This window comes from Microtus oregoni, unplaced genomic scaffold, assembly GCF_018167655.1.
Source record: "Microtus oregoni isolate MIOR12 unplaced genomic scaffold, Mior012 000109F_ref0000275, whole genome shotgun sequence".
Lineage (NCBI taxonomy): Eukaryota > Metazoa > Chordata > Mammalia > Rodentia > Cricetidae > Microtus > Microtus oregoni.
Window position 1 is genome coordinate 1666377 of NW_024544727.1, and position 68843 is coordinate 1735219.

Genomic DNA, 68843 nt, shown 5'->3' on the forward strand with positions numbered 1-68843 from the left:
TAGGCAGATGTACAGGAGTGTGATGGAGGCAGTCTGTCTGGGGAAAGGCTCCACCTCCCAGAGTTCACTGGGAATAGCTGCCCACTCTGAGCCTCAGTCTACCTACCACATCTTTCCTTTCTCTACCCTGGCCTAAGGAACTTGTCTTACCCCCCTTCCACCAAAACAGTGGCATAGACCTTCCAAGAACACCCCAATCATCCACTAGTTCTCCCAGGCACCACCCACCCTGGTTGGGTTTCTGCCCTGTGGCCAGTAACCCTGGTGGCCTGACAGAGTCTTAATACCCAATGGAGTTTTAGCACCCCAGGGTGGACCTTGTATCCCTTTGCCCACCCAGATTGGACACTGTATGGGACCCTGTACAAGAGCCCTAGCCAAAGCCCTGTCCTGACCACATGTACTTCCTTCAGGGAGTCGGGCCAATGAGTCCCTCCTCACCCGAGCCCGCTGTTATGGGATCCTGGGTCAGAAGAAGACCGCCATGTTTGACTTCAACTCCATGCTTCGGGAGGAGCCAAGGAACGTGCAAGCTTTGTGTGGCCGAGCACTCGTGCACCTGGCCCTGGACCAGCTTCAGGTGCCAGCCCATCCTCCCCACCTGGGCCTAGGCAAGCAGACGTGAGGGAGACCGGGGTGCTACCTTCCTCCTCTGCTGAAGGAAGGTGAGCAAGGTCAGGCTTCCAGTGACGGGGCCCATATGAGCCCGCTGCAGCTAGGAGCCTGGCAGAAGTCACCCCCAAAAAGGTGGCCTATGACATTCCATCCATCAGGGTGCACGTCAGAACTCTTCTGCCCACAAGCACTTACAGAGAACGAGAGTCACATTCCCACAGCTTCACCTTTCACGTTTTCCTGCCTCAGTCTGCAGGGATAGATCTGCAAGGCTTTGGAGCATCTAGTGGATCTTAGTAAACCTGTGCAGGTGGTAGTGTTGTAATGTATTTTAAAACTCCATGAAGAGAAATCACACCATGCAACAAGGCTCACATAGGAGGTTTATTTGGAGAGGAGAGAGAAGAGGCAGAAAGGGCTGGGGGTAAGAAACCAGTCTCTGGGGACAAAAGTGGCAGGAGAGGGGGGGGGGGGGAGGGCAGGCCAGCCAGTACAGATGCCTGAACGCTAACAGGTAGGTAGGCCGGGATAGTCAGGATAGGGAAGGTGAGAAGCTGGGTGGAATGGACCCCCTGAGACTCCATGGACAGAATTTGAGAAGAGAATTGAAAAATGGGAGTAAAGCCCTCCCACCCCCACACTCACAGGCCTCCCTCCCTTTGTAGGAAGCTGTGGAGGACATGCTCTCTGCCCTGAAGCTTGATCCAGGCACTGTGATCTCTGAAATCCACTCCCTGAAGCCAGAAGTTCAGTTGCCCCTCACCCAGGGCCTCCATAGCCGCTTTCAGGTCCTCCTGAACCAGTGGCTGGACACTGGAGGCCTCCTTGCGGAGGGGGACACCCAAAGCCTCCTTGCCATGGGGGAGGCGTTGATTAGAATCGACCCTGCACAGCCCAGTTGGCACCTGCTTCTCACAGACATCTTCACAGGGCTGGGTATGTGTGTAAGAGCGGGGGACATGGGCCTCTGACCCACACTCCTGATCCTCTGTTGATTCTCTGTGAAGTGGAGAAAGAATCCCTGGACTATGGTGTCTATGTTTCCAAATCCCGTGACCTCCAACTCCTGCAGGGCCTGTGGAATGGCAACTCTCTGGCTTTTTTGTTTGTTTGTTTGTTTTGTTTTCCAAGACGGGGTTTCTCTATGTAGCCCTGACTGTCCCGGAACTCGCTCCTTAGACCAAGCTGGCCTCAAACGTAGAAATCCACTTTCCTCTGCCTGCCTAGTGCTGGGGTTAAAGACGTGTCACCACTGCCAAGTCAGATCCCTCTGCTGGCACAGGGAACACCCAGAGGACCTGTGCGTCCACATGCGCCATGCATGTTTCCCTGTCACCCCTTGTTTGAAAGGAAGCTCTCTCTCATCTGCGTTTGTCCTCCAGAGCCTACAGGGGGCTGCCCCACAGCTCTGCTCCTACTGGGGCTGAGTCTGCTCCCATCAATGGACCCCAACCGAGACAGAGTAGGGGGCACCAAAGTAGCTCCCTGGGGCTAGATGTCCCCCTTCCTGGGCATACCTCTTCCCCAGACACACACACACACACACACACACACACACACACACACACACACTGACTGTCTTCCCCTGATCCCCACAGGCAAGTATCAAGAGGCTGGCACCCACTTGCAAGAAGCTCTACAACTCAGCCCTTCATCAGAGGCTGCCCAGGCCCGGCGAGGCCTGCTCCAGCTTAAAAGGGGAGCTGTGTCAGCTGCTGCCCATGACTTGCAGTGCCTGGCAGAGACAGATACTCAGGACCTCAGCTTCCTGCTGCGTCTCCTTGAATCCCCAGAGCGGCGGAGTCTCACCCAGGTGAGAAGGTGGGAGGCCGGGTGGGACAGACCCCCTGAGCCCCATGCTGACCTTGACCCAGCACCACAAGCTTCAGAAGTCCATGCCTAGCCCAGATAGCTCTTCTCTCCTTGCTGTTGGCTGGTTTCCTTGGGTTTGGGGTGGGGTGGAATAAGAAACCCCAGATCTGGTCATGGAAGATTTCTGGAAACACTTACCCTGTTTCTTTGCTTGTGCATGCAAGCCATAGATGACTTGGGCACCTTACCCCGGTTCAAGGCCCACCCCAGGACCCAGCTCAGGCTGGAAAGAGCAAGGCAGGGGGGGGGGGGGTGTAATACAAGTCCAGGCCTTGGAGTCTGAGAGACATTGCGTCAAGAGTTGACATGAGGCAAAACAAGCATCTCTCCAAATGCCTCTGTCTCTCCATTGCTCTGAATTCTGCCAGCAGAGTGACGTGGAACAGGGCATATCTGTAGAACAGTATTCTATAGTATAGATTCTAAGGGACTAAAAGCCTCGGGACAGGGGGTCTGGGATCTGGACTGTGAGCTAAGAGAAAGGGAAGAAGGTGGAGTGTCAGGGAACCCAGAGAAGCTTACACAGGGTCGGGATCAGAGATGTCTCTGGGGTCCTGGGTGCCAGATAGGAGTCCCAGAACTGGAGGGGGCTGGGGAGTGGGATCCTGAAGCTCTAAAAAGGTCAGAAGGGGAATCGCGATCCCAAAGCTATGGGAGGAGTGGCGAATTCTGAGTTGGGGGGGGGGGGGGCGCTGAGGGCGCTGCTACGGGGTTCCTGGAGCTCAAGCAGGGACTGGGGACTTGAGATGGAGGCCTGGGGAGGTCCCGAAGCTTGAAGGGGAGAATCGAGAAAACACTAGGGAGACCCCAAGACCTACGGGAGTTGGATCCCAAGGGCTGGGTTTAGCAAGGCAGCGTTCGGTTGCCCAGCAACAGGGACCAACCCGGAAGTGGCCTTTCTTAGCTTCCTGCCTCGCTCTGGTCCTGCCCACCAAGAGCAGTCCTGCTGTATATACTGCGCCAGTGACTAAACAGTCAGTACCGGTTCTTGAGCTGGGCGGAGCGGAGCTCCTGCAGAGCCGGGGTGCTCCTTTGCACCGGTGGTTTCTGAGTCCCTTCTAGCTGCACCCGGCAGTCACGAGGAGCAAGCAGCTCGGCAGGGAGGGCAGGAGGCTCTTGCAGGTCACACAGCAGGGAATAAGAAGAGCAGATGCCCTTGTCCTAACCTCAAAGCCTAGAGCCCTGCCTGGGAGCCTTCAATCTAGTACAGAGAGAAGGCACTGTACCCCATGAGGGAAAGCCGGTTCCTGTTCCTATGGACCCCGGGACCCATCAGCCCTCCTAGCAGTAACTCTGCAGAGCCCTGGGACCAAGGGGAGGCACACATACTAGGCCAGCCCTCAGTCACATGGAGTTGACTACCTAGGGACCTCTAGGCATCTCTACCCACGTCCAGGCCCCCAGAAGCGGGTGGGTCTTCTGCACAGGGAAGGGACCGCACTCCAGCAGAGGCTAACTCTGCTTTTTCTCTGTGTCCCCGGCGCAGGCCGCTGCCAAGGAAGCAAGCAACCTCTTGGATTTAGGACAGCCTAGGCGGGCACTGGGATACTGTTCTTTGGCTGTCCTGGCTGGTGGTGGCAGGCCTTATTACTTGCGTCTCCGAATGGCCTGCTTGACCCAGCTGCAGGAGTATGACCGAGCACTCAGGGACCTGGATCGTGTGCTGCAGGACGGTGCAGGGGACAGTGACCCAACAAGGCAGACAGAAGATTTCTGCACCCGGGGTCGCCTGCTGCTGAGTCTGGGGGATACGCATGGAGCTGCAGGGGCTTTCACCCAGGCCCTGGCCCTGTCTCCAGCCCAAGCTCAAAGCAGCCTGGCAGAACAACCTGGTCGGGGCCCTACAGCCAGTGTGTTCCTGACCCATGGGCAGCACTGTCTAGAGGAGCAGCACTATGAGGAGGCCTGGACAGCAGCCCAGAATGGCCTCCTGGTGGACCCCAGCCACCGTGGGCTGAAGAGGCTGAAGGTGAGGACCCGCAAGGAGGTATCCTCTGGCTGCAGACTGCACTGACCAGTAGATCCAAGAGCAGCTCTCTCCACTGGCCACTCGTCCCTGTCTGGACTGGAGGAGACAGTTCCTGCTTATGTAGAACAGCTGTCCTGGGTGACTCACGGCCCCACTGAAGTGGGCAGCCTCAGTCCTCTGCTCACACCTGGCCTTGGAGCAGCCACAAGGAAGATCAGGGCTGTCACCTCAGGGTCCTGGGGGAGATGGGCTGTCCCGGGGAGCCCTCCTTGGAAAGGAAGCTGCTTAGACTGGTCTGGACTGACTCCTGCCTCAACCTTTCCCAATGTCCAGATTCCTGGATGCATAGGTGGAACTGGCTTTGCAAGGCCATTCATCGGGGAACTCCGTGCCCACGCCAGCAAGCCCAGCCCACGCAGTCCCTTCCCTCCACAGGTCCCTGAATCCTTGTGATGTTGAGAGACCCTGGCTTCCACTTGGCCTGGGCCTGTCCAAGTTGTCAGCATGCGACTTGATCCTTCTGAGCTGGGACAGCAATTTCCAGACCTAGGCAGACTTCCCCTCCTGTCTTGCTCCCTGTCATGGGGCTCCAGCCGGTCACCATCACCACCACCATCACCAAAGCTGTCACAGAGATCAGGCTGGGGTGGCTCATTCATTCGTGACAATGGGCAGGGCTGCTTGGCATGAAGTGGCACAAGCCCCTTCCTAGGTTTCTGAGAGGGTGAGGGCAGTGTGTCTGAATTCTGAACACATCCCTTTGCCCTGGGCTGCCCTCTCTGCCCCTTCCTTCTGCAGTCCTTAGTCCCATAGACTAGCCAAACCAACCCCCAGGCTCAGATACACAAGATCCCTAATCCTGCCCATCCCCAGGCAGCAATGAAGTGACTGGATGGGGTTAGCAGCCTCCTTCCTTGCCATCCCTCCGTGGAGTGAGAGCCAGACCTGCCAAACTCTGTCTCCATGGGTCAGTGCATTCCACGGAGGACCAGGAAGAGCAGGGAGCCTAGAAAGGCTTCATGAGCCACAGTCTGGTTCCTGCCTGCCTTCCGCACTGCAGTCTCCAGGACAGCCTGGTGCGCCTATACCCAGGTTCCACCTTCACCTACCACACGTCTGTCCGTCTGTCCATCTCTCCGCCTGTGCATTCCTTGGCACTACAGACACTTGCCAATACCCAGCAAGACCAAGGTCAAGGCCACAGAATCCTGGTGACTAAAGACGGGTCAGCAGGAAAGAGGAGGTGGCAGGCAGTTGTCACCTGGGCGTGCCTTCCCCACCCTGTGCCTTTTGTTCCTTCCATCCCTCAACCTGAGGTATCTGTCACATTCATCCACTCAAGGACATCTCAGCATGAAGGTACTGAAATCTGGCAAAGCTCCTCCCCACCCTCTCCTTCTCCAGCCACAAGGGGGCATCGCCCAGCACCTCATGGTTCAACTCACAGGGTCTTGGCATATGTTCACGCGTGTGCGTGTGCATGCGCACACACACACACACACACACACACACACACACACACACTGCTTATCTGGCACCTTGCTGTGGTCTGACTGTGTTCCCAGAATTCATGTGTTCAGACCCTACTACCAAGGGGATGGTGCCGTCGTGTAGGGTCTTGCAGATGGGAAGTAGGTTGTGATGATGGAGCCTTAAGAACTGGGTGAATGGCTTTGTAAGACACTTCAGCCCACCCATGTGTGAGGACAGAGTGGGAAGGTGTCAACTACAAGCCAGTGCCCAGCTTGGACTCAGCCATGATAAATAAACCTCACTCGACAAGGTTCCCAGCCAGTAATATTTTTGTCATAGCAGTTGAGTGAACTGAGATACAGTGTCTCCTCCTCACCACCACCTCTGCCCTGACCAAACACCTCTAGTCCCTGAAGATGGAGGTGAGCCCTAGCTGGCCAAGCCCCTCAGCCCACACCTTGTCTCATGAAACGGTCCCAGGCTAGATCACCGCTACAGTCTGCAGATCTTGTCGGAAGTTTATGGCAGCTGTGCGTGCACCCTACCTGGGGTTTATGCCAACAGGCCATCTCCAGGGCTACTGGCCCCCACCGTTCTGGAACTTATACTCCGCAGACCCATCTACCTCCTTACAGCCCCCAAACTCCTAGCCACAATCTCCCAGCTCCTTCTTCCATGCGTGGCTGGAATGGAAAGAACCCAAGCCATGCGCCCAGGGCAGGTGTCCAGCTCTTGTGTGGTTCCAGTGTCTCTGGACCATGGAGTCCAGCTTGCACTGAACCAGGCAAACCATGAGTCACTTCCAGCCGAGTAGTTCTGATCAGGATCAGTGTGCACACAGCCACCCCATCCAGTTGGCTGTCACCATCGATTCTGCCCCCGTCTACTTTCCCAGGACTCCTGAAGGTGTCACAGCGTGTGAGCCACAGCCTCAAGGACTCCTGGAGGTGCCACGGCGTGTGAGCCACAGCATCAGGACTCCTGGAGGTGCCACGGCGTGTGAGCCACAGCCTCAGGACTCCTGGAAGTGCCATGGAGAGTGAGCCACAGCCTCAGGACTCCTGAAGGTGTCACAGTGTGTGAGCCACAGCCTCAGGACTCCTGGAGGTGCCACGGCGTGTGAGCCACAGCATCAGGACTCCTGGAGGTGCCACGGCGTGTGAGCCACAGCCTCAGGACTCCTGGAAGTGCCACGGCGTGTGAGCCACAGCATCAGGACTCCTGGAAGTGCCATGGAGAGTGAGCCACAGCCTCAGGACTCCTGAAGGTGTCACAGTGTGTGAGCCACAGCCTCAGGACTCCTGGAGGTGCCACGGCGTGTGAGCCACAGCATCAGGACTCCTGGAGGTGCCACGGCGTGTGAGCCACAGCCTCAGGACTCCTGGAAGTGCCACGGCGTGTGAGCCACAGCATCAGGACTCCTGGAAGTGCCATGGAGAGTGAGCCACAGCCTCAGGACTCCTGAAGGTGTCACAGTGTGTGAGCCACAGCCTCAAGGGCCTAACTTAGTCTTCATTCACTCAGGGGTTCCTAAAATCTGGCCTGCCAAGGGTCTAAAGCCAGGTCTTTTAGCACTGACTGACCATGGGGTTTCCAGACAAGAAAGGCTAGTGCCCCCATATGCCCCTGGTGGAGGGTCACTTGAAAGTCTGGGGCTCCTGAGTTCACACCTCAGCCCATCCAGACGTTCCCATTCCAAGTTTCAGAGTCCAGCTCTTGTCCAATGACCTAATTTTCTCATAAGAATTCGGTAAGGTGCTGAGGAGACAACTCAGTCAAATGCTTATTTTACTTGAGCTCAATCCCCAGAACTGGGGTGATAAACACCAGGCCAGAGTGTCACACACCTGTAACCTCCATTTCGGGGAAGTCAGAGACAAGAGGATCCCTGAGGCTAACGGAACAGCCAGACTTCCTACTTGTGTAGGCAGTGGGAAACATCCATGGCGGATGGGAAGCCACTCCAGAGATCGCCATAACACTGGTTTACATGGAGAGCTACTTACTGGTGGTTAGGTTAGGAAGTTTGAGTGTCACTGGGATAAAGATAACTCGTGAATCACATACTGTAATGTTCTGAGGCGTCCATCAGACCAGCCAGCTGCCCCTCTCTGCTCAGGAGGCTGGTTCCCTATTCACCCTCCCCAGCCCCTTGCAGGTGAAGCTTGACCACACCTGCCTGGCATTGGGCATACATTTGTTTTCATGACAGGATCCATCTATGTTAATCAGGATCAACTTGCCTGGATTTGGAATCCTTCAGGAGATAATACCTCTTGAGTGTATTTCCAACACTATGTCCAAAAAGTTCAACTAAAGAGGGAAGAACCACCCTGGATGGGGGTGGTACCCATAGGCTGGGGTCCTGGACTAAATAAAAAGGAATAAGTGGCCTGAGCCTCAGCATCCACCACTGTGGCCCGAGCACCAGCGTCCACCACTTCAGCGTCCACCACTGTGGCCCGAGCACCAGCGTCCACCACTGTGGCCCGAGCACCAGCGTCCACCACTGTGGCCCGAGCACCAGCGTCCACCACTGTGGCCCGAGCCTCAGCGTCCACCACTGTGGCCCGAGCACCAGCGTCCACCACTGTGGCCCGAGCACCAGCGTCCACCACTGCGGCCTGAGCACCAGTGTCCACCATTGTTCTTGACCGCAGATCCACTGAGGTCCACTGCCTCACGCTCCTGCCACCTCACCTCCCCGACACCACACTAGACCTTCAAATGCTCTAAACTAAATCCTTCCTTAAATTGTTCTCATCAGGCACTTGTCCCTATAACTACAATTTCACCCAGAATTCCAGATGAGGCATCTAAACACTGAACCCAGCTCTGTGCTGCAGGCAAGACTGCCCTCCCCACAGGTCATGAGTCACCCTCAGAAGCCATTGAGAACAAACCCAGTGTCTCCAGCAGTTCTGTTAGGAGATTGTTCTCATGGCTCTGGGTTTGGTGTGTAAACTTCACAGACGACAATCCCTGGGAAAGAGTCCAGCCTCTCACTATCATCTGGAGTGAGGATCCTTTCTACTGCCATGCCTGTTCATCACGATGGGCAGGGCGTTCCTTACGCTGACAGGTCCTCCAGAACCACCCCTCACCCCACCCAGAGACTACAGGGAAGAAGCCCAGAGGAGGGGCCACATATATCAGCCTGCATCAGAAACCCAACCAACACCTCAGTTCAAAGGAGCAACGTGTTTCCTACCCAGAAGTCCCTAGGTCCCTTTGGACTAGAGTCAAGAGACAGAAATGAGAGGTAAATAAGGCTTGGGGGATCAGAACACCCACTTATGCTAGAAAACATGTCTGCCCCTCCCCCACACCCAAGCTCATGGAACGCCTGAGGATGTCACATCTCCAGGGAGCTCACGCCATCACAAAGGAGCCAGAAGCCAGCTCCGTGTGACCTCACAGCCAGATCGGCCTGACCGCTGCTCTACTCCACCGAGAGCCCACCTTGGCCAGCTCACCCCAGCTCTGAGACACCCTAACACAGCCCTTAAGGACCTGCCCAGTGGTGGCTGTAGCTCCTGAGATCACTCGGTAAGGTCCGTGGAGAGGACCCTAAGGTCCGTGGAGAGGACCCTGCCCTGCTGCCTCACTGGATGGTATCTTGTTTTGTTTTGTTGTTTTGGTTTGGGGGGATTTTTAAATTTTTGTTTTGTTTGAAACAGTTTCACTCTGTAACCCAGGCTGCCCTTGAGTTCACAGCAACCCTCCTGTCTCAGCCTCCCAAATGCACCATCACGCTAGACATGTAAGCCTTGTCATGGGACCCTCTGATAACCCAGGCATTTCATTCGACAGCACCGAGCATTTCAGTATTTCATCACCTACACCTAGTTGGGTAGCCCCTGTGATCCCCTTCCTACCTGAAAAGCCCCTGTCCCTTTATCGTGACAACCCAGAGCGTCTCCTAGAAGATCTCCAGGGAGATAAAAACCCACTTCAGGGCCTGGCCGCACTGACTCCTTTCCCTCTTGCCCAGCACAGACATGCCCCGCCTGTCCCAGGTCACCTGACTGCGTTTTTATTGTGTGTGCCTTGTTAGCTAGAAGTGGGTTTCAGGACAGAGTGGTGTGAGCCCGTAGAATGCAGAAGAGAACTAGCGAATGCATTCGGAGTCGGAACAGGTTACTGGAACTAGAGCTGCAAAGACCAGGCCCAGGAACCGGCTTGTTTTGCAGGGATGACAGACTCTCTTTCACGAGTCACCTTTTCAACTGTTGCTATGGATACCCTACAGAAGTCACAGGAGCCCCAACCCTGGGGGTCTGTCAGTCTCATAAGGATGACTTGAATAAGAACATTTGGGGTTGTAAAACTGTATGTTAAGATAACGCAGAACAGGAACAAGCTAAGGTTGCTCAGTTGAACTTGAAAGCCAGATAGGGGAAGACCCTTGAAGATGCGGCCTTCTCTATTCTCTCCTTAGTTAGGGATCTGGGAGATGGGCACCCTGACAAAGTGGCTTGGGGAAATAGACGAGGGGGGGGGGTGTGAGGTGGCAGGCCCACAGTGTCCTGAAATGACAATAGGAACTGATGCTCCAAGGGAGGTTAGAGGTGATATCTTCTGACTTCCCCACTAAGAAGATGGAAAGGGGACACACCCTCAGTAGGTCTGGCTGCAGCTCAAGCAGATGGCAGTCTGGAGCCAACTGGGGGCAGTAGGAAGGGGCCAAGGTCAGACTCCTGCAGAACTAAAGGCCTAGGAACAGAAGTCTCCAACAACTTGGGAATGGGACTGTCTGGAGGAAGGCAGAGCTCTGTGGGTGTGCAAATGGCCAGGCAGCCGTGGTCTGAGCATCCAGAGGAAGTATCAGAAGTGCTGGGTTCAATGACAGTTAACTGACCGCCAAAAGGCAGGGAGTGAGGCCCAGGGTCCAGCCTACTCTCCACCGTATCGAAACCAGCCATGCCAACCTTGTGAGAATTGCCTCAGAGCACCTAAGCCCCCTTCCCAAGCTGGGCCATTTGGAAGATGACATAGAGACAGAGGTGTCTGAGATCCCCAATGAATGGGCCCGGAACTGAGGCAGGATGACAGGGGCACTCACCACTCCAGGAACCTGGTCACTAACCTGAGCCTGTCCTGCAGCCAGCCCCGCCCAGCCACCTGTTCTGGTCACAGCAGCAACCTGCCACCCATATTGTGTGTCTCCTGGACAGACACACCTTCCCCATAGTGAGGAGCTGAAGGGATGACCAGATCTGCTCACAGCCCCAGGGATGATAGGGAGGAACTTCCAGACACCGATCTCCTCTTGCTCTCCTTGGTTCCCACACGCGTTCTCACACTTCCTAACCCCACCAACCCCCGAAACTCCTGGATTCCAACCAGAACTGTGGAAAGACAGGCAAGGAGCTCGGGGCCTGAGCCACCTTCCCAACAACATCCCTGATCCAGCTTCCAGGCCCAGAAATCCAGGAAGCCCTGGGCACAGGCAACCCAAGAAGGCTCCACTGCTAGTAGAGATATCTAGGTGGAGCTTCCTGGGTCCTGCATGCAGACCCCAGGCCTGGAGCAGAATAGCTCCAGGACTAGTTAGTCCCTGTTGTGTCTGATGATAGAACAAGACAAACTGACTTTGAAAAGCAATGGCCATCGTGACCCATTGGCCAGGTCTCATTTCTACACAGGGGTTCCCTGGGCACTCAGAGACCCCCTACCCCTAGCATAAGAACCCCTGGCAAGACCAGGGCACTCAGGGCACAGCTTGCAGCTTTGAGAGCAGAGACCAGGACACGGCATCCCTAAAGCACCAGCTTCTCTGTGGTCAAGGCACTCAAGCTCCATCTGCCTCTCCTGGCCCTGGCCTGGGGTGCTCAGCTGTGTGCTTTTCCCCTAGAACCGGCTGATGGGGAAGTCGGAGAGCCCAGTGGGGATGGTGGAGAGAGCAGACCGGTCTGGGAAGAAGAGGCGCTCAGGTTTCCTGGAGGGGGGGCTACTGCTGCTACTGCTGCTGCTGCTGGGAACCCTAGTGGCCCTGGGTGTCCTCTACAGCAGAGGTGAGTAAGGACACCCTGCCCTCTTACCTTCCCCCTACCCACCCCCGCCCAGGGCTTGGCCTGAGAGACGCCAGCCTTGCAGAGTGGGGCAGAGGGCTCTGCCAGGGTCCCCTGCCCGCTCCCAGGGCCATGGTGCTGACTCCAGAGATGCCACGGAAGGGACACTGACCTGCACGGACCCAGCGACCCCATCCAGATAGCTCTGTCCTGGCTTGCTGGCGCGGCAGCTGCTGCAGGCTCTGCCTCCGCCCCCTCTGCCACAGCAGGACTCTAGGATGCTGCAGACGGCAGACAGGTCCCCCGCCCCACCGGGCCAGCCCCCTTCTAATCGCAGCACAGCCTGGCAAAGAGGCTGCTGCAGTTCCCAGGTGGCCCAGCAGCAGGAGCCCAAGCCCCTGAGCGAAGGGGTCCCTCCAGCTGTCTCACCTGGTGCCAGTCAGGATGACCTGGTGGCTTCTGAAACAGGCTCTTCTTGCTTATTGCAAGTTTGAAGGAAGGGGCTAGCCTGAGGACCCATGAAGGTGGAGGGGTGGCTAGGGCTGCCCTGCGGATAGACCTCGGGTGTCCCAGGAACTGCTTTAGCACACTGACCTCTCCCTAAAGGACCACATGTAGGCCCAGGGTGATCCCTTTGGAGCGGGCACCTAGACACCCAGCAGCTCTGTAACTTCCAAGCCCTTCATCCCTTTTGAGCCAGGAGCAGGGGGATAAACACACAGGAGGAAGGAAGGTCCACCTACTCCACTCCGCCATGTCTGTAAGTGATGCGCTCACCTTGGTCTGGCTCTAACTCCAGAGCACCAGACCCTGAATGTCCCCTCAGGGGACTCCTGATGAGGGGCAGCTGGGAAATGCAAGTGGGTTCTGCCACACCCAGGGCTGCCTTCAAGGGCCCATGTAGAGTGTGGCTCCCGCCCAGTGGCTACTGTGGTCTCTGCCTGTTTGGTTTTCCTGCAAGGGTTGACAGGTACAGCCAACTTCAAGGGCAGGGGTGACAGAGCCCCTGTGCCCAGTGGAGCTCAGGGCCCTAGGGCCCTTTGTTTGAGGAGCACTGATCTCAAAACACCTGATTTTGAACCCTTCAGAGAACAGGTCTGATGACCCCACAGCCAGCAGTGAGGTTAAGGGGTGGGAATCCTCTCTCTTGCCCTGTCTGTTGTCCTGTCTCTCTTCTCCCCACCTGGTTCTCTCTTTGCCCTTCAAGCAGTATGACTTCTGGGACACCCAGGGTCTCCTTGCCTCTACCAGGGCCCCACAGTTTCTGCTTCCTCCTCCTCCAGGGTTCCTGGGCCGCTAGAATGACCCCACATCTAACCTGGGCTTCAGTCCAGGACTTCAGTCAGGGCTGGGCAGATAGGGAGTTTTGTATTCGCCATTTTCAAACATTTTCTTGTTTCTGTCTGGAGGATTTTTATTATTATTATTTCCAATCTGTGAGCTACTATTTACTCTTTAATGTCGATATCCACATGAGCGTTACCATCTTAACTTTGACCTCTGGGTCAGTTGCACAATTGTCAAAAACTCAGCTGGAGGTGGCCTGGTGGGATTCCTCGTGATTGCCTGAGATTGGCCTTCTTGGGAATGTTTCTGCCGTTGCAATGAAATATACCCTGAAAAGAGCAACGTAAGAGAGAAAGTGTTTGGGGATGTCACGACAGCAGGACTCAAAGCCATCAGACGAGAGCAATGACCGCTGTGTTCAACTCATTGTCTTCATTCTAGACAGTCCGGGGGTACCTACCTAGGGAACATCCCACCCACAGTGGGCAGTTCTTCTACAGCTCAGTCAGTCAGATCGTTCCCCTCCCACATGCTCCCAGGTGGTTCTGAATCCTATCAAGTTGGTAATGCTGATTTTCACACTAGCCTTAGGCCAAGTAAGGCTTGGCCAGTTGTCCTACAGGAAAATTGTCAAATCAGCCAGAGGCGCTCGAGGGCTGTGCCCACCCCTGCCTGCTGAGTGACAGTGTCCATAGGTGCCTGTGAGTTCAAAGAAAGCCCCTGTAATAGTTGCTTCCTTCGTTCTCTTGATCTTCTAGATAGCTATTAAGTGTGTGTGTGTGTGTGTGTGTGTGTGTGTGTGTGTGTGAAATTCTTGCACTAGAGACTTGTCAGATTTCTGAAGTGATATCAAGGATTAATTTCTCTCACCAATTTAAGATTAGCCCATGACCATAAATTTAGCCATAAGGGGTTGGAGGTGGCTCAGCAGTTAAGAGCATTGGCTACTCTTCCAAAAGACCCAGGTTTAACTCCAAGTACTCAAGTGGCAGCTCACAACTGTCTTAACTCCAGTTCTAGGGGATCTGACACCCTCTTCGGGCCTCCACAGGCACCAGGAGCACAAATGATGCGCAGACACACACAAGACAAAACATATATACACATAAAGTAAAATCTCAAAAAAAAAAAAAAGAGGACTCTACGATGTTTTCCTTAACCACTTCATCAAAACAGCCACAAAGTACAAACTTAGCTTCATAAATTTATGCAGTTCTATGTATATATGTATATGTGTGTGTGAGTGCTGTCCCTGCTGTTTTATATTTAGTTATGCATACAGAATCAGCCCACTACAAGTCATTACACAGTGATTGTATCTTAACAATGCTTTTAATCCTAGATTCTGTTCTTTTTTAAAAAAACAAAATCCTTTTGCATGGGGCTGGAGAGGTGGCTCCGTGGTTAAGAGCACTGGCTATTCTTCCAGAAGACCTGAGTTCAATTCCCAGCACCCACACGGCAGCTAATAACTATCTGTAACTCTAGTTCCAGGAGATCTGACACCCTTTTCCGGTTTCCATGGGCATCAGGCACATACATGGTGCACAGGCATACGTGTAAGCAAAAACACACATACACATAAAAATAAAATAGTAAAAACCAGACGGTTGTTTTTTACAATCTGCCCATCACATTTTATTTGTGCAGGGGGGGGGGCAGGTCGTGACTTGCATGTGAAGGCAGAGGACGGTTTGTAGGGTCAGTTTCCTTTCCACTGCACGGGACTGGAGGATGGAAAGTGAATGCTTCCACTCTCTGCTCGGGAAGCAAGCCAAGCGAGCGTCCCTTGCGCAGCTCAGCTGTTTCTCCTGCAGCCCTGATGGCTGGGTTTCGAGTTTGCCTTTCACTGGGAGGATTTTCCTTATCTGCATTCCCTGTCAGCACCAGACTGTGTCTTTTGTGCACAATGTTTGTTTGTATTTCTGATGCGTTTTCATCTTTTCTTGCCTTTGTTCAAACTGAGCTGTTTTTCCCTCAATTTGCTTGAATTTTTTTTTGTTTTTGTTTTGTTTTGGGTTTTTTTGTTTTTTTTTTGTTTTTGTTTTTGTTTTTTGTTTTTCGAGACAGGGTTTCTCTGTAGCTTTGGAGCCTGTCCTGGCACTAGCTCTTGTAGACCAGGCTGGCCTCGAACTCCCAGAGATCCGCCTGCCTCTGCCTCCTGAGTGCTGGAATTAAAGGCGTGCACCCCCACCGCCCGGCTTGAATTTTTTTTATATCTTTTTAATAGTTACTCGTGTTCTTTGTTTTAATTAGTTGCTCGGTTAAAATTATAAATCCACCTTTTTTCCTGGAAATCCATTTTATCTTGTGTGCATGTGGTGGGGTATGTGTGGCATGGATGTGGAGGTCAATTGATTCTTTGATCCCATATTTGGATGAATTCCAGGGATCAAACTGAGGTCTCTAGGCTTTCTCAGCAAGTGTCTTTATTCTTGAGTCATCTGGCTGGCCCTGAAAGTCAAATATTTTCATCAGTGGCTCAGTGTCGTGCCCTCGTCCATGCTCACCCAGAATTCTCTCCACCAGCAACCATATTCATTGTTCAGGTTGGCTAACCATGGCCCCTGCCTGGCTTTGTAAATAAGCTTTTATTGGCATGCGGCCTTGCCCACTTGTGCACACCTAGACTCCTTTTCTGGCCAAGCAGCAAAGCTGAGGAGATGAGACAGGACCTGCCAGGAGCATGCTGCCAGCCTGGACTGTGTCCTTGGAGTCTGCAGCTCATCTTTGGGCTCTTCTACCTGTTAGTCAGTGAGGACATGAGGGCCTGAGGCCGTGTGCACATCAGTTCCCAGCTATACAGCCAGGGATTCCAGCTCCTGTCTCAGCTGTGTGACTTCAGACAGCTTCCGTGACATCTCTGGGCCTCAGTTTCCTGACCTGCAAAGCAGAAATGATAGGAGTGTATGCTCACAAGAGGGCTTGAAGACTTGACACAACAGGAATGCTTAGAAAATGCCCGTCGCATTGCTCATTATCAAATGTAATAACAAGATGCCAGTCTTGGCCTCTGATGCCATCAGTCTTGTCTTTACATCCTGTACAAAGGCGGATTCGCTTGTGAGACACCAAGCCCCCACCTCCCGATAGAGAGGTCTCCATAGCTTTTGCTTAAATCCACGCGCGTCATTTATATATTCTATGGTGTATTTTAAAATCCTTATCATTTGTTTTCAATTATGTATACATGGAATATGTGAGTTCATGCATATGTGAGCACAAGTTCTCTTGGGGGCAGAAGAAGGGGTCAGCTCCGGGAACTGGAGTTGCAAGTGACTGTGAGCAATCATGTGGGTGCTGGGAACCGGACTCAGTCCCTCTGCCAGAGCCATCTCTCCAGCCCCCAGTCTTTATGAACTATGAAAACTAATGAGTTACATTTTCTTTCCTTGCTATTGTCTGGATTTCATTGTTCATAACTCTACTGACGGTTCCTTTTTCTGTCTAGTGATTGTTATGCAAGACCAGCCTTTACCCTTTCAAAAAACCTCTGTGCTTTTGTGTGCCCGGTGTATGGCAGGGAGGGAGAGAGAGAGACGGGATCTCATGTAGCCCAGGCGGGCCTCCAACTTTCTATACAGTTGAGGACGACCCTGAACTTCTGATCTTTCTGTCCCTACCTCACAAGCGCTAGATTGCAGGAGTACTCCTCAACACCTGTATTGATTTAAGATAGTTTAAGATAGTGTTTGCGGATTATCGAGAAGATGTAACAGGCAACCTGAACACCAGGTTAGTCCTGCAGTGTTACGGATTTGAAATGCCCGGCATAGGATCATGTGTTTGAACACTTGGTGTCCACCTGGTTATCGAGAAGATGTAACAGGCAACCTGAACACCAGGTTAGTCCTGCAGTGTTACGGATTTGAAATGCCCGGCGTAGGATCATGTGTTTGAACACTTGGTGTCCACCTGGTGGCACTGTTGGAAAGGTTATGGCTCCACTTTTCCCCTGCTTTTCCTGTGGGCTGATGAAACGTGATCCAGCTGCTTCCTGCCTGGCAGGGCAGCCGCACACTCAGCCGCACACTCCCGCTGCCCCGCCTGGTGATCCCTTTCTCTCCAGAGCTGCTCTTTGCCAGTGTATTCTGCCACAGCAGCAGGAAAATAGTCAATAAGATCACCTTAGATGTCAGCCCATTCGAGGTACAGCTCTGGCTTTTAAAATCATTTTCCTGGCCTCGCTCATCTTTTCTGCAGAATAAAATTTCAGAAGTAAGCAGCTGTTCATTTTACACAAGTAAGCGGCCTCCTCAGCCCTCAGGCTGATGTCAGAGACGAGTCCTCTGACAGCTTCCTGTCAGCTTTCCCGGGCTGTGGCTCGAGATAAATGGCTTTAAAGGATGAAATGTTATTTTGGGTACGGTTTCAGAGGTCTCAGGTCCTGATAACCTGGTTCCATTACTTGAAAGCTCCATTCCCAGTATGATTAATAAAACCCCGCTACTAATATGATTGATAAAGACCCCCTCCCCTGGGGTATTTCTAGCAGAAGCAGACACAGAAGCAGACAAGGGCACTCCGTAGCAAGCCAGCCACTCCGGGGCCCTCAGGCTCTCCTGCCGTCCTCCCCACTTTCTGCAGAGCCAAACTGTTCCCCTGGCCCATGAAGGTGAAAGTTTATCTTTCCCGGTCCAGGCACTCAGCAGTTCCATGGCTGGGCCTTTGTCTTTCTTGGCCTCACCTTGCCACTACTGGAAGCTCCTCTGTCTCTCTGGAGCAGGCTCTCTAAAGTCTTCTGAGACCTTCCTTCATCAGCCCTGCCAGCGACTGGGAAATCATGGGAAAGCATGGATGCTCTTGGAAGTCCTCCGATCAGGAGCACGCCCACACGGGGCGGTCAGCTGGTTTAGAAGTGACTGACTTCTTGCTCATTGTTTGAACATCTCTCCCGGACCTGTGTGTCCCGCCTCTCCCCAAAACTGTCCCAAGTTCTCTGAAATGTCATTTTCCTCATCTTGTGGCTGAGTCTTGGGTTGGGTCCAAAAAGAGTGGTTCTTTTTTAAAAATAGGTTATCTGGCTCTTGTTGTGGTTTCTAGGAAGGAAATGGCACTCCGTTGTGAATTTTGGTGTCGAAATAGAGCTTCTCTCATAAATCCCAGGTACATATTTAACTTAACATAAGGCTAAGGAGGGGCTGGAGAGATGACTGACCTCTGGCTTCCACACGTGTGTGCATAGATGCATCCCCACATATGAACATGCAAACAATAAGCGCATGAATTAATGAAATAAAATTCTGGTTGCTTATGGACTCGCTTTTCTCAGTCTGTCCTTTCTGGTGCTTTTTGTCTGTGCCTGACTTTGCCTGGAGCTCCTTGCTAGTTCCACAGACCATCATTGTAGCTCACCAAGTCTCTCTTCCGCCGCCTTGAAGCCATCCATTCTGGGTTGGCGATTGTTTGTAAACCCCAACAGCTGCGTATTTTCCTTTTTAAAATGTTTATTATTGTATTTATTATTAGTGTGTATGCAGGTGTGTGCATGTGTATGTGTGTGTGTGTGTGTGTGTGTGAGAGAGAGAGAGAGAGAGAGAGAGAGAGAGAGAGGGAGAGAGAGAGAGAGAGAGAGAGAGAGGCATATGTGAATGCAGTTGCATGCATGCCACACAGCACGAGAACAACTCGCAGGAGTTGCTTATTTCCACCGCAGGTCGTTGGGCTTGCACGAGCACTTTGCCCCAATGAACCACCTCACTGTCCCATATGGTTTTGTCTCTAGCATTTACAGCTGATTCTTTTTCAAATTGATTTTTAACTACTCCTTGCCTGTTTTCAATTATTCCATCTCCTTTAAGCATTCCCGAAGTACATTATGCTTTGTGTCACTTAGATACCTATAAAACCTATACCAACACCCAGGCCCCCAAACAACAATTTCCCAACCTCCGTGCCTGGCTGAGGTCAGGTTGCGCGTGTCTGTGTCGGGGTGACCTCATCCAGGTCCAGAGACCTAGCTAGTCATGTTCCCCTCCACGTGAAAGCACACAGGCTCTTGGGGCACTCGCTTAGAACTGGAGCATGCCACACCCACCTCGTTTTGTCCGCCAAAGCAGGCCACGTGGCACCTCTGCCCACATCTGAACTCCTTGGGGCTCTGCCCTTTGCTCTTCCTGATGTATGGACAACTTCTTTTCACAAACACAAATTCACATCCACGTGGGCTTTGTCCTTGGCCTTCTGTGTGATGTAAGTGGAGAGTTTCCCTCTGAGAATATGTGTTTATTTCCATTGGGTGTCTTGAGACACTTCCATTTGGGACAGCTTCCTGTTGACTCTCAGGGCGAGTTTCCTTGGCCACACCACACTCAACCCCCGTCTGCCTCTCCACCCACTTCAGCAGGTTACTCAGCCTCAAGGAACATGAGTTTTCTCCATTGTTGTAGCGCTCTCTCTCTCTCTCTCTCTCTCTCTCTCTCTCTCTCTCGTGTTTGTGTGTGATGTGTGTGGTGTGTGATGTGTGTGTGCGCGCGCACTGGGTATTCAGGTGTGGAAGCCAGAGATCATTGTGAGGTGACTTTTACCATGCTCCATTTTGTTGTTTAAGGATTTATTATGTGTTTATTTTTAGCTCCTTACACGCACGTATGTTTGTGTAGGGGCATGTGCACGCAAGTGCAGTTTCCCTTTAGGCTGAGAAGAAGGAGCCAGAGACCCCAGAGCAGGGTCCTCTGCAAGAGTGGTCCATGCTTTAACCACTGAGCCATCTCTGCAGTCTCTTGAGACTGGGCTCTCACTGAACCTGGAGGTCACTGATTAACTAGGCTGGCTAGATAGAAGGAGCTGCCCCCACCAAGCCCAGCTTCTTCTGCAAGTGCTGAGGCTCTAAACTCAGTCCCTCACATGTCGGCAATCATTTTACCGACTAGTTGGTCTTCCCAGACCCTCTGTAGTTGTTTCCCTAAGAGAGAAACTGAGGAGATGGGAAACACAGGTTATTTAAATTAAAGTCTTAGGGATGGGAGAGATGGTTCAGTGGTTAAGAACACAGGCTGCTCTTCTGGGGGACCCAGGCGCATAATCACAACATCCAAATAGCATCTCACAGCCGGCTGTGACTTCAGACCCAGGAGATCCAACACTCTCTTCTGGTCTCTGTGGGCATGCTCATAGTGTACAGACACACATACAAAGACACCCATATACACAAAAACTTGATTAGAAGTCAAGGAATTTTAAATTTCTTTAAACAAAATTTTAGGAAAATAAACTTTCAGAGGGATTGTGAAGACTATTTTTTGTGTATTTGTGTGGCATGCATGTGTGCGCATATATATGTTTGCATATGTGTGGGCACACATATGTGTGCAGGTGTTGGGGGGGATAAAGGTGGACATTTGGGTGTTTTCTTCGATTGTTCTAAACCTTATGTGTTGAGGAAGAGGTTCAGTTAATCTCGCTGGCCAGCTTGCCTCAGAGACCCCATGTCTCCACCTAGAAAGCACCGGGAGTGTAGGTGGGCCACCTACTTGTAGACAGAGGCTGCTTGCTTGTTTCCCAGCCTCCCAGACCCAAAATAATCACACAGAAATTATATTAATTAAAACACTGTTTGGCTTATTATCTCATACTTCTCGTTAGCTCACTTTTACACCTTAAATTAACCCATTTCTATTATTTTGTATTTTGCCACGAGGCTTGTGGTTTTCTGGTAAGGTTCCCAGGTGTCTCTCTCCCTTGGCGGCTACATGGTGTCTCCTCGACTCCACCTTCATTTCTCCTCCATCTCTGCTTGGAATTCCCACCTTGCTCTAGTCTGTGCTGCCACAGGACCAAAACAGCTTCTTTATTAACCAATGGTAATAAAACCTATTCACAGCAATCAGAGGGGACTTCCACATCACCTACTGGTCTTTACTTGGGTGCTGAGGAACTCCAGTTCTCACAATTGCTTGGCAAATGCTTGTCCGCCGAGCCAACAACTCTCAAAGCTGTTTATTGGCCTTGGCATACCATAGACATTGCCTAAACAAACACCAGGGGACGTCTAGGGAATTTGATCTTCCTGGAATCCCATTCGCTCGAGTCATTTGTTACCTGTGGTGTTAGCCCAGAGATTCTCGTGTTGTTTCCATCTCTTCTGAGGTCAGGTCTCACTATTGTAGCCCAGGCCAGCCCTGAGCTTGCAATCTTTCTGTCTCTGTTTCCTGAACTCTTGAGATTACCATACTTGACTCGCTCTAAGCTTGGGTAACTGTTCCCTCTATTTATTGATTTACTTCCCTTGCCTTCGTGGTTTGGTTTGGTTTGAAAAGTCTTGCTGACTGGCATGTCCTGAAACTAATACTTCCTTTGTGGGGTTCAATGACCATCACATCTGGGACGTGGTTTCCTTACATTTTTTTTTTTTGAGACAGGGTCTCATGTACCCTTAAACTGGTTCTGTAGAGAGACTAGCCTTGAACTCCTAATCCTCCGTCCGTCTCCTGAGTGGTCCTGAGTATCCCCAACACTCTCAGTGACGTCACTTCTCTTCCAACATTTCCATCCTGCTCTTTTCTGTGGCTTCCACTTGCCCGGTGAAGCACAGGGCCTATCTGTAAGCTTCCCACCTCTCCTGATAGACTCTTTAGTTTAGTGACCACAGCCATTGCACAGACTGCCACTACTAACAGTGGGGTCACCCCAGAGTCCACTCCTTTTGATCATTTGGGGTTCCCTCTTGGTTTCTTTATTTGTCTTAGTTAGGGTTTGGGGTTTCCTTTTGTTTTGTTTGTTTTTTAAATATTTATTTATTATGTATACAGTGTTCTGCCTGCATGTATGCCTGCACACCAGAAGAGGGCACCAGATCTCTTTACAGGTGGTTGTGAGCCACCATTTGGTCGCTGGGAGTTGAACTCAGGACCTCTGGAAGAGCAGCCAGTGCTCTTAATCTCTGAGGAGACATCTCTCCAGACTTCTTTGGGTTTTTTGTTTGTTTGTTTGTTTTTTATTTTTTGTGAAGGGGTGGTTGCTGTTGTTTGCTTGTTTGTATGTGTTTGGTTTGTTTTGAGACAGGGTCCCAGGCTGTCCAGGAACTCATATGCCCCTACCCCTGCCTCCCAACTGCTAGGATTAGAGGTGTATGCCACCACACCTAGCAATGATTTGAGTTTCATGTAGCTCTGGGGTCTGGCCACAAACTAACTATATGACATTAAATTCCTAAATCTACCTCCTAAATGCCACGTGTGGTTCATGTGGTGCTTGGGATGGAACCCAGGGCTCTGTGCATTGCTAGGCAAGCATTCTACCAGCTGAGCCACGTCCTGATTCCCAAGGTTCCTTCTTCATTGTCAACAATATTTAGCTGCTTCCCTGGGGGCTAGAAGTGGAAGGTTCTTCTCGGCTCTCCTCTCTGTCAGTGGACATAACCTCAAACCCCTTGAAGGCTATGTGAGCAAGAATAGATGGGAACATACACCCTCTGCATCAGGGACTCCCCGAGACCCTGATTCCCACAGCAGCCCACCCGGGTGTACCCAACATTCTGTGGGTGGAAGCATACTTGGGATTGGCCTTGCAGCACGGCCTCCCTTCCTGGACTCTGGCCTGGTCACTCTTCTGTGGGAAGGAAAGGACTCATGTCTAGAATTCTGTTCTTTATGTTTGTTTTTGTTTTGTTTTTCAAGACAAGGTTTCTCTGTGTAACTGCCCTGGCTGTCCTAGAACTTTCTCTGTTGACTAGGCTGACCTGCCTGCCTGCCTCTGCCTCCCAAGGGCTAGGATTAAAGTGTGTGCCGCCACCACCGCCCGGCTAGAATCCCGTTCTTTTGTGCCTCTGTGTCCTTATCTTCCTTGAGACGTCCTAAGCTCACCTGTGGTGGCTTCAAAGGTGTGCTGAGCCAGCAGGTTCACGGTCCTCCTGGTCACACGTCCTCTCGCTGGAGGTGTGGTGTGACTCCATGAGATCCAAGATTCAGTGTCTCACCTTCAGACTCTGCTCCTGAGATGGGCACACCCCCACAGGGCAGCCAAAGCTCAGGGATCTTACCCCTTCCCTTGAAGAGCTGAGGAGTCAACGTTCTTGTCCCCGGATCTCAGGTTGCCCCTTGAAAGTTGTCCCTCAATGGCTCCTTCAGATTGGGGATGAAAGGGTAGGGCTCTTCAGGGATAGAACCCACACCGGCATCATAGCCACGTCGGGTCTGGCTCGTAGCACCCTCATGTGTAGAACAAATGGCCTTCTACACTGCCTAGTCCTAAGGAGCACCCATTGTTGGCACCTCCAACACCGTCTGTGCTGACTATGCCGGGAACCAAGCAGATACACCCCTAAACCCTCCTCCCCCACCGTCTGTGTATCTGACTATGGGGAGCCTCAACACCACACACCAGGCCTGAAGATGGCCAGGCCTGACTTGCTTTCTCCCAAACCTCACTCCAGGTCCTGAAGGCTTCCATGCTAAGCAGCTTCCCTCCCCACATGTATTGGAGAGACAAGGACAAGGAGGGTAGCCTTAAACCTTCAGCAGGCAGTGAAAGTAGTTCTGGGGGAGGGGCGGTGAAGGCTGCCATGACAGGGCTCCCTACAAAGGCCTGATCTCCCAAATTAGCCTCTTCCTGCGGTAAGACAGCAAGAGCAGCCTTCTCTAAGTGCAGTCCAGGAAGACAGGCAGAGCCTGGGTAGTTCCAGATGGACTAGAAGATAGGAATAGCAAGATAAGGGACCTTTCCTTTCCCATTCAAACCTAGCAGGACCTATGAGGAGAAGAAAGAGGATAGAGGAAAGGATGCCTAAGCTGCATAGTCCCCCTGTCTCAGTTCCCTGGAAGCCAGCCTTCACTGTGTGGTGAGCACTAGAGCCCACAGCACTGTATACAGATACCTGCGCTGACATAACCAGATCCCCAAGGCTCCACCGGGGGGCTAATGGAGAAGGCTGAGCCCTGTGTTTCTCCCCAGGGAAGCAGCTGCCCCTCTTAACTAGCCGACTACGCTTCTCCCAGGAAGAGAAGACGATTGTAAAACGAGGTAGCCTTTGCCTTCCCTGCCAGGCAGCCCTGAGGAGGTGGGCTTGGCATCTGGGCCTGCCGCGGGTAATTTAGATGGGCAGAGAGTCCAGGAGGGGACAGGGAAGAGAGGGACACCAATCTCCAGTGCCTGTTGTATGTAGAATGTTTGGGCACAGCTGGGTACCACCCAAGAGGCCAGCCTGGTGTCACCTTTGGGTGTACTGACTCCAGGGTAAGGAGAGGGTGGGAAAATGCAGTCCGTTAGAGCTGGTGGGACAGCAGGGTAGTTATGAGCAGCCTCAGCTCTGAAGGTGCTGGGTCCCAATAGGGGTCAGCGGAGGCAGAGAATTTAAAGGGGATCCCAGGTCACTGCTGTAAGGAAAAGTCACACTTGGGATCCAACTGGGGACCAGTGATATGCTTCAGAGCTCTCCTGGGGGTGTCCATGGAAGGTGGGGGAGAATGGAGGCCTACCCTGTCTACCCTGCCATGTCCACCCCAGCTTGTGCTTCACCAAGCCCTCCCAGGCCTTGGTCCTCTCACCAAGGCCTGCAAGCTGTGCAGCCAAGCGTCTGTACCAGCTCATCCGATGCTCCGCACCTCACGTTCCTCCCTCTGCTCCTCCAGCCATCAGAGAGCCATCACAGCAGAATGACGTCGTCTGCGTCACCCCAGGCTGTGTGATTGCAGGTGAGCCCCTCCCCTAGCTGCCTGGAGCCGAGCTGAGCAGCCCTGTGGGCTGGGGTCGGCTCCCACCTGCAGGCCTCCCATGCAAGAGCCCTCATCTATGTTTATAGAAAACAAAGTCAAATCAAAGGATATTTTTTTTATTTCAAATTTTCTACCAAGATGTTGTCTTAAAATTGGGTGCCACAGACTGCCCTCTGCAGGAGGGAAAACGAAGCTTTGTGGGGTGAGGGTGGAATAGGTTGTTTTGTCTGAGTGCGTCCTGGAGCCCCACAGTGATGCTTCCTTTGAAATCTCCCGCTACAAAAGCCCCAGACCAGGCGGTTCCCAGGCAGAGTGAGCAGAGCCAGTGAGCCCATAGCTCAGGCCCCTGTCACCAACATGCTCTGGATCCTAGGATGGACACAGCTGCCCCTGTGATAAAGAAAAACCTCAAGGCAATAGACAGGGTGGGAGATCTTTTTCTCTCCCATAGGACAGAGGACCTGAGGACTGAGAGGTCACTCGGACTGCATGGGGCAGAAGGGCTATGGAGAGGAGGCCAGGAGGCAGGGTCGCCAGCAGGAGGGAGAAGACAGGGGTATTCAAGATCCTGTAGCTTATAAGTGGCTGCTGTAGCCCTTGAAGACACTTGGGTCATTCTCCCAATGTCACTAGCCTCCCTCTGACTCAGGGAGAGTGACTGACTTGCCCAAGGGCAAGTTAGCAGCTGCCACCAAGTTAATAGTTGATATTAAATCTGGGACAAACTGTCCCCAAAGGGAGAGATACTGTCTCTCAGACTCTGAGATAATATCAAGATGTCCACATCTCAGGGTCTCCTCTTCCCGCTCCTCTCTCCACCCCCTCTGGATAAACAGCTGCCAGAATCCTCCAGAACATGGACAACTCACAGGAGCCCTGTGACAACTTCTACCAGTATGCCTGCGGAGGCTGGCTGCGGCGTCACGTGATTCCCGAGACCAACTCCCGATACAGCGTCTTTGACATTCTCCGGGACGAGCTGGAGGTGATCCTTAAAGGTGAAGAGTAGCCACCACCTAGGGGCATAGAAGTCTCACTGAGCCTTGGGTCGGTCCCTGCCTGACAGCGAAGTATCAGAGTCAGAGTTGGAGTGGCCTGTGACTGTCTGAGTCTCAGGGCAGCTTGATGATGCTAGCCCGGGGCTAGACCGTAGACATCAGTTGTCCTGGGGCCCCAGCAGCCACCTCCACCTCTGTGAAGCTTTCTCCTCTGCCCACAGGGGTGCTGGAGGACTCCTCTCTCAAGGACCGGCCGGCTGTGGAGAAGGCCAAGACACTGTACCGCTCCTGCATGAACGAAAGTGAGTCGAGCCACCTGTTAGGGCCCAGTTAGCGCTAATGGTACACTACACACGGAAGTATCTCGGGGCGGGAGTGAACATCATGCAGGGTACATGAGAAGGAGCTGTGTGCTGTGCCTCACCTGGCCTAGCTCATTACCAGCTACCCTGGGTTTGGAGCTGTATAACCCTAGCCTGTAGTTACATTACCCGAAGGTACCACTCTGGCCAGCTGAGCTGCAAGTTGGGGCCACCTGTCTTCCCTGGACATCTCCTAAAGGTTTGGGGTTGATCCCTGTGTACCAACAAGGCTACTTAGTGGGACTGTGATTTTATGAGATTATCTCCATTGGAACCTGTACTTGGGCATGGCCAGGGCTATCTTATCTCCACAAACCATGTGACCGATACCCACTAGTCACAGACAACTTCCTTTAGATTCTCACATTTACTGAATTTCTTGCCTCAAGGGCTGGGTGCCCAAGGCAGGATGGCAGCAGTATGTGAACAGAACCCCGAGCCCCTTCCTCAGCTTCCAGCCCACCAACCACAGTAGCAGCCCAGCAGCTGCACAGAATCCTGCTCGCTTTGACCCAAGCAACCAGGACTTCATTTATAACTACTGGTTTCTCTAACTTTGTCCCTACTTCCAAATGAAGCCCAAGCAGAGAAAGCCAGAGAGGCCACTGTCCAAACCCATGGGAGGCCTCCTCTTTTCACACACCCATGGCATCTCAAGGCTAGCGTCCTCCATCAGACTCATCTGGTGCCTCCCTTACCACTGAACCATCGTCCTTTCCCTGTGGCCCCTCAGCCCTGCCACATGTTGGGACAGTAGACATCAGCCCCTTCTCGTTACCAGCTCTGGAGTCCTGCCCTGTCATCCAAAGGCCTGCCCTTGTATTTATAGTGACCTCTGGGTTATGTCCTCTGCACTAGTCCTTGCCTGAAGTTCTCCCAAGTACCCTGTCAGAGAAGCACTTCCTTCGAGGGAAGCATCTCTGGGCTTCAGCCCACGCCTTTAGACTGCCATCGTGTACAGAAGCAAGTCACAAGACCCCTGTGTGACCCGACTCTTGCCCAAGCACATCCTGTGTCTGGGCCTCCCTCCTGGCCACCACTCTTCCCTAGGCTTGTCACCTGCTGCCAAATTCCATCCTCTGTGTGCATTATCAGCAAGCCCCGAGCTAAAGCTTAGCCGTGGAGCAGCAGGCATGTTCCTGGCGGGTGCTGTGGCCACTGGAGTCTGCGTAAGCACCCACTCCTTCCCTCCTCAGGTGTGATAGAGAAGAGAGACTCTCAGCCTCTGCTGGACATCTTAGATGTGGTAGGAGGCTGGCCTGTGGCCATGGACAAGTGGAGTGAGATGGTGGGTAAGTATAGGCAAGTTTGCCAACTTCGGGGACAGGCTGCTCAACCCCACAGCTGCCCACAGGTTGCCTGCTCTTAGGGAAGCCCCAAGAGGCTCATTCCTCCCAGAGATAACTTACAGCCCCCAAATCTGGCTTAGGCTCCACACTAGGGAGTCAGTGGGATCTGTGATGGGTCCTCACAATGGCTGGTCCCCTGAAGCGCTGTACTGGATCATCCCTCCTATTATCCAAGACGCCAGTCTTCATATCCCTGTTCAGACCTCAGACTGTGGCCCACTTCTGACTCAGGGGCAGGGATGATGCCTGGAATAGGGCATCTCCCATCCACAGCCACTCTTTCCCTGTGGACCTTTGAAGAACAGTCCCTAAGCCCCTTTGGGGAATCGTTCCTTGGTCCCCAAAGTCTCACAATGAGTTCACTACCCGAGCCTGGCAGGGCTCGCTATACTCCCAGAATGCTGTGCTCAGGACCTACAGTTCCCTGTCTGGAGAGGAGCTAGCTGGTCTCCAGCATGGGTACTGACTCCTCAGGCCCCAAGTGGGAGCTGGAACGGCAGCTGGCTGTGCTGAACTCACAGTTCAACAGGCGCGTCCTCATTGACCTCTTCATCTGGAATGACGACCAGAACTCCAGCCGGCATGTTATCTATGTACGCAATACCCTCAGTGGGTAGGGTGGGGATCGGGTTCCCTGAGTCTAACTCTGGGTTTGCAGGAGAGCCGGAGATAGACAGGGTGGTGGCTGGGGGGATCTGGGAGCCCGATGTTTGTGTCCTCTGTCCACAGCTTGGTGTGCAGTGTATGCTGTGTTAAGCAGGGCTCACAGGGGACCTCGTGGCCCCTGCTGTGTTCTGAGAAGCTGGCCCTGTGCTTACCCTGTTTTTTTGGCCCCTGGCTGGAGGGTCCGAGAAGCGCACAGATGCCACTTCGGGAAGGCTGTGGTGCAAGTCCCTCCTGTGGGGACTTGAACCCCAAACAGCCCCTCTCTATCAAGGAGAGGCTTGGGTTCGGAAGCATCTGACTCGCACAGGGAGCCAGTGTTGTTACCAGACACAGTCTGGGGGCAGGGGATTGCTGCCCCTCTCAGCCAGGCTGCAGGGATTCCCCACCACCCGTGAGCAGTCACACACTCTGTGTTTCCAGATAGATCAGCCCACCTTGGGCATGCCATCCCGGGAGTACTATTTCAACGAAGGCAATAGTCACAAGGTAAGCAGGGAGCCTTGGGGCCCATGTCAGGTGCAGTTCCCTGCACATATACTGTCCCCCCTCCCCCAGAGATCGGCTCTCCTGCTTGTCCACTAGCCTTGCTCCCCACAACCAGCCTCTGGAAGCACTTGTGGGGCTGTGGACAGGCACTGAGCACTGGGGATACAAACATGGACACCCAGTGTTCACACTGCCGGCCCTGAGGTGAGTGAGCTCATCTGGTCAAGCAGTCTGTTCGGCTTGACTTATCCGTGCAGAGCCAGGCCCAGTGTCCTGAGCCTGCTCTGCGGAGAGAAGTCAGCTGTAGCCCAGGAAGGCCAGGGTAGCAGGAAGAGTTGGGATGGACAGAAAGAAGGCAGGGACAGCAAAGGCATCTGGCCAGGAACCGGGTAGGAATGACCCTCACAGCAGGGGCTGGAAGTATTAGTGGGCACGTGGGTGGATCGAGAAAGAAGGATGGTAGCAGGAGACAGGAAATCAGGACCCGGATCATCCCCAAAAGCTCACAGGTGTGGCCCCCAGTCCCACTTAGCAGCTGGCAGAGCAAGGTCTCGGTGGATGGGGCAGTCTGAAGCCTCAGCTAGAGTGAGGAAAGCCCCTTCAAGGATAGACACAAGAAAGGATGTCCAACTGAATTGGACAAACATAACACACCCCATGGCTGAATCACGGCTGGGGCAGTCCTACCTCACCCTGGCTCCAATGGCTAAAGAGTTACTGAGCACCTGTGGAGGCCAGCGTGGCACCGGGCAGCCCTGAAAAACTGTCCCCACCCTCAGAGGCCTGTGCACGGGTCTTTCAGAGCAATGGGGTTGGGACTAGAACTTGGTCCTGAGCTGTCTGGCATGGCCAGAGCCTTGTGACTCCGCACCAAGCTCAGGGAGAGGACCCAGACTACAGAATACAGAGGCTGTCTTGCAGGCTTGTCCCTAGAGAGTGGGATGGAGACAGCAGTCATAGCGGGGTGTGGTATGGATAGTCTCCACGTTCTATTCTGGGCTGCCTGTGCCAGAACCTGTTGGGGAAGCTAGAGGGGCAAGTTTCTAGGGGCCACTCCACGTCACATACCACCCCCACCCCACAGAGTGCTCCATGGTGGCCAAGGTGGCCAAAGCCGCCCAGCTCCATCCATCGTCCTTTGGCCCAGGTGCGGGAAGCCTACCTGCAGTTCATGGTATCAGTGGCCACCATGCTGAGGAAAGATATGAACCTGCCCAATGACAACTCTCTGGTGGAGAAGGAAATGGCGCAGGTGCTGGCGCTGGAGGCACATCTGGCCAATGTGAGGCAGGGCCACGCTGGGAGGCTCGGGCTAGGTGCTGAGTGCCACGCGGTGTGACCCCTGGTCCCCACGCAGGCCACAGTCCCCCAGGAGGAAAGGCATGATGTCACCACCCTGTACCACAGGATGGACCTGGTGGAGCTGCAGGACAGGTTTGGTCTGAAGGTAAGACCCAGGCACCAACCAGGAAGTAGCAGGGGCTCAGCCCCAACCCACCTGGATACTCATCCCCCCTCCCCCCGCCTGCAAAGTTACTCCGACATTAAAGGGACCATAGGGCTGACATCCAGGCTGATAATGCCTTTAAATGAGCACAGTGAAAACCTTCTAGGGGGACATCCATTGTTGCCCTGCCACAGGCCTCCTCTGTAGGTTAGGGTGCAGCTGCTACAAAAGTAGGTGACTGGGCCTGCGGCCTCTTCCTCCCGACTAGAACATATAAATAAACACTGGAATCCATAGCTCTGCACAAGGATAAGACAAGCAAACCCCGAGAGAGCCCCGGTTCCAGCTTGTGTTCTACATGCTGCCAGGCCCCTAGATTTGAAGGTCAGGGCTGGAGAGACGGCTCAGCAACTAAGAATCTGCACTTTCAGAGGACCAGAGTTCAGTCCCCAGCACCCACAGTAGGCAGAAGCTCCAGGAATTCGGTGCCTCTCTTCTGGCTTCAGTGGGTACCACAGACACACCCACACCCACCCACACCACCACCACACATCAGAAAAGTTAAAATAAATATTTAATTAAGCAGTAAATTCAAGCCCGGCCTGGTGGTGCACGCCTTTAATCCCAACACTCAGGAGGCAGATTCAGGCAGATCTCTGAGTTTGAGGACAGCCTGGCCTACAGAATGAGTTCCAGCACAGTCAGGGCTACACAGAGAAACCCTCTCTTGGAAAACACACACACACAAAGAGAGAGCGAGAGAGAGAGCACATTGTCAGCTACATAAAGAAGTTCAAGGCCAGCCTGATTAGAGACTGTGTCTCAAGATTTTTTTTTTTTCAAAATAGTTAAAGTGCTGGGCGGTGGTGGCGCACGCCTTTAATCCCAGCACTCGGGAGGCAGAGGCAGGCGGATCTCTGTGAGTTCGAGACCAGCCTGGTCTACAAGAGCTAGTTCCAGGACAGGCTCCAAAACCACAGAGAAACCCTGTCTCGAAAAAAACAAACAACAAAAAAAAATAGTTAAAGTACACCACTAATCTCAGCAGTGTGGCCGATTCACTGAGAGCAAACATGACTATGGGGCTAGGAGACTTTAATGGTAGCGCACGGCCCTTGCATGCATGAGGCTTACGTTAATTTTCACATAAATACTAAAAAGGTTGTACACAAAATAGATACCTACCCAGCTTATGTAACATATACGACCATCGTATTTTCTACTTTGATCATTTTTGCTAAATCGTGTCTGCCCAGTAATCTCCCCAACTACACTTCATTTTCAAATATTCTGCATAGGTTCTTAGCAATCTCATAGCCCACAGGCTCTTGGGAAATGTCACTCTTTGTCTTGATTCTTAACAGCCCTTTCTCACCTGTTTCTCAAATGTTCTTCGGTGGAAGCTGAGTTTCTCAGATGCACAAAGGTCCACCCTCCCTTCTTTCTCCCCACCTCTCTCTCTCTCCAGGGGTTTAACTGGACCCTCTTCATACAAAGTGTGCTGTCCTCTGTCCAAATCGAACTGTTACCGGATGAGGAGGTGGTGGTCTACGGTATCCCCTACCTGCAGAACCTTGAGTCCATCATTGACATCTACTCAGCACGGTGAGGCCGGGAAGGGGAACCTTGTGCCTGCCCCACAACACACACACACACACACACACACAGTTCCTGCTTTCAGGAGAGGATACCACCAAGAACTTCTCAGACGTGAGGGATACAGAGGTTCGATTCTGGTGCCCATGGTGCCTCACGCTGGCGACAGGAATCCTATCAAGCATGAGGGATGAACAAGCCAGTTCTTAAGAGAATCTTGAACTCTGCTTGGTGTAGCACCTGCTGGCTCACCTGTCCCCTTACACCTCTGCTTCTTCCAGGACCATGCAGAACTACTTGATCTGGCGCCTGGTGCTGGATCGCATCAGCAGCCTGAGCCAGAGATTCAAAGAAGCGAGAGTGAGCTACCTCAAGGTGAGTGTGTCCTTTGCCCACCGAGCCGTGCGTGCACTGTCATCACCGGGGTCTGAGAAAAGGCTCCTGCCCAATAGAAGCCAACAAAGCAGAAGACGGGGCTGTCAAAAACTAAGTGTGACCAGAGGAGGGACCAGGCAGGGTAGGGAGATGCTCAACAGAGGTCAGTTTGACTCTCAAGACACGAAGAGATGAGGAGAAGCTTTGAGTAGTGTCCAGGCAAACCACCAGGTCCAGGGGGTGAGGGTCTGAGTGGGACCCTAGCTTTTCCAGAGTAGTGGTCTTCTCATGTCCACAGTCAGCATCCGGTCTGAGTCATCCTCTGGATACCCTGAAGCCTATGGTGGGAGGATCTGCCTGCCTCACCTCACAAGCTCAGGGACCCACATATGACCGGGGAAAGTTAAACATTGGCACGTGGGATAGGATGCGTGAGTGACTGAATGAATAAACATGCCAGGCGCTGTATGGCACAACCGTGGAGGAGGTGCGCTGGCGGGAGTGTGTCAGCTATGTTAACAGTAACATGGAGAGCGCCGTGGGCTCCCTCTACATCAAGGAGGCCTTCTCCAAGGACAGCAAGGACATGGTGTGTAACCTGGACTGCAAAAGGGCACTGTCCGTGGCAGCTCTCAAGCTCACCCTGGGACAGCTTCCTGGCAAGGATACCAGCCCCATCACCACCACCCTACCCAGTGACTCCCATGTGTGGCAGAGGACATGCATTAATCCCAGTGCCCACCAGAGCAGAGGAAGGCCAAGAGAAACCCTGCCCCCAGCTGCTCGTGACCATGAACTCCAGTCCTGGACCCTGTTAGGTCCCTGGGAAAGGCACAGATTGTATGTGTGGGTTCTGAGCCCTGGGCAAGCAAACCTCCAACCCACCTGTGAGGCTCCAATTCTGAGCCAGAATAGTTACCCCCTATCAATGCCACACCCCTCTAGGAAGTCAGGGACAGAGCAACAGTGGTCTCACCCTAAAGGTGAGACCAAGCCTGGAGTTCTGGTCACGCCCCCTAAGCCAGCCCAGGACATGAGGATATGCATTCCCCCAGGTCAAAGAGCTGATTGACAAGGTAAGATCCGTGTTTGTGGATACCCTGGATGAGCTGAACTGGATGGACGAGGAATCTAAGAGGAAGGCTCAGGAAAAGGTAGGTGAGCTACAACCTGTGTGAAGACCTGAGGGAAAGCTCCCGCTGTCAGGACCCCATGCTGGAGAAACAGCCCTGGTGGGAGGGAAGTGCCCAGGAAATCCCCAGGAAACAGGAGGCTCCATGGTCTGGGGCTAGGATCTACCCAGGCTCCTCTAGCTCTGGTGACAAGCCACGGTCACTGGACTCCCAAGCACCCACACAGAGCCCCACCGACGTGTCTGGTTCTGCAAGCTGATAGAGGGAAAATGCCTGTTATCCCCTTACTGACACAGCAGGGAACAAAGCTAGCATGTAGGACAAGGGACCTCCCATGGTGGATGACCCTAGCTGCCCCTCCTCTGTGCAGGCCATGAACATCCGGGAACAGATCGGCTACCCTGACTATATCTTGGAAGAAAGCAATAGGCACCTGGATGAGGAATACTCCAACGTGTGTACCCTTGGGCACTGTGCCTGGCCCCACCCCCCGCCCTGAACCCCTGGAGAGTGGGTTCTCCATGCCAGGCATCCTTCTGTTCTTACAGTTGCTCACTTAGACACACTTCTACACCCTAGAGGGACTCTAATCTCACTCTGCTAACAGACAGAGAAACTGAGGCCCAGGGAAATAAACTTTGTCCTTAGCTGCTCCAGGAGCCTGAGGGCCACATGCCAGCTGAGGGTCTAGAGACCCTTCCTCAACCTTCAGCCCTTCCTCTTACACTCTTGGGGACTTAGCCTGAGTGCCAGTCATGTCAAGCTCTGTTCTCCTCATAGCTGATATTCTCAGAGGACCTGTATTTCGAGAATGGGCTTCAGAACCTCAAGGCCAGTGCCCAGCAGAGCCTCAAGAAGCTTCGGGAAAAAGTGGACCACAACCTGTGAGTGGAATGACTAGGAGGCTTAGCCTGGCATGCAGGGGTGGCTACAGGAGTCTGGCCTTGATGCCAGCTCAAGAGGACACTAGACCTAAGCCCTCCCCCTCCTCAGCTTTGGGGGTTCTTCAGGGCAGGATCTGGCCAGCCAGGGCAGAGGGGCCCATAGGGAGGGTCCTGGCAGATGTGGACTCCAAATGACCAGTATATTCACCACAGCTGGATCATCGGGGCTGCAGTGGTCAATGCCTTCTACTCCCCAAACAGAAACCAGATTGGTAAGCCCATCTCACCTCTCTAGAGCCAGAGGACAGGCCCTGCCCTTGCTTAGAAACTCCCAGTCTAACCTCAGGAAGGAGAGTGGGTTCCAGTCTCTTTCATGTTGTCCCAAGGGTCACAGGTTGGAAGGAACACAGAGGAACCATCAGAGAACGTTTTTAAGAAGGCAGCGGTGGGCGGGAGGAAACTGGGCACGGATCGCCAATCCAGCATTCCCGTTTTAGTCTCCGAGCTCATTGTCCCTGTCTGCACACTGGGCAGAGAGTCCTAACCTCCCTAGGCCACAGCATTAGATGGCAGGCCCAGTAGAGGTGCCCACCTGAGCCTGGCACCGTCACTCACAGCTTCTCCTTGTCACCCTTCTGGGACAGTGTTTCCTGCCGGTATTCTCCAGCCACCCTTCTTCAGCAAGGACCAACCACAGGCCTTGAACTTCGGGGGCATCGGGATGGTGATCGGGCATGAGATTACACACGGCTTTGACGACAATGGTAAAGGGGCATAGGGGAGTGCCCCAGTCACAAATACACCTGTAAGTCACACGCACACGCACGCACACCCCTCTACTGAGCGGCCAGGGATCATCCATTAAATCTCTCAGTAGATTAGTTAGACAGGGGCTTTGCCTGGTCTCCATCCCTGGAGCAGCTTCCCTGTTTGACTGTTAGAGCCTGACACCACCTGTGATGTCTGAGCTGGTTTTCCCATATGGCTCGGCCAGGGGTATCATATGAGGTTAGCCATGTGGCCCCCCTTACCTGGGTTTAGACCCCTGAATTTGAGACTCCTGGTCCTAGTCAGGGGCAAGGATGGGAAGGATGGCGTGGAAGCTCTCCTGAGCAGCCCTCAACATGGTGCTGTGTGCTCAGAACCCCTGGAATCTAGCACTGGCCTGGCCTTTGGAGAGGGGTGCAGGAGGGCAGTAAGAGCGGGGCCTTGGGGGACAGTGTGTGCATCCTCTGCTGCCACCCAGGTCGGAACTTCGACAAGAATGGCAACATGCTGGATTGGTGGAGTAACTTCTCAGCCCAGCACTTCCGCAAACAGTCGGAGTGCATGGTCTATCAGTACAGCAACTTTTCCTGGGAACTGGCTGGCAACCAGAACGTAAGCATGTCACCAGGACTGCAGCGGCCCTACACCTGCATGCACCCCAGCCAGCCCCGCGGGACAGGAGGAGGGCCAAGGCCAGGCTCCCCCCCCCCCCACCTCATTCTGTCTCTTTCGTGCAGGTGAACGGATTCAGCACCCTCGGGGAGAACATCGCTGACAATGGTGGGGTACGACAGGCATACAAGGTGAGCCCTGGCAAAGCCCTCAGAGAGAGTTGAGGCAGTCGCAGCATGGCAGGGCAATGCCCAAATTAGGGCTGTGTCCTAAAAACACCCCAATTGGACTGGGGAAGAAGCAGAAATCCAAACCCCATGGTTGTAAACCTGATATCTCACCCGATGAGCAAGTGTAGGAACCCTTTTTGTCTCCTAAAGAGTATTTAGGGCAGACACAACATGGCCATGGGCTTGAGCAGCCCACATCTCCAGCCTTGGGAATAGAACACCGGGTACCAGGAGCCCAGATGGGTGGATTTCAGGTGGCAGCTATATGGCTAAGGGTCCCACAGAGTTCTGTCGGATCAGTCTTTTGAGGGCTGCAGAAGAATTATCTGGCCTATACACAGCAGCCCTAAGCTAAGGAGGCAGGTTTCCATCCAGGGAAGGTCCTGGAACCAGATTATTCCACATGGGGCTCTCCAAGAGCCTGGCTGGACCAATTTGGTACTTGCAGGCTTACCTACAGTGGTTGTCTGAAGGTGGCAAGGATCAGAAACTGCCGGGATTGAACCTGACCTATGCCCAGCTTTTCTTTGTCAACTATGCCCAGGTAACTTCTAGTCCTGCTCCTCACACCCACAGCTTTGGAGGGCCCACTCTAGGGGACATCCAAGGGCACCAGGAGCTTGCCACACTCCAAAACCAGAGCCAGTAGGCTTGGCAGGCTTCCGAGAGGACTGGGGGCCAGCTGGGGAGGAGGCAGCAGGTACGGAAGGAAGGAAGGAATCTGTTGGTCTCTCTAATCAGAGCGCAGTGCTCCAGCCCGCAGGCCGTAACCAAGCCATTCATGCCCCTCTAGGTGTGGTGCGGGTCCTACAGGCCTGAGTTTGCCATCCAATCCATCAAGACGGATGTCCACAGTCCTCTTAAGTACAGGCAAGTGTACGGTCCCCAAGCAAGCACGCATGCCCGCCCCTGCCCTGACCCCTTCCCTCATCTCAAACCTCCTTGGACTTGCTGGTCCACAGGGTACTGGGCTCACTACAGAACCTGGCCGCCTTCTCTGAGGCATTCCACTGCCCACGAGGCAGCCCCATGCACCCCAGGAAGCGGTGTCGCATCTGGTAGCCAAGGCTGAGCTACGCTCCAGCCCACGCCCACCCGCCACCTAAAGGCTTCGTGAAAGGTGCAGCTGGATGTGCAAGTCCTTGTCTGAAGGCCACTGGAGCCTCCAGCCAGCCCTCCGCACCGGCCTAGAGTGCAGCCGCCCGCCCACACCTGGGATGAGGGATGCCTGGTCCTGCGCCCCTTCAAGCCAGTGAGGGTCATCAGTCCTGTAGGAGCTGTCCACTGTCTTCCGCCCTCTCCATAATGCGTGGCTAAATGTCCTCAAGCTTCAGACTTGAGCTAAGTAAATGCTTCAAAGACTTTGCGTTGCTCATGTAAGGGTCAGGTGGGTGGTCAGGTGGAAGCGGCTGGGTAAGCTGTGGCCAGGGCTAGAATTACAGCTGATGGGGAGAAAGGGCTCCTGACCAGCCTCCCAGTTTTCTGTGCTAAGAATCCTGAAGAGACCAGGATGCCTCGAGAGGCCACCCTTTGGGTCTACAATTCGGTGAGTTGGCTTCCAGGAACAGACCTGACCTATATATCCTGGTGACTCAAATCAGTACCTGGCAGAGGGACCACATGGGGAGCAACAGGTGGAATCTGGAAGCCAGAGATGGTCTAGATCGCAAAGGAGGCATTACCTGCTGTTTACAGATGTCCCTGGATAGAGGGAGGACATCGAGGTGGATATGGCAGTCACCCTGGCTTGGTCTTAGAAAGTGCTAGGCTGGTCATCAGAGCCCACCTAGAGGGAAGAACCCTTGAGAAGGGAAGACCTGAAATGGTGGGGTGTCTGGAGTTCTGCTCAGACCTTAGGACCCCGGGGAAACAGACATGCTTAGCCAGACCCAGGCTTCTTCCAGGACAGATCCGGAAAGGGTTTCCAGCTCCGGAAATGGTCCCTCAGTCTTTGTCTGCCACCTCTTCCCTGAGTCCCATTAGCCTCCACCCTCCACCACAAACACAAGCAGACAACTGCCTCCCATTCCCCACAGCTGGGCTCCAGCTGGGAGCTGAGTCCAACAAACCCTCCTCTCTGCATCCTCCCACGGAGTGAGAACAGTGTCAGGGCGACCTTGTAAGGAAATGACACTGTTGTCCCCAGGGTCCCACAACCAAAACCTGAAGTCTGTCCTCTGGAAGATTACACTTCGAGTCCCTCCTGCCGGTAGGGACAACAGTAGGAACCAGAGAATGCAGAGTGTGGAAGCAGTGGGGACACTCACTGCCGGGGACCTGCACTTTAATGGCTCATTGCCATTCAAGGAGGAGACAATGTCCAGTATCATGTCCCAATGGCTCCACAGCAATTCCTTCTACTCCAGCTACATCCAAGGTTGCAGACGCCTCCAAGTCCTCAGAGGCCAGGCATCACCTCCCACACACCTCTTCGTCACACTGTAGGGGAAACGGGGGCCCTGTCAGTCCGGTCACACTCCTCAGAGGCCAAGAAGGAGGCGTGCTGGACACAGGAAGCAGTCTAATCAGTGCAATCCTCCATTACACATGGAGCATAGGGGGCAGAACCACAAAGGCCAGACAGAGACACAGAGCCCAGCCCTCCTTAACCCACAGCTCCTGCCCACAGCGGGACCCTGCTATGCCTGACCACGGTCCTCACTGCTCTTCCATCCCTTTCAGCTTATTCCCCTCTACAAGTAGAGTAATAGAGACACATCTACATCCCAAGGCTGCCAACACACACAAAATTAGGTAAATCCCAAGAGGCTGTAGCTCAGTTCCTAACCATGCCAACCACTGTCCCAAAGGGATAGATGTGTGTGTGTGTGTGTGTGTGTGTGTCCCAAAGGGATGGATATACACATATATATACACACACATATATATACATACACACACGCGCACACACATATATACATACACACACACACGCTAGGGGCTGGATAACAAGCAATGTCCCCCAAGGCCTCTACTCACCTGGGGTGGTTTGCTGGAGGAAACCTCTGCAGAGATACCCAAGGCCTGCAGGACGTCCTCCTGGGGAACATAGTCACCTGGGGACTTCTGGATGAAGTGTAGCAGTACTTTGTCACCACCTGCAGCCACAGGCAGGCGGTCAAGTTGTATCTTACACTCATGTGACAGGAAGAAGAGGGGACTCCACTAACCAAGCCAAACAGCCCAACCTCCCACCCAAGCACCCAAGACGGTTTAAGGGGTGGGCGCCATGAAGACATGAACCACCAAGAAGGGCAGGATGGAGCCGTATGCCCTGCCCTGACCCACCCTTGCTGACCACCAGCAGGCCTCCACTCTGCAAGAGGTCACCAGACAGGTTCCCCTGGATGCCAACAGCCTTAGCCTAGAAAGACAGGAACAGGACCCGGGTCAGCCCCATAGCAAAGTCTCCAGGGACTCCCACCATGCTCTTGGCCGCCACAGACCTTGGAGGCCACATCACGCACAGGTTTCCCCAGGGCAGCCGGCAGGATGCTCAAGCTGTTGTACCTACAAAGAAACAAGGTCCCGAGTTCAGATGCTGGATGAGCACAAGCACACACATCTGTCCCCAGTGTCCTGCCTCACCCACTTCTCTTACCGGGGCCTCCACCTGAACCCAGGGCCTCCACCTGAACCCGGAGCATCTATAGAAGCATAGGGAGCCCCAGGTTGGATACCGCTGGCCTGAGGCCCCGGAGAGGGGCTGGAATGTGGGGACTGAACTCCAAGCTGGGTGTGCCCCGGGATCTGGCTTAGCTGGCACTGCCAATCACAACAGGCAGCCTGTGGCAACAGAGGACTGAACTGGGCCATTGCTAAGGCACTGGGCTCCAAGATTCCCTCCTGTTTGTGAAACTGCAGAGGGTAGGCCTGACTTGGGCCAACACCCATAAGAAGACCCCAGAAGAGGGCTTGGCTGAAACTGCCCAGGCCACCAGAGTCCGTTTCCATGGCACCAACTGAACAGCAGAGGGTGGTAGCAAGAAGATGCATAACAGCAGCGGCCACTCTATCCTCCTGTCCCTGGCTAGTCCCACACAGTCACACTTACCGCTTGAAGCCCAGCTCCTTGTAGAACTGCTTGCTCTCATCGAGATAGAGTTCTAAAAAGGGAAAACCACAGGTATGTGCCCCAGGCCTCCGCCGTCTGTCCCCTCCACTCACGGTGTCCATTTCAACCCAACCAAGCCAAGAGGAGCAAGGTGGGATTGAATGTCAGCACTGCTTAAACGGGAAGGGCAAGTCCCTGGGACTTTGCCACTGGGCCTAGGCAACCAGTGCACAGGCTGGAGATTGCGCTTGGGAGAGTTGAAGTGCTGACACATGAGTATGTTCCTGCTTGGCCTGGAAAGGGGTGGACTGGACAGGGCTTGGCGGAGAGGCCAGCCAAGGTTCCGAGTCCGGGAAGAGTCGCACCTCCTGAGAAATAGCCACCATCCAGGAATTCCTGCAGGCCCAGGGCCTCAGGCCCCACGCCTACTAGGCGCACGTCGTGTTGGTCCAGAAAGCTCCGGAGGTTGCTGAGGTCCTGAGCGATCCAACGGCACACCATGCAGCCAAAGCGTCGCAGACCGGCCACCACACAAGCTTTATCCTGCCAAAGGCTCCGCAGCTCCACAGCCTGCAGAATAAAGCTGTCAGGGGGCGTGGGCTCATCGTAGCCGTAGGTCCTACAGCCCCACACGTCCCGCAGCGTGCTGCTCCATGATTCTCAGCCCCACTGTTCCTACTGCGGCAATATCCACGCCCAGCATGCGAACCCATGGGACCGCTCTGAACCTCCACTCTAGCCCATGTGAGTTGGCAGGGCACCGGGGCGGGTGCTGGGATACGTTCTCTGCCCTGCGCCGGGCAGGCCTCACCTCCCCGGTCACTGCATGCTTCAAGACACACGCGCCCACGCGACTAAGGTCCACCGCACTCATGGTTTCCTCGGTCCCCTTATGCTCCGGGCTTCGGGAAGCCTCAGTCGGTAATAATACTCAACCTCGTAGCCCAGTCCGGGAGGGCTGCACTATCTCCTAAGTCAGGACTGCTAGGCCCCGCCCTTGCCCCGCCCAAGACTCCGCCCCGGATATTCCAGCGCGTAGATTTCCCCCCACCCCCACCCCTCGGTGAAGAGCCAGCCTCCTAAGTGGGGAAAGGAATTGGGTTATTATTTTTTTTTTTTTGCACGTGCATAAACCCGTTAGCCAATGGAGTAGCAGGAGAAGCTCGACAGACTTCCGCAAGCGGTGCGCCTGCGTAAAATGTGCTAATGCGGGTCTCCGCTTACATCAGGCGCCTGGAACCGTTGCAGGGCAGTGGCTTTGGAGTTGAAGCAGCGATCCGAATTGCAGGGCAGCGGCACAAGAAAAGAACCCAGCCTTTCCAGAGCCTGAGTTCCTGCTTTGAAAAGTCCCAGAGTGTCGCGTTTTCGCGAAAATACTGATTTTCGTCATAACGTACCTTTCCTGCTGTGCCGGTGTCAGCTTTTTTTTTCCTCTTTTTTTTTATTTTATTTTTTTTTAATTTATTTATTTATTAGGGATTTCTGCCTCCTCCCCGCAACCGCTTCCCATTTCCCTCCCCCTCCCCCCCGATCAAGTCCCCCTCCCTCATCTGCTCGAAGAGCAATCAGGGTTCCCTGACCTGTGGGAAGCCCAAGGATCGCCCACCTCTATCCAGGTCTAGTAAGGTGAGCATCCACACTGCCTAGGCTCCCACAAAGCCAGTACGTGCAGTAGGATCAAAAACCCACTGCGATTGCTCTTGAGTTCTCAGTATTCCTCATTGTCCGCTATGTTCAGCTAGTCCGGATTTATCCCATGCTTTTTCAGACCTAGGCCAGCTGGCCTTGGTGAGTTCCCGATAGAACATCCCCATTGTCTTAGTGTGTGGGTGCACCCCTCGTGGTCCTGAGTTCCTTGCTCGTGCTCCGTCTCCTTCTGCTCCTGATTTGGACCTTGAGATTTCTGTCCGGTGCTCCCACATAAATTTCATGTGCAGGCAAACCTGTGAATTGTTTGAACAGGATATCTTCAGAATTCTACCAGGACTGCTGACTTCCTATCTTTGGGGATAGGGTTGTGCTTTCCGCCAGAGTAAGGAGGACCTCTTTTGCATAATCATTTTAGCTTCTGCCTTTGTTGGTTCTTACGCCAAACCAGCAAAGTTGGAGTGGTATATTCTTGTCCTTCTCACAAATATCAGTGACACATGGAATTAAACAATATTCAAGCAGAGAAGTGCCAACCTCAGAGAGCAGCTGGGTTTATCCCTCTGTAAACGTAAACCTCAAACCTCAGTTGATCACAGCAACCAAGTTTTACCTCCTGCTCCTGTATGTCAGAAGGGTGGGGATCGCTCCTGGTGCATGCTTCATTCTGAGATCCAGGCTGAGGGAGCCATGCCTCTCTGAACCATTTCAGTCTCCTGGCAAAGCAGACCTGGGGCACCCTGCTGATGCTCACCTGGCACTGACCAAAGCACAGCAAGGCCAGGTGGACGCTGCGGGCAGGGACCTATGTGTCTTCCAGAAAGCCTGGAAATGAGCAAGCTTGCTCTCCTTCACCACCATTCCCCAAAAATATGAGACGATGGGCATCAACGCAAGGAATGGAGAATGGCGTGTTGTGGCACAGCAGACTGGAGGGACCTGTGTGCGTGGTCCCCACAAACAGGCTGATGTAGAGGTCCCCCCAAGAGTTATCAAGGCTCGCACAACTGCAAGCAACGGCCCTGAACAGTGGCTGGGTCGAAGGGAGTTCCATCTGTCTTAGTCACTGTTCTGCTGTGAGAAGACACCATGACCGAGACACCTATTATGAAAGAAAGCATTTAATGGAGAACTTGCTTACGGTTACAGAGGTCTAGTCCATTTTATCATGGCAGTGAGCGTGGCAGCATGCAGGCAGACATTGGAGCAGCAGCCGAAAGCTACATCCTGATCATCAGGCAGGGAGAGAGCGAGGGAGAGAGAGAGAGAGAGCAGAGAGGGGGGAGGGGGGAGAGAGGAAAGAGAGGAGAGAAAGGAAAGAGCTATCCTGGACCTGATGTGGTGATACACTTCCTCCAACAAGGCCACACCCATCCTTCTAATCCTTTCCTACAGCGCTACTCACTTGGGACTAAACATTTAAACACATGATTCTATGGGGCCATTCCTATTCAAGCCACCACACCAGCCTTGGCTCACAGTGCGGAAGGATGGGGAAGCCAGAAAGGAGCCGTCAGAGACCGAATAGCCCTCACAGGTCACTGCTCCAGGCTGCCATTTTTTTTTTTTTACCAAATTATGGTAGTTTGGCTGATGCAGGGGTTGCTGCAGGCTTCACGGTTGGCAGCAAAATGATCCGTGAGGGGGTGAGAATGAAAAGTCAATTCATCCTGACTTAGTGGGAGTCTGGGTGCCGGGCTCTTCATTGCCAGCATATTTAAAGACAGTACAACTTGGGAATGTTTCCTGGTATAATACAATCCCTGGTGCACAGCATACATAATTAAATTGAAACTTAAAATCCATGTCATTTCTTCCGAGATGGACTGTAGAGATAGGGCACCTATCTTAGCTTAAGGGCCTAAGAATCTGTCTTGGTCATACAGATAGTGTAGAGGTCATTTGGGATACTAGTCACCTCCAGTCATGGTGGTGGGAGCTTAGGGGGAGCCCTGACTATAACAGATAATATAAGAGACATTTAGACTACTAGCCACCTCTGGGCCTGGTTGTGGGAGCTTGGGGGGAGCCCTGGCTATATAAATAATATGAGCCATTTAGACTACTAGCCGCCTCCGGTCCTGGTTGTGGGAGCTTGTATGGCCTGGCCCTACAGATAACACAGATCACCAGACTGTTAATCACCTCCAGTTCCCAGCCTTCTTGATGGAAAAACAGGTTTTAAGTGTAATAGGACTTTCTTTGGCCTGTCAGCTCCCAAATAATGACACAGAGACTTCTTATTAAGTATGAAAGCTTAGCTTTAGCTTAGGCTTGTTCCCAACTAGCACTTAGAACTTAAATTAACTCATTTATATTGATCTACATTCTGCCACATGGCTAGCTACCGCTCCTCCGTACAGGACATCTGACTTCCTCTATGTGTCTCTAGTGTGAACAGAGACTGCTTGTTCATTTTCTGGCCACCCAGACCCGAATAATCACACAAAACTATATTAATTACAGCACTCTTTGGCCTATTAGCTCAGGTCTCTTAAATAACTCTTACATATTAAATTTACCCATTTCTGTTAATATGTGTATTACCACGCAGTTGCGGCCTACCGGTGAGTTTCAGCAGCTTTATGGCGTCTGTCTCCTCTGTCAACCACATGGCGTCGCCTTGAGTCTGCCTACTCTCTCTATATATACATCTCTGTTCAGATTTCCTGCCTGGATTTTCTCTGCTAAGCCATTGGCTGAAACAGCTTTATTCATCAACCAATAAAAGCAACACATAAACAGAAGGACATCCCACATCATGGTAGTGACTCCCCCACCTCTCAGATTTTTCCCCAAGTTCCTCTCTCTCCACAGTTCTGCCGATCTCCTGCCTCGCTATTGGTCTTCCCGCTCTTTATTAAACCAATCAGAAGGTGCCTTAGGTAAGTGAGGTAAAACAGATACATCTCACAGTGTGATCAAATATCTTGCAGCATATATGTCCTTTCCCTTGAGAGGATAGCCCTGAGCGCTTAACATTCCTGGTTTTCCCGGTGATCTGTGGGTGCAAGGACCTTCATACTCCCAACACTGATCCCCTGTGCAGCTGCTGAATGTCAGAGTATAACTCAGCACCTCCATACACACAGACACACACACACACACACACACACACACACACACACACACACACAAAGATCTCACTTCATGGCCAGGAGTATTGGTGTACACCTTTAATCCCAACACACAGATGCAGGTGGATCTCTGTGAGTTAAACCCCAAACTAGTCTGCATAGTGAGTTCTAAGGACAGCCAGGATTACAAAGAGAGACACCTTGTCTCAAACAAACAAAAACAGGTAAAAAAAAAAAGATATCACTTTAGTCTTCCGCAGGCCAGGGGACCCTGGAGGAGCCACACACACAGGAATGCTATTATGTAGCTTTTTATTCCCATTTGAAAATGTCCCTCTCTGAGGGGAGGGTTTCTTGAAGCTCTGAAAGTAAAGGAAATTTACAAGACTCAAAGGAAGTTCCTGAAACTGAAAGGATTCACGAGGCTCCTCCCCAAGATTAGAGAAATAACAATGTCATCCAGGAAGTGGATTATCTCGACCTATTGAGCTACCATGAAAGCTTCACAATTAGCTCTAGAGATGAAGCTTTTGAGACTCATCACCCAGGCTGATGGATTTTTCTGTGGTGTAGAGCTGCCTTTGAGTTAATAGAAAGTCAGGAAACTCAGTGGTTCACTAAGATGGACTTCAGTGAAATCCTATCTTCAGCTATTGTCAGCAATTAGACCTTTGCTGACATCTCCCCAGCAAATGTCATACAAACCATGAGGAATGAAAACTATGGCTGAGAATCCAGCACTGTGGCCTAAAGCTTCCCGAACCTCTAGCCATCCACCAATAAGACAGCACACTCTTGTCCTGTGCCCTGTCTCACAGTGCGAGTGTTAGTGACAGTATTATTACCAAAATGCAGGCTGGCAAGGCCACAGACTGGGGGAACCACCATTGAAAAGCAGGCTTGTTAGATCCCCTCCCCTATGCCACACCGGGCCACCTGAGGAAGCCCCAAAGTTGGTCAGCAAGCACAAGGAATAAGGTACTTGTCTTAGGGTTTCTATTGCTGTGAAGAGACACAAAGACCATGGCAACTCTTATAAGGGGAAACATTTAGCTGGAGCTGGCTTACAGTTCCAGAGGTTTATCCATTATGGTGATGTCATGAAGCATGGTGGCATACAGGCAGACATGGTGCTGGGGCTTTGAGGTCTCATATATGCTCAAGCTATGCCCATTGCGTAACCGTTCACTTCTTGCTGCCTGCAGATGAAGATGCAGAACTCTCAGCACCTTCTTCAGCATGTCTACCTGCATGCTTTCATGCTTCTCACCATGATGATAGTGGACTAAACCTCTGAAACTGTAAGCTTGACCCAGTTAAATGTTTTCCTTCATAAGAATCATCGTGGTTCATCGTAAGCCCCTCAAGCCACATGAGTGACCAGGCCCCTCCCTCGAGGTCCTCCAACTGCCAGGTTCCACCCACAGAACACTCTAACTGCCCTAACTGATGGACCCTGCCCCCATCCTACAGAGCAAAAGCCCAATCTCTGGATGTGAAATTCCACCAATCTCCATCCTGGAAAGTTCCACCCTGAAAAGTTCTAACCACTTCCCAAGAAATTCTAGCTAAACCCTCTATCCTGCTGGGTCTGCTGCTGTTTCTCTCCTAAGCAGAGGCAGCCACCCTCCTCGTGTTTAACCTCCCACTAAGTCTCTTGTGCGAGGTTTGTTGTGTGCTGTGACGTTGGGGTATTCCTTGACTCCTAGCTGCCAGGACACCTTTCTGTCTGAGCTGTAACACTTACGTTTGGTGCAGAGACTCAGACAGACTCTCCTAGTGCCTGGATTTCCCCTTGTGATCTGAGCTGCACTGGGACCCTATCCCTCCTCCCCATCACACCTGCAACAGACTCATCTCTTCTGGGTCACCACCCCATCCATCAGCAGTAATTGCTAAGTTTCCCTTTGGTCAGTGTAAGCATTTCCCTAAGTCTGAGAAAATCACCGCTGAGAGTCTGGCACCCCCTCAAGGAGTCAGAGATATCCTCAGCCAGGGTCTTAAAGGCTAAACCTGGCCCTCTTCACCTGACATCATCCCCCACCCGTGGAGCTACAATCCTGCAGTTTCCTTAGACCAAACAGAGCTATTGCTCCCCTTCCTGCCCTCTTCTCCCACCTTCCCCTTGGAGCTGCCGGTAACCCCACAGCTCCTCTAGGCCAGCATGACTTTTGTGAACCGATTCCCTGACCCTTTCCTGTGGATGAGACCCCCCTCTTCCCAGAGTTTGGTTTTCGTTCTCGCCTTCTCACCTCTGCTAAAGAAAGCCCTGGTTCCAGGCCCCAAGTCTCTCCTCTGGCTTAGCCAGGCTAAGCCCTGACCACAGTTGAGTGTGGTGATGGCCCTCTGAATGGCTTGGTCCTGGTTTGGTCCTCCCTGAGTCCTGGGGATGCCCACGACTACAGGCTGCAGTGACATCTGCAGTGACATTTTCCCTCATCCATGGGGTTGTGTCTCCAATACCTTCTCATTCCCCTTTGAGATGCCTCTTAGAAAACCTCCAGCCTCTCCACCTGGCACCCGACCTGAAGGGCCCTAAATTTATTCACTTTTGCAATCAAACTCGGTATTGAACTCCTTAGATAATGAATACAAAGGGTCACCTAATGGCACCTTAGATGCTAACATTGGGACCTTTACAAATATTGTGTGATCGGGGAAATGGAAAGAGATTCCACATTCCCTATTTCTCAGCTCCAAGTCTGGTTTGTTTTTGCCTTTTAAGTTACAATAGATGGATCTGTAAGTTTGTTGCAAAGTAGAAGCCAGGAGTGAGACCTGGCAGGGGCGGGAGAAAGCAAAGTAGTAGGCGAGTTGCAACAGGCCCACACCATGCGCACACCCTGCACACACTCCTCACTGGCTGGTGCTTCTCTCAGTTCCCTCCTGCAGCGTCCTCTGTCTATAGTCAAGACTCAAAAGTCTCCTATCTCTGAACCTTCTTTGTTCTCAGCTTACTAAATTCAGCTTTGCAAACATTCAGGAGTCTTTTAAGTATAAATGTCGTTATACTGTTTTGTTTTTTTTTGTTGGTGGTGTTTGTTTTGTTTTTTCTGTCCCACTTGAACTAAAATCTGACTCTAGAGTTGGGGTAGGGCTGCTCCTCCTCTCGATCCAAGTGTGCTTGTTTAATGGTTTCTTCCAAAATTTCTGCCCCATATCAGGCAAGCCACCTGCTGTATGACAAAGAAAAGAGCAAAACAAAATAAAGGGATTGACTATTCCCAATGGGGAGTATTGCTACTCATCTCAGACCCTTGTGGTTTTGGTTTAACGCTGAAACTTTTGTTAAGGTATTGTCTGATGGTTTCAGTCTTGCCATGTGACCTCACTCCCATCTTGATGAAAGTGATCACATGACATAAGCCATCTAAGGAAAACAACTCCTTCTGGCTGTGAGGCCCAAACCAGATGATTCTTCCATGATTTTCACACTAACAAACCTCAACCCACAGTCCCTTCTCTTCCTCTCCAGCCTTTCTGGTTTCTCTTTTCACTTTTCAGCAACAATTGCCCACCTAGTCAGAGCTGAAGCAATCCCTGACCAGGACCTTGAATGAAATTACTATGCCCCAGGGGGGAATCCTTGCTAGAGAGATCTGTTTGCAACTGGTCTCCTGAATGGCCACCCTTAAAGAGGTAAATTATGAAAAACAATCCAACAGTCATCCAGGACAAACATGATAACCCATCTCAATTTCCAATGTACCAATCTGGATCCCGAGATCCCAGAATGAAAACACTCCTATGACCTACCACTTCCTTCAGTCTCCCTGGTATTAGAGCCAAACTTAAACATCTAGAGAAAGGGCTCCTGACTCCATAGTCTTAACAGTGACTTTAAGGTGTACCCCAGGACACAGAAAAAGCCCGAAAACAAAATTGCCTGATGATGGTGAAGGCCTTTCAACTGGCCGTAGCAACTGCCCAGGCTCCCTGGCCTCCCAAAGCCTGAGACTGTTTCCCTGTTTCAAATGCAGTCATGAGGGTTACTGCACCCAGATCTATCTGATTACTTATAAACCACCCAGGCCATGTCCAAGGTGCCATCAAGAAGGGCATTCGGGTGTTGATTGCTCCCATGTCCCTCGTGGTGTGGAGGCCTCAAGCCCTGATGGTTGACCTAGATCTGGCCATGGAGAACTGAGTGATTCCAGGCTCCCTAGGCCTGACCACTACCCATCTCTCACTGGGAGCCTCGGGTAGACATCACAGTATCAGGGTGACCTGTCCCTCTCCTTCTAGATGCTGGGGCCGTGTAATTAGTTCTGACAGAGGTTTAGGGACCCACATCTTCTTGTTCCCCTCTTATCAGGGTAGGGTTACAATTAAACCCCACTAAATATATCACCCAGGCTCAATATCCACTCTCTCTCCTTAGCCTCAGGGGAGTGAAGTCTCTTATCTCTGACCTTTTAAGAATCTTCTAGAGCCTTTGGGCTGCCCTTCATGTGGGCATACTCCCTGAGATGCCCTTCAGAACCCCACCACATGTGCAATTCTGCTTTCTAAGGCACTTACACTCCAGCTACTCCCTCTCTGCTGCTCTAACCGCTGTCTCTCCCCTTCCACTGGGTGTCACTACCGAGCTCCCTGCTTTCTTTGCTTTTACCATGAAAGCCACACAGGGGTGCCAAGATATCTTTCCCTTCACAGTTGTAGGTAGCCTGACTTCTTACAGCTTTCCCTTCACAGTTGTAGGTATAGCCTGACCTCTGACGGCCAGGATACCTTTCTCTCCAGAGCTGTAACAATCGCGGTCATGGCGTCTCCTCACAGCAACAGAAACCTTCAGACAGAAGCTAGTTCCAGGGACTGGGGTATTGCTGTGATAGGTCTGTCTCTACCTTTGTTTGAGGGATGTGGACTTTGGGTCAGGAGAGCAGTGGAGTATTTAGTGCAGACTAATGGGCCATGCTAAGGGGGGCATGGAAGACCGTCGTACCAAGGGCGATTGGAGCTGAGGGGTCTGGCTCAAGAGGTTTCAAAGGAGAAGAATTTTAGTATGTGGCACAGAGACTGTTCTTGTGTCGCTTTGGTGAAGAATGTGGCTGCTTTCTGCCATTTTCTTTCAAACCACCATACTACCCACGGGTGAGAACTTTCATATGGTTTTCCTGGGAAAGGCTGGGCAAAGCCAGTGAGCAGGCCTAGGCTTGGCTGGTACAGATGGCTTCCCAGACTCTGTACCACAGGGACCAAACCTGGCTTACCGGCGGGGACTCTGGGGTCACAAGCTGAAGACAAGGCATGGGTTGGTGGTCCACATGCAAACTGCACACTCTGGCTCCTGGTGCATGTGTGTGTCTAGGATTTACTCTCCCTAGAAGCAGAGTCTCCTAGGTGAGTGAGGTTCCAGGCGTAAAACCATCAGATCATCAGAATAAACACACATGCTTGGTACTGGCATTCTCTTGTGGGTGGCTGACTGCAAAAACAGAAGAGACCATGAGGTCCCAATGCTCTTTGCTGACAACCGAAGTGAGTGTGGCTTGGGGGGAAACTGTGCTGGATATCCCTAGGAAACACCAGTATGGCTCCATGCTGTGTGACCCCAGAGCCCACCAGAGCCTCGGGGAGTCTCCACACAAACATATCTGAACTCGGCCTCTGCACAGTGGAGTGAGCTACTGGGAAGAGGGGTAGGAAGCACTCAGAGATGGCAGGAAAGAAAACGGTGATCTACAGGCCCTGCCTGCCGTGCACAGTGCCCCCGTGTCTACACTCTGTGCGCTGGCACCCAGTTACCAAGCTTCGGGCAAGGGGCTGGAGGTTAAAATACACACACACACACACACACACACAGAGAGAGAGAGAGAGAGACAGCGACACGGGCCATCCTTGAATTCCCCAAGAATGCCCCTTTATTGTGTTCAGGGACAGATTATATAGAGATAGCCACGCCCCAGCCAAACCCACCAGAAACCACTCTCCTACCATCAGGAACTCCTGAAGGTCTCGTGCTCAGAGCAGCTGTAGGCACTCAGATCAGGGGATTACAAGAAATTCAGGATCTGGGGTCTCATTGCTCCCAACACCTGCCCAAACTTGTTCCAAGGTCTTCAGTCTGCCCCTCTGTCAGCGTTCAAGCAGTGCACAGACCTCTGTGTGTGTGCACTGGGGCCTCCATTTCCTGCTTATTCAGTTGTTTATGTCATTCATCCGAGGTTCGTTACTAGGTGCTCTCCCAAACCACTTTACTCTGCTAAGCCATTGGCTAAAACAGCTTTATTCATCAACACACACACAGAAGGACCTCCCACATCAACTAGGACTTTAGGAACAGAACATGGTCCAGGGTTACAGAAGACCAAGTGATTTCCACAATTTGTGTCTGAAAGAGTGACTTGGAAAAATGGTCAGAACCAAAGGGACTTTATTCAAACAAGGTTCACTTGGTTGATCACAAGCAAGCCACGGTACTGACACCACCAAGTCCGCCCATTGGATTCTTACTGCATGTCTAATGATTTTACCTCTATATTTTCTTATTTTTGTTTTTTGAGACAGGGTCTCTTTATGGAGCCTTGGCTGTCCTAGAATTCACTACATAGACCAAGCTGGCCTTGAACTCATAGAGATCCTCCTGCCTCTGCCTCCGGGTTGCTGTTTTCAAAGGCTGAGCCACCATGCTCAGCTCCCTGCCTCTACATTTTTCTGGGAAAGTATTAGAAAAAACAGGTGGGTCAGGGTGTATTACATTAAGCTAGATCCAGACAGGGTAAATGCACAAGACTGGATTGGCTGCCGTTGATACTAGGGGGTTTGAGTAACTGCATCCCAGGATGTGGAGGGGGGGCCATAGGAACAGATGAAAAAATGTAGAGGCCCATGAATTAAATTATACACTAAGAATGGCAAAGCAGCTCCTATACCCTGAGTCATGATGACACCTTGATTGCCATCTGGTGCTGGAGCAGCCCAGGGCAGCAGCCATGCTCTGCAGCATATGGAAGTTTCCATCCAGGGTCTACAAGGTTCTCATCACCCAGAACTCACATGGTTGAAAGCTGTCTCCTCCTCAGTCGCAGCAGACCCAACCTCAGCGAGGGGAAGCTTGACAGTGTTGTCTTTTTCCTGTCTCTGCCAGAGAAACCCAGGGTGAAGTCCTGCCCCTCAGGCACCAAGCCAGAGGCTGCATAGTTCTAGGGCACAGATAAAGCTCAGCATAGATCAAGGAGTTGGGTTCTTCATACTGTTGGGAACTACTCCCCCAACCCAAACACCTCTAGCAATGATACCTGCAAGGGCTCCACTTCCCTGGCTGTCGGTCCTGTAACACAAAGACATCATCAGGTCATGAGAGATAGTGAAACAAGACTGGCCAGGGGAGATGGGTACACAGCAATGCAGAACCCACTTTCTGGGCTTCTAGATGTGTAATTCCCCCAATTCCAGTAGGGTAGAGAGCCCCAAAATCTGTGACTCCTGGATCTAACAATCATAGGTGGGAACTGGCCACAGCCTGCGACCTCCCGCCAAAGGCCCAATAATCTCTGAGAGCACAGGCTCCCCATGCTGTGCTGACTGCTGCCTATCAAGGGTGCAGCTCTGCAGGCTTTGGGTGCTCCTCTCCCCAGGAACAGAATAGCTCCTTCCCCAGGGTACAGGTCACCTACTTGGTCCAGGGCAGACATTCCTCCTGAGCCCCTCCAGGTGAGAAGGTCCCTGTCGGGCAGTCAGCACAGACAGTGTCCTGGAAGTAATTACCTGAGGGTCAGAGAGAGACAAGCAGAAAACTCTGGGCTCAGGTTGGCAGGAAGCTGGGTTTCCCTGGGGTGAGGCCTGGGTCTGTCTGCTCTGGAACCTTCCAGCACATGGTTCTCTGAGAGCTGCAGTAGTAGATGACACCCTGAGAATGTGTGTGAGGGGTTGGGTAATTCTAGGACATCCTGGGCAAGGGCAGGACCTGATTTAATAATCCAGGGGTCCTTTGGGTGTCCTGGCCAGATTCCAGATGAAAAGCAAAGACTGGCCTCACACTCACATCTGGTGAGTAGCAAGGTTGCCCTAGGTTACCCTTCATGTCAGGCTTCCTGCTAGGCATCAGGGTTGAAGCTGGATAGCTGCGGTTAGACCAGAAGTGAGAGACATTGGTGCTGCCCCAGGTCTCCTTCCCTCCTCTGCCCTCGGTCCTCTTCCTGACTCTCACCAGAAAGCCTTTTCCCTGCCCCGAATCTCCCAGATTCCCTGCCCTCTCCTGCCTGTCTCTGCCTGTCCCTGCCTTGTGTGTCTCCTGTCATCCCTGCCTCCTGCCTTCTCCTGCCCTCTGTGCCCTTTCTGCCCCTTCTCTCACCCTCCCCATCTTCTGCTTCTCCCCCTCCCTTCCCCTGTCTGCCTATAGCTCTCCTGCCTCTCCTGCCAGCAGGACTCCTCTGGGGTGAGTGGCCTGGAGTGGTCAAGGTTTCAGCTCCTCCTGCAATCCCTGAGCTGGACAGTTTCTGGACACCAGGCAGCAGGGGAACTGGGACAAGAATGGCCTCCGAGGAGGAACCTACAGTCAGCCAGCTCACCTCTCTCCAGTACCCTCTGTCCCAGAGAGCAGGTGGTGTGTGGCAGGAACCTACAGTCAGCCAGCTCACCTCTCTCCAGTACCCTCTGTCCCAGAGAGCAGTTGGTGTGTAGCGAGCACGTGGAACAGTGGTCTCCCTCTTGGGTCTCACAGAAGTAGCCTGGGATGCAGCGGCACACGGTGTCCTCCTGGCTGGAGCACTCCCGCCAGGTCACTAGGCCCCTGTCTGCCGTCAGAGACAGGGCAACGAGAGCACCCCTCCTCTGGCTGTCGCACCCAGTGCACCAGGTCCTCCCACCACCTGCCCCTCTACTCAAGGCTCCTCACATGTGATACAAACTTCGTCCTGCAGGGGGAGCCAGGCATTGCACAACTGTTCTGAGCTCTGGCCTGGGTCAAGGACTGATTGGAGGCCAGGGGCCTGGGTTTTAACTCAGTCTGAATCCTCCTTGTGTCTGTTTTTTCCTACTCCAGGAAGCAGGAGTTCCCCAACTATGTTCTCGCTGCCCTGGAAGTGTGGAGTCTGTAGGCTCTGCCGTTCCGCAGAGTGGCGTGGTGGCTCTTAGAATCTCAGACCTGGGACTCTCATCCACAGGAAAGAGCAGACTTCTACCTCTCTCTAGGCCAGAGCCAACGCTTCATGGGAATTGTGTGGATAGATCCAGGGTCACTGTAGGAGTGAGGCTGGCCCCGTGCAGACTCTGTGTGTGGGCATAGAGGTTCACCTGTAAGGGTGAGGCAATCTCCAGTGTACACTGAGAGACAGAGGGTCATCCTCCCTAGGAGTGAGGCCAACTCCCTGCATATACTATGTATAAGCACGGGATCTTTGTGAGGATGAGGACAGGCCCACACACACACATACACAGGGCTCAAAAGGAAGACACACAGCCCCTGGGAGAGGGGATGAGCATTGGAGAGGACAATCTTCCCTCCATCTCCCAGCAGGGCAGGGGTGGGGACAGTTCTTCAGGATCCAGGGGAAAGCAGCTGTGTCTGTGGTCAGTCGCGTACTTGAGCAAACAGGAGAGACATCCTGACTCCTGCTGGCCTGGCCTGATGTCCACCTCCACAGTAGGAAGGGGCTTGCTCTCAGGGGCAGAGCTGCGTAGTGCTGACCGTTTTCTGCAGGGCCTACCAAGTGCCCCCATGCCCAGGGCACCACCACCTGCTCTTGAATGAGAGCCACAGCAGGTGTCTGTGAGTGGAGCCCCCTGGGGCCAGCCTGCCTGTAGGCTCCCAACATGGGGTTGTCCTCAATCGCCTCCAGAGATCTGGACATCCAGGAACGAAGAGCCCCGGGAGCTTGTGTTCCAGAGAGAACCTAGGAGACCTCTCTGTGGACAGGAAATGGCTGGGGTGATCAGTGCTATGGCTGGAGCTCGGCTGAGGAGGACAGAGCTTGGGGAGGAAAAGGCTCAAGGACTCACCAGCCTGAAGTGTGGGCTGAGGTTGTGCCCGGTTACAGGCAGAGCAGCAGGTGCCTAGGGCAAGGTGGTGCACAGCAGCCTGGAGCTCGCACAGGTCCTGTTCCCGGACACAGTCACACGATCACCCCGACTCTAAGCAACAAGAATATACCCAAGATCAAGAATGGTCCATTTTCTAGGTTAAGTCCTCAAAAGACTTCCACGACCCATGCTGCACCAGGAGCCTTGTTGGTGTCTGTGACCCATGCTGCTGCCGGCTGCTATGGGCAAGGAAGCTCCTTTTGCAGTGGTACTGATGACTACAGACTCATCACTGAGAAAGAGAGGCAGTGAAGCCTTCTATGACAACTTCTGCCTGCCCCCCAAAAAGAAACAGTTCAGATATAAAGCTATGGAAGAGAGCTCTAAAATCTGTGATATAGATGCTGAAGTGTAGCTCTTCACAGTTGATGGCATTGACAGGGAGGGTGAGCTGGGGAAGGACTCGGTTTTCCTTAAGGGGCTGCCATTAGAAGTTCGACCATGCTCCAGTGAGTATATGGGCAACACAAATTGGACTTGGTTTTTATTTTATTATTTTCATTATTTTTTTTTTGGTGGAGGGGCTGGGTGGGAGGTTGGACCTGAGAGAAATGGGAAGTAAGTGTGGTCAGGGTGCATTGTATGAAATTCCCAAATAATTAATGAAAATATTATGCTGGGAAAAAGAAAAATAGATATTCCAGAGAACACACACACACGCATACACAAATATGTCTGGTCTCCAGTTCCTCCTCTCTCTTTCATTATGGCCATGGAGTGGGCAGTTTTCTGTTTCTCGGCTCCCTGACCAGGTTCTGAAACTATAAAACAAAGTAAACCTTCTCTCTGCTGAGTTTTTCTCAGATATTTTCTCACAGTTTCACAAAGCTGTCTTAACACTGGGCCTTCTGGATCACTTTACTGTAAACCAAAAGTTTTACTAAAAGAGTTAAAGAGATGGCTTGTCCCTAAGAGCACTGGATGCTCTCAGAATCCATGTGGTAGCTCACAGCCCCCTCATGCTCCAGTTTAGGGGATCCAAGGCCCTCTTCCAGCCTCCACAGCTATCAGGCTTATACGTGATACACAGACATACATGTAGGCAAGCATTCTTACATATAAAACAGGTGGTTCCAAAGACCATGCCCTGCCAAGGAGCAAGAAAGTTTGCACAGTGACTCCCTAACATTTGCATGGTTTTATGTCCAGGGTCCCCTCCTACTGTCGTCTCTTCTGTGTCTCTTTTCTGCACCCCCAAATCTTGTTAACCTGATGACGAGCAGAGCAGTTCTCCAAGGATTCGGGAATGACCGTGCTTTCCAAGGGAGCATGTAATGTACGTACAACAGTAGACAATATCCAACCTGAAGAAGGCCGAGGCTAGTGGGCAAGATTGCCACCTGCCCCATGCCATGGAGGATGACGGACGAGAGTGATGCCAGCTCAGGGCGGAACAGACAGGGGCTGGTGGACTTCCCACAGCGGCGTTTTCCATACAAGGCTGTTGTACTGGTCAAGAGTTTGTGGGGGTCGCTCTGGGCTAATGCTGAGAGGGGAGACGCACTCCTTCTTAATCTCCTACTTGACACTGGTGCCTCTGTTTTGATTCTGACAACTTCCACACTTAAGAAACTTTCTACTGAAACTCGGAACCAAGGACTCGCACAGATACAAGGCAGAGGTCCTGGAGTCCAGGTGGCAGGCTGCAGGCCTCTCTCCGTCCCCATGCCTCCCAACCACCACCTCAGACTTCTCCTAGGTCCCATAGCAGTGCCTGGCTTCTCAGCTCATTGGGTAAAGGCCTATGCCCAGCTATCGAGAGCTATGCCAGGCCCTTCTGCACTGTCCTCGCCCCAAAGGAGAGGGGTTCAGGAAAGCCAGACCCACCTAGAAGGCCCCTGCCATGACCCTCGTTCAGGAAATGTGATGGTGGACTTCACCACAGTGACCAGGAATTTTGGCATCCCTAGCAGAATAAGGCACTGAACACCTGCAGCCGCTCCCTGCTGATAAGGCTGTCTGTAGGGTAGAGATGAGGTCGGGGTTGAGCTAGGCGGGGCCGGGCACAGTAATATCACAACTTTCGCATCTGCCCAGGCAGATCTCCCTCCAGGGGCACTCCGCCCCCCACTTCCCATGGTGAAGACCCTTGCCTTTCACCCTTGCTGCTCAGCTGTTTTTTCTTCTTCTATCTTTCAGACATCCCCTTGGCAGAAGGCCCCTGACTGTGCCTGCACAGCTTGGAGCCCTTTTAGCTTCTCAAGCTCCCAGAAGCTTCCATGAGAGAGGATCAGACTCTGTGTAAAGGCCAGTCCTGAGGATACTCAGCTGTGGCATTCCTGAGCTGTCTCTCATGTGGGGGTAAACTTTTCACTGATGCAGCTGACTTTGAGTGTCCATGCTCTGTAAGTAACAACAACAACAAAAATGCATAGGTTCTCTAAGCTAGACCTAGGTAGTATATTTTTTTGATCTGTTTTGAGTGTCTGATCTGGGATAACTAGACATTTTCTCACAACTCCTGGGCAAAAATCACACGACACATGGATAAGAGAAGCTGGGCTGACAACCCAGCACTGGGAGCTGAGGGTGCCCTGTCCGCTAGCCATCCACCCGAAGAGACAGCACAGTCTCATCCTGTGGCCTGTCTCAGTGCAGGAATTGTACTGATGCAGACTGGTCAGATTGCAGATTGGAGAAACCACCACTGAGAAGCAGGCTTGTTACAGCCTCTCCCCCATGCCACACAGGGCCACCTGGGGAAGCCCCAGGGCTGATCAACAAGCAGAAGAAGCAAGGTACCAACAGGTGAGAGCCTTCATGTGGAAAGGCCAGACAAGGTCACTCAGGAGGCCTAGGCTTGGTTGGCTGTAGGGCCAGTCTTAGTTCTCGGGCTCTGGGGATCAGTGGCCTGGGGTATCAGTGTCTCCTAGAGGAGGCGAAGGGTGCTGTGGCTGTAACTAACCAGGCAGAGGGGAAGCTATTATAAGGACTCATCTTGTTCTTCACGTTAACCCTCAGACTGTTGAAGCAGGGATCCCAGGGGACTGGAATGGCCCAGAACTCATTCTGTGAGAAAATGAAGCCTAAAGCCTGGGCCAGTCAGAAGCAAAACTTCTGGAAAGAGATTTCCAGTTTGCCAGACCACTTTACAGGAGACACAAGAGTGGCTCAGGTTGGGTGAGACTGGGGCCTGACAGGACTGCTCAAATGCATGGCTCTGGCCTCTGCCTTGACTCCACCTCAGGTCAGGAGCAGAAAGATGGCCACGGAGACGGCACTTTTCCCTGACAGGACTGCTCAAATGCATGGCTCTGGCCTCTGCCTTGACTCCACCTCAGGTCAGGAGCAGAAAGATGGCCACGGAGACGGCACTTTTCCCTGACAGGACTGCTCAAATGCATGGCTCTGGCCTCTGCCTTGACTCCACCTCAGGTCAGGAGCAGAAAGATGGCCACGGAGACGGCACTTTTCCCTGACAGGACTGCTCAAATGCATGGCTCTGGCCTCTGCCTTGACTCCACCTCAGGTCAGGAGCAGAAAGATGGCCACGGAGACGGCACTTTTCCCAGCGTGGCCCTCTGCAGACTCCATCCACTCTGGGGATTCCTGCCCTGACCACTTCCCAGGCCTCAGCTGAACTTTGTCCCTTTCCTTCCCACCAGACTCTGTGCCGCCCTGCAGGCACTCGGTGCCTTCCCTTCCCCCAGCCCTGCCAGCCTCTGTGGACCACACCTCCCTCCTGGAACTGTTCCAGGGCAGCCAATGTGAGGCCACACACAGGGACAGGACCTGCAGGGCTAAGGTCTTTAGTGTACTATCTGGGGTAACTAGACACTTGCTCATATCTCCTGGGCAAAAGTCACACAATGATGGAGAAGAGAAGCTGGGCTGACAACCCAACACTGTGATGATCTAAGGTTGCCTTGTCCTCCAGGCACACACCCGAAGAGACAGCACAGCCTTGTCCTGCGCCCTCTCTCACAGTGCAGACACCACCATGATGGAAGCTGGTAAGGCCTTCTCTGCTTCTCACTATGAATTTAGCTTTTTTTTTTTAAGATTTATTTATTTATTTATTATGTATACAACATTCTGCCCCCATGTATGCCTGCACACCAGAGGAGGGTGCCAGGTCTCATTACAGATGGTTGTGAGCCACCATGTAGTTGCTGGGAATCGAACTCAGGACCTCTGGAAGAGCAGCCAGTGCTCTTAACCACTGAGCCATCTCTCCAGCCCTGAATTTAGCTTTTTAAAGTGTCTTCTCAAGGACAAACCTGGCTTGTTGGGGCAGAGGCTGTGACTCTAAATCCAGCAGTGTAACGGCTAATGGTGATTATCATCATTTAGAATCACCATGGAAATAGACCTCTAGGCATCTTTCGAAGGAGTTTCGAAGGGTTGATTGAGGCGGGAAACCAGCCCTTAGGGTTGGTTACCTCCTTAGCAATGGTTGGGGGGACACCATTCCACCAGCAAGGGTCTTGAATATAGAGAAGGCAAACTACACATCAGCATCCACCACTCTGTTTCCAGAGGGATACGGTGTGACCGATACCTCAGACTGCTGCCTTCCATAACGGATGAGGCTCTCAATCTAGGGCCCTTAGGTCGTTTCTTTCAGGTATTTGCTCACAGGTGGGCTTCCGCTTAGTCAGTCTGAGCAGAAACTGCAAACTCCCCGGCCTCTATTTCCTGGATTCAGGAGTTGGCACTTCTCGTAAGGAAAAGTGATCCTCCGAATGCTAAACCATCAGAATAAAACCACGTTTGGAGCAGGCGTCTTGTGTGGACAGCTGGATACAGAGACCAAGAGAGCCTTTGGGATCCTACTGCACCTCTCTCGGAGCAGGAGTAAATGTGGCTTGGAGATTCTGGTTCTGGGGACCCCAAGCTCCAAGTGGATCCAGACTGGGCATCTCCAGAACTCTCCACAGCCTCAGACAGCCAGCTCGAGGAACACGAGGAACACGGTGCCACACAGCTTCCCCAGGCCTCCATTTATTTGAGTGGGTATGAACTCTGCCTCTGATTGGTTGCTCATGCATGTCCTGTCCTTCTGTAGGAGGGCAGAGGGCAAAGAAGAGGGCCCTGCAAGAGCAGAAGAGGGCAGTAGTCTCTGGGCTCTGCTCATGTCTCTGTCCATCCATTCTGACAACAGCAGAGAGAACAGTGCTCAGGCCCCCTGGGCCCCGGCCTTGCTTTACAACCATTCCCCCACCTCCTATGTCTCTTCTGTTCATCCAGAGTCCACAGGTGCTGTTCTAGAGCAACCTGGGCCCTGTGTTCACAGACCAGGCCCTAGATGCAGTCAGAGCAAAGCCAGAGGTTAACAGATTTAGAACAATCCAAGGAGCACTCTGCTGGGGACCTAAACAGACAGAATATGGGCCTGAGCGGCAGAACGCTGATCCCTGCAACTGAGATCAGAATTAAGAGTTTAGAAAATGGTCAGGAGAAAAGTGACCTCACGCAAGTCTGGTCTCCCTGGTTCATTTCAAGCTTACACCAGGGGCATCAAGCACATCCGGGTGCTGACAGCACAGTCTGCACAAAAGGCTCCATGCTGCGCCCCGACGGTTCTGTCTCCTTTACTTTGCTGGGAGACTATTGCTGAACACAGACCAGGCAGGCAGGTCAGCGGCTACCGTGGACAAGCTGCATCCGTGCACACACTTAAAGCTGGCAGGAGTCTTTGGTGAACAGAGTTACTGGAGGCTCTCCTCGTGATCACCGGTTCCTCTTTGTGAGACATTATTGCAGGCTCATTCTACAGTCTGATTGCAATCCAGCTGTATCTCAGCAAATGACAGGCACTTGTGCAACCTGCCCTTCTCTTCCTCCTAACTCAACTCCCTTAACCCCTAGTAACAACACACACATTCTTCTAGTCACCTAGTGAGTAGGTGAGCAGCCAGATTATACGCGATAAAGAAGAAAGATACACGAAAGATAAAAAAAGGCAGGTGATAAAGAGAGGAGATAGATGGGTGATATACAGAGATGAGAGAGGGGGAGGAAGCTCACCAGCTGGGCCATGGGAAAGGTCTGAAAGATAGATGCAGAGATTGTGGCTGTTAGAATGACAATGGTCCCGTAGGCTCGTATTTGTGAGTGGTTGGGCCACAGTTAGTGGAACTGTTTGAGAAGAATTAGGAAGTGTGTCTCTGAAGGTGGACTTTAAAAAAGCCCATATCAAGACTCCCCTCTCCTCTCTCTCTCTCTCTCTCTCTCTCTCTCTCTCTCTCTCTCTCTCCTGCCTGTGGATGAAGATATGAAGCTCTCAGTTACCGCTCCAGTGCCAGGCCTGTCTGCTTCCTGCCATGATGATAATGCACTAACCCTTTGAACCGGGGATCAGGCCCCCAGTTAAATGCTTCCTTTTATGAGCTGCCTTTTTCACAGTGTCTCTTCACAACAACAGAACAGGAACTAGGACAGAGATGAAAAGATACATCCACAGAGCTGGGACGTAGAGCGTCAGTGAGACTCTCCATCACTGTGGCAAATCCCTGAGGGAAATTCTTCCAGGAGGAAGGATGTGTTTCAGCTCACCGTTTTGGCGGTGTCCATGGTCACTGGCTCCGTTGCTGCTGTGGTTTGGCAGTATCCACAACAGATATGCATGGCAGAACAGAACCGCTCACATCACAGCGGCCAGGAAGCAGACAGGGAAGGCTGTGCTCTTGGGTTTCTGTCTGCCTTTCCTCCCGCCTGGACATGCCCCCTCAGATGGTTGTACCCGTGCTCAGGATAAGAACCTCCCCTCAGCAAACCTTCTCTAGATGCTCCACAAGTGCACCCCGAATATGTCTCGCTAACCTCAAAGGCACCCCTGAACTCAATCAAACTGACAACCAAGGCTGACCCCTGTGCACCTCCGATGGAGCACACTTTGCCGCAGTCTCAACCTCCCTCAACACTGTTTTTATAAATACAATCAGTCATTTGGAGAGTGGTGCCAGGACCGGGGCAAGGAGACAAGGGAGCCCAGAGTGCAGCGCTTGGCTTGACAGGCAATCACTTCCATGGAGTTTGAGACGTTAATAGACACCTATTGGTACAGGGCCAGAAATCAAGGCAGCGACGGAATAAATTCCAGCGAGCAGGATAAAAAACCCAAGGATGCCTGTAGATACCCTTCACCAAGAGACCGCTTGACACAGGAACTCTGGAGTAGCCACCGTCGCAATCACAAACAAATGTTCGAGGAGACACAGATGTCTACAAAGAGACAGGGCATGTAACAAAAATATTTATTTCTTATAACAAGTAGAAAAATAAGAGAAGATACAAATGTAATTTAGAAAATTGTTCTGAGGGCGAGGGAATTGTTCAGTCACTAAACTGACCCACAAGCGTAAGGTCATGACTTCGTGAACCTAAGTTCATCCCCAGAACCCACTTAAAAAGTTTGGTGTAGTGCTGTGTGCCTATCCTCCCAGCACTGAGGAGACAGAGATGGGTTCAGGGGCAGACTAGTCTAGCTGAATTGGTGAGCCCCAGGCTGGCTCAAGATAGTTAGCCACTAAGGAATATCACACAAAGGACCTCTAGCCTGCATATGCGTGTGCGCGCACGCGCGCGCGCGCACGCGCCCACACACACACACACACACACACACAACACATGCTCGCACACACCAGAAAGAGAAGAACAGAAAAGAATCTTGTCCCAGCCTGGAGGCCCACTGAGGTAATCGCAGTTACTTGAAAGGCTGAGGTAGAGAGGTCAAATTTGAGGCTTGCCCAAGGTACAGAATGAGTCCAAAGTGATCCCAGACAATTTCATATAATTCTGCCTCAAAATAAAAATGAAGAGAGAGCTGGGAATATAGCTCAGTGGCAAAGCCTTGCATGGTCAAGGTCTGGGATTGCAGCCCCAGACCCTCAAAATAAATGAATCCCCTGGTTCATGTCTCACGGGGTGTTCCCCAGACCCGCGCTCACCAGCCCACCTGTTCTCCAGGGCAGGCAGCAGACTAGGGTTTAGACCGAATGCTGTGAGCTGACAGGAATAGCCGGGCAGTAGGGTCAGTGGTAGCTGTCACTGATACGGAAGGCTTTAGGTCACCACCTCCCAGGAGTTTAGATGGAAAATGTAGAGGCTCCTGGACCCCATTTGGCAGTAAGAATGGCAAAGAATGGCCTCGACTCTGAGCCAAAACCACATCTCCACTGCAGTGTGGTGCCGGAGCAGCCCAGGGCAGCAGCCATGCTCCGCAGCATATGGAAGTTTCCATCCAGGGTCTCCAGGGTTCTCATCACCCAGAACTCACACGGTTGAAAGCTGTCTCCTCCTCAGCAGACCCAACCTCAAGGACAGGAAGCTTAACAGTGTTGTCTTTTTCCTGCCTCTGCCAGAGAAACCCAGGGTAAAGTCCCGCCTCTCAGGCACCAAGCCAGGGGCTGCATAGTTCTAGGGCACAGATAAAGCTCAGCATAGATCAAGGGGTTGGGTTCTTCATGCTGTTGGGAACTCCTCCCCCAACCCAAACACCTCTAGCAATGATACCTGCAAGGGCTCCTCCACTTCCCTGGCTGCCGGTCCTGTAACACAAAGACATCAGGTCATGAGAGATAGTGAAACAAGACTGGCCAGGGGAGATGGGTACACAGCAGTGCAGAACCCACATTCTGGGCTCCCAGCTGTGTGGTCTACCCCCATAGTCTGACCTTCTCAAAGAGAGGAAGTGAGCGTGGACATGTGTCAAACCCACAGGAGGCCCACCTTCCTGGAAGCCAAAGTCAACCTGACAGAGTTGGAGTTCACTCACTCCCATAAACAGGGGATGGGAATGAGCTGTCTGACCCACCTCGGAGACTAGGAAGAGGCCACCTATACTGGGAACATGCAGAGGTGAGCACACAGGAGTATGCTTCCTCACTGCCAAGAGTGTGGCCTGTTTGGCCCTTAGTGGTTTGTTTTGTTTTGTTTTTTTTTTTTCACTTCCCTGGACCATGAAGAGCTTCCCGGGCCTGAGTTGGTCTGCAAGCGGGTCTCTGGTACCCGGCTCAGCACAGCATGGCTGAGACAGAGGAAGGAGAAAAGGAAGGGAGGGAGAAAGTGGGGGAGGGAAAGAGGGGAGGGCTCCAGAGAGGTCACCTGACAGCTGGGTTCTGGGGAAAGCCTCCACCGCTAGCCATTGCACAAAGAGGGACCCAAAGACTGCAAGGACCGTTGGGATCCCTCCTGGGGTTGTAAGACCTGAAAGGATGCTCACTGGTCTGTGATCTCTTTCTTATAACGTAGAAAACAACCACCAAAATAACGCCCAAAGGGCTGAGACAAACAAAGTAGAACAGCCCGGAGTAGGAGCAGGTGGCATCTGTGCTGCTGGTCCCGTGTTCTGCTTTCAGATACCATGCATCGCACCTAGGAGAGAGCAGCCAAGGGAACAGGTCAGCAGACTGGGCGCTGTTAGCGGGGCAGGGCTAAGGCAGGGTCCATGAAGCTCAGAGCCACTCGGGTAGTCAACAGCTCTGAGGCAGGACTCGGGTCAGCCACAGTCATCAAGCCCATTTATGGGAAGACGGAGAAAGGAAGAAATAAAAGAAAAGAAAAACCAGTGAAGGAGCAGGGCGTTAAAAGCAGCAGAGCGTGGTGGCACCTTGTCTGTACCCTAACAAATAAAGCTTGCCTGAAGATCACAGGCCAGAGCCAGCCACTAGTTAGCCATAGAGGTCCGGAGGTCTGTACAGACAGACAGGAAGTGACAGACTGAGCAGAGAGAGGAATAGCAGACAGGAGGAGACAGGAGCTCACGCTCTTTCCAGTCTGAGGTAGGAGTTCTAGCGGGGGGCTGCTCTGCTTCTCTGGTCTTTCAGTTTTCAGCCCCTAGAATCTGACTCTGGATTTTTATTTTTAAGACTAATTAGAACTCGTACTACAGCAAAAAACAAGGGATGGAGGGAGGGAGGAAGGGAGGAAAGGAGGGAGAGAGAGAGAGGGAAGGAGGGAGGGAGAGAGGGAGAGAAAGTGGGAGAAAGAGAAGGAGGGAAGGAGAGTGAGGGAGTTGATGGGGCAAAGCTGGGAACTGAGCTGACAGCAGCGAAGAGAGACAAGGAGAGAAGGGGGGACCACTGGGCCCTTCTCTAGGGAAGCCACACCTGAAAACCCAAGGACACGTAGTAACCCTCAGAGACCCTGCGTTCTTGGGTGAGCTTTAGGGTCTCAGGCCCTCATTTAAAGAGGTCCTGGCTCAGGTGGAGATGGGACCTCACTTGAGGTCATTATGTGGTGGTTTGAATGAAAAGGCTGCCATAGGCTCATGGTGGCACTATTGGGAGGTGTGGGCTCTCTCTTTGTTTTAGGAACTGTGTCACTGGGGGCCAACTTTGGGTTTCCAGAAGCTCAAGCTGGGCCCAGTGTCACCTCTTCTTCCTTCTGCTTGCTGATCCAGATGTAAAACTCTCAGCTACCTCTCCAGCACTGTGTGCACGAAGCCCTGCTGCCTGCCGTGATGATAATGAACTAACCTCTGAACTCAAGCCAGCCCCAATTAAACGTTTTCCTTTATAAGAGTTGCCGGGTTCATGGTGTCTCTTCGCAGCAATAGAAACCCTAACTAAAACGATAATGCCCATATCCATGACTCCCGGGTGCCACATTCATAGGTGGGAACTGGCCACAGCCTGCGACCTCCCGCCTAAGGCCCAATGATCTCTGAGAGCACAGGCTCCCCATGCTGTGCTGACTGCTGCCTATCAAGGGTGCAGCTCTGCAGGCTTTGGGTGCTCCTCTCCCCAGGAACAGAATAGCTCCTTCCCCAGGGTACAGGTCACCTACTTGGTCCAGGGCAGACATTCCTCCTGAGCCCCTCCAGGTGAGAAGGTCCCTGTCGGGCAGTCAGCACAGACAGTGTCCTGGAAGTAATTACCTGAGGGTCAGAGAGAGACAAGCAGAAAACTCTGGGCTCAGGTTGGCAGGAAGCTGGGTTTCCCTGGGGTGAGGCCTGGGTCTGTCTGCTCTGGAACCTTCCAGCACATGGTTCTCTGAGAGCTGCAGTAGTAGATGACACCCTGAGAATGTGTGTGAGGGGTTGGGTAATTCTAGGACATCCTGGGCAAGGGCAGGACCTGATTTAATAATCCAGGGGTCCTTTGGGTGTCCTGGCCAGATTCCAGATGAAAAGCAAAGACTGGCCTCACACTCACATCTGGTGAGTAGCAAGGTTGCCCTAGGTTACCCTTCATGTCAGGCTTCCTGCTAGGCATCAGGGTTGAAGCTGGATAGCTGCGGTTAGACCAGAAGTGAGAGACATTGGTGCTGCCCCAGGTCTCCTTCCCTCCTCTGCCCTCGGTCCTCTTCCTGACTCTCACCAGAAAGCCTTTTCCCTGCCCCGAATCTCCCAGATTCCCTGCCCTCTCCTGCCTGTCTCTGCCTGTCCCTGCCTTGTGTGTCTCCTGTCATCCCTGCCTCCTGCCTTCTCCTGCCCTCTGTGCCCTTTCTGCCCCTTCTCTCACCCTCCCCATCTTCTGCTTCTCCCCTCCCTTCCCCTGTCTGCCTATAGCTCTCCTGCCTCTCCTGCCAGCAGGACTCCTCTGGGGTGAGTGGCCTGGAGTGCTCAAGGTTTCAGCTCCTCCTGCAATCCCTGAGCTGGACAGTTTCTGGACACCAGGCAGCAGGGGAACTGGGACAAGAATGGCCTCCGAGGAGGAACCTACAGTCAGCCAGCTCACCTCTCTCCAGTACCCTCTGTCCCAGAGAGCAGTTGGTGTGTGGCGAGCACGTGGAACAGTGGTCTCCCTCTTGGGTCTCACAGAAGTAGCCTGGGATGCAGCGGCACACGGTGTCCTCCCGGCTGGAGCACTCCCGCCAGGTCACTAGGCCCATGTCTGCCGTCAGAGACAGGGTGATGAGAGCAGCCGTCCTCCGGCTGTCCCAGTGCACCAGGGCCTGCCTTCCGCACAGCCCACCTCCACAGAGCTCCTACCTGGATCACAGACTCCACAGGATAGGCATTTGCTCAGGCCATTTGCATGGGCAGTATATGTCTGTGGGGGACAGGGGGCACACACTATGCCTGTCCAATTACTGCAGGCTTGCTTCACATAGTAACCTGCAGCCACAGACCACAGTTCCTCAGTGCTGGGGGTAGCCTGCAGAAACCTACCCTGTACCCTCACCCGGAACTCCGGCAGCTACCGCATTGACCAAAACAACGACCCCACAGGACCCATTGGCCCATCTGCCTTCTGTGTCCTCTATGGGTGATTCAGAAGTTCACAGTGTGGGGCCTCCTAATTCACCCAGGACTGCCTCTGACCGCAGCCCATTTTCACTCTCAGCCTCCCGTTAAGCTATGCGTTCCCTATGTCCCAGGCCCACCCTACAGGGTGCCACTCCAAAGGTCCCAGCGGCTGAGGAATCCAGACGGCCAGGGGATATCCCCGGACTGAACACTGTACAGCCTGGACCCACTGGGCCACTGGACTTAGCACCTAGAGGTCAAGAGACTCAGTCCAGGAGTTTCCCTGGCACAGCTCTGCTCCTGGAGCTGCTCCTACCTGGGTTGCACATGGGACAGCAGTGGTCCCCCACAGAATACTCCTCCTCTTTGCATAAGGGTTCAACAGCGACACAGGACAGGAAGTTCAAAAGGAAGACACACAGCCCCTGGGAGAGGGGATGAGCATTGGAAAGGACAATCTTCCCTCCATCTCCCTGGCTCCCTCCCTCCCCCAGCAGGGCAGGGGTGGGAACAGTTCTTCAGAATCCAGGGGAGAGCAGCTGTTGTCTGTGGTCAGTCGCGTACTTGAGCAAACAGGAGAGACATCCTGGCTCCTGCTGGCCTGGCCTGATGTCCACCTCCACAGTAGGAAGGGGCTTGCTCTCAGGGGCAGAGCTGCGTAGTGCTGACCGCTTTCTGCAGGGCCTACCAAGTGCCCCCATGCCCAGGGCACCACCACCTGCTCTTGAATGAGAGCCACAGCAGGTGTCTGTGAGTGGAGCCCCCTGGGGCCAGCCTGCCTGTAGGCTCCCAACATGGGGTTGTCCTCAATCGCCTCCAGAGATCTGGACATCCAGGAACGAAGAGCCCCGGGAGCTTGTGTTCCAGAGAGAACCTAGGAGACCTCTCTGTGGACAGGAAATGGCTGGGGTGATCAGTGCTATGGCTGGAGCTCGGCTGGGGAGGACAGAGCTTGGGGACAGGAAAAGGCTCAAGGACTCACCAGCCTGAAGGTGTTGGCTGTGGGGGCCTGGCTCCAGGGTGAAGACTCCCATCCTGGCAGAGGTTCCATGTTCCTGACCAAGACACTGAAGGCCCGGAGCCCCGTGGGCCTGGGCTGCACACAGACACCTTCCTCAGCCCATTAGCAAGAAGGGAAAATGAAAGAGAAACCCAGACAGCCTGGGGGAGGTACCGAGAGTAATGAGGAGGGTGATCTGGGAGGGCCAGTCCCAGAACAGCAGTTGAAGCCTCAGCCACAGCAGTACGAGAACACTGAGAACACTAGCGAGTCCCCCTTCGTACAGTCCCAGCCTGCAGGGACACCCTGTGGAAGCTTGTCTGCCCTCCAGAGCACTTCAAACACTTTGGTGCTGGTCTTGAGTTTCTGACAAAGGAACCTCAGCCTCAAGCAACTGGGAACTTTGCTGACCCACCTCCCAACACACCCCTCTCACAGGACCCTTCCCCAGAAGCTTCTAGTCACTTCCCAGTCACCATGTGAGGGTTCTTCCCCAATGCCGCTTGCCACGGCCCAGTTCCTCAGCCTACACACTTCTGAGTACATGGGGCCCTAAGAATAGGAGCCAACCTTTATCCCTCGAAGGGGTGAAGCGGGACTTCTTATCACTGTCCCCCCAGGCAGAACAGTCCTTCTGCATTGTGGGTGGGGCTTCTCACTACAGAGTTGTGCGCTGGGCCCAGATCCACCCTCTTTGAGCATGGACCTCAGTAAGCCTGGAGGTGGGGGCCTGCTACAGACCTAGGCTCCAAAGAGGACTGAGCAACCTCAAGAGAACGCAGGAAACCAAGTTCCTCAGGATCCTTCCACCTGCGCTGTTGGCTCTGTCCCCTCTGTTGTCCATTAACCACAGATCAATGTTCCGGCCTCACAGGCTTGCTTGGCACCCAGCCCTGGGCTTGCGCACACCTAACACACCCTGTTCAGGAAACACTGTGAGCCAACCTAGATGACAACACTGTGCAGTTTCCAGTCGCTGAGGTTGGGCCTGCTGAGAAGGAGACAGCTTTCAACCATGTGAGTTCTGGGTGATGAGAACCTTGGCGACCCTGGATGGAAACCTCCGTACGCTGCGGAGCACGGCTGCTGCCCTGGGCTGCTCCAGCACCCGCGCTGCAG

At 52.8% G+C, this 68843-nt stretch overlaps 4 protein-coding genes across 5 annotated transcripts in view; 2 read left to right on the forward strand and 2 right to left on the reverse strand.

Moving 5' to 3' along the window:
• LOC121443517 (tetratricopeptide repeat protein 34-like) overlaps positions 1–4501 on the forward strand; it is a 13743-nt gene extending 9242 nt beyond the window's left edge. Inside the window, exons 5-8 of the mRNA XM_041645268.1 lie at positions 414–580; positions 1281–1551; positions 2214–2428; positions 3974–4501. Coding sequence (XP_041501202.1) covers positions 414–580; positions 1281–1551; positions 2214–2428; positions 3974–4501 — 1181 coding nt within the window. The remainder of the gene's footprint in view (positions 1–413; positions 581–1280; positions 1552–2213; positions 2429–3973) is intronic.
• Positions 4502–9350: 4849 nt separating this feature from the next.
• Positions 9351–37155, forward strand: LOC121443514 (membrane metallo-endopeptidase-like 1). Of its 2 annotated transcripts, XM_041645263.1 has the most exons (23): positions 9351–9478; positions 11787–11946; positions 24798–24860; positions 25718–25879; positions 26101–26181; positions 27438–27533; positions 28065–28183; positions 28677–28742; positions 29827–30024; positions 30100–30189; positions 31658–31794; positions 32067–32160; positions 32621–32749; positions 33216–33314; positions 33664–33747; positions 34074–34177; positions 34391–34449; positions 34822–34941; positions 35424–35557; positions 35683–35748; positions 36236–36331; positions 36581–36657; positions 36750–37155. In XM_041645263.1, exons 2-23 carry the CDS (start codon positions 11796–11798, stop codon positions 36847–36849), a joined length of 2325 nt encoding a protein of 774 aa, XP_041501197.1. In that variant the 5' UTR covers positions 9351–9478; positions 11787–11795; the 3' UTR covers positions 36850–37155. The 2 variants fall into 2 exon arrangements, with proteins under 2 accessions (XP_041501197.1, XP_041501198.1); XM_041645264.1 differs by lacking the exons at positions 9351–9478; positions 11787–11946 and adding an exon at positions 12626–12703.
• Positions 37156–38023: 868 nt separating this feature from the next.
• LOC121443586 (prostamide/prostaglandin F synthase) lies at positions 38024–40829 on the reverse strand. Its single transcript, XM_041645400.1, has 7 exons — positions 40653–40829; positions 40207–40411; positions 39842–39893; positions 39234–39297; positions 39076–39151; positions 38767–38885; positions 38024–38226 (listed from the first exon to the last, which is right to left on the reverse strand). Exons 1-7 carry the CDS (start codon positions 40713–40715, stop codon positions 38200–38202), a joined length of 606 nt encoding a protein of 201 aa, XP_041501334.1. The 5' UTR covers positions 40716–40829; the 3' UTR covers positions 38024–38199.
• A 21232-nt stretch (positions 40830–62061) lies between these two features.
• LOC121443573 (tumor necrosis factor receptor superfamily member 14-like) lies at positions 62062–68058 on the reverse strand. The gene is made up of 8 exons (XM_041645375.1): positions 67707–68058; positions 67041–67149; positions 66467–66592; positions 66213–66368; positions 65320–65410; positions 63755–63906; positions 63046–63080; positions 62062–62887 (listed from the first exon to the last, which is right to left on the reverse strand). Exons 1-8 carry the CDS (start codon positions 67773–67775, stop codon positions 62795–62797), a joined length of 831 nt encoding a protein of 276 aa, XP_041501309.1. The 5' UTR covers positions 67776–68058; the 3' UTR covers positions 62062–62794.
• Between the last annotated feature and the right edge of the window lie 785 nt (positions 68059–68843).

Excerpts from the sequence above, each read along its gene's own strand:
- LOC121443514 (XM_041645263.1), top strand. The coding sequence starts at position 11,796 with ATGGGGAAGTCGGAGAGCCCAGTGGGGATGGTGGAGAGAGCAGACCGG. Across the intron at positions 33,315-33,663 it reads AGAGGAAGGCTCAGGAAAAG|GCCATGAACATCCGGGAACA; the intron begins GTAGGTGAGCTA and ends TCCTCTGTGCAG. Across the intron at positions 34,450-34,821 it reads CCCAAACAGAAACCAGATTG|TGTTTCCTGCCGGTATTCTC; the intron begins GTAAGCCCATCT and ends CTTCTGGGACAG.
- LOC121443586 (XM_041645400.1), bottom strand. The coding sequence starts at position 40,715 with ATGAGTGCGGTGGACCTTAGTCGCGTGGGCGCGTGTGTCTTGAAGCAT. Across the intron at positions 38,886-39,075 it reads CCTGCTGGTGGTCAGCAAGG|GTGGTGACAAAGTACTGCTA; the intron begins GTGGGTCAGGGC and ends CTGTGGCTGCAG. Across the intron at positions 38,227-38,766 it reads CCTCCAGCAAACCACCCCAG|TGTGACGAAGAGGTGTGTGG; the intron begins GTGAGTAGAGGC and ends TTTCCCCTACAG.
- LOC121443573 (XM_041645375.1), bottom strand. The coding sequence starts at position 67,775 with ATGGAACCTCTGCCAGGATGGGAGTCTTCACCCTGGAGCCAGGCCCCC. Across the intron at positions 67,150-67,706 it reads CAGCCAACACCTTCAGGCTG|GGGCTGTGTGTCTTCCTTTT; the intron begins GTGAGTCCTTGA and ends CCCCTCTCCCAG. Across the intron at positions 65,411-66,212 it reads ACAGAGGGTACTGGAGAGAG|GTAATTACTTCCAGGACACT; the intron begins GTGAGCTGGCTG and ends TCTGACCCTCAG.